Here is a 64,490-nt window from a genome sequence, read left to right on the forward strand (position 1 = left end):
GCACATACAGTAGACATGCAAACACACTCACTCACACACCACACACACACACACACACACACTCACACACACACACACACACACACACACACACACACCCACACACACACACACACACACACACACACACACATACACACACACACACACACACACACACACACACACACACACACACACACAACCTACAGTATAAGTTTCATGGATGAGATGGCAAGGAGGTTTAAGGATATCTGCATTGATGTCATTGTGTCCCTGTGAGCCCTGACAATAACAGTGCATGGGTGCAGATGTGGCTGTGTTGGCACCACCATGGTGTTGACACTTACCACTGTGGGCGCTAAACCATCGGGGTGCAATGTGCAGGGGCAAGGTGTCTGCCAACGACCCCCGGGATCCCAGATAGAGCATACCGTCCGTGTGATGCCCGCCGCCCGTTTCTTGGTAGCCGTTACCATGGGCAGCGTTAGTGCCTGACCCCCCTCCAGCCCTGTCCGAGTCTGTTCCTCTCGGGGTATAGAACCCGAAGGGCACCGTGGGACTGTGTTCTATGCCCATGCCAGCCACTGAACTCACTGAGCGGCTGCGTAACCCCATAGTCCCGCTCGGTCGGTAGTGCCCGAAGTGGGCCGAGGGTGGCACTGCACTGTCATCCGTCGAGACACCGGGAAAAGCACCCCGGGGCCGCCCTGCCGTACTCTGCTTGCCCCCCATCCAAAGCACCCGAGAAAAATGGGTGGGGGTTGTTGAAACGGGGGCTCCGCAGAGAGTCGAGAGCCGTCACTAAAATCGCCCCCGACACGCCTGTCTGCAGTGGTCTTCTCGCCCCTTGCCAGCCACAAAACGGCAGCTAAAAAAATCCCGGGGTTGTCAAGTCTGACTAAAGCAGCTGTGTCTAACAGACGCAACAGCCCATCTCCCCAACCGGAACATGAGCGACCCGAATGTCTCGATTCACCTCAACCGAGAAAAAAAACGAGATAATTGATAAAGAAGATGATGTAAAACGAATGGGGGTGTGGGGGGGGGTTGAACAATTCCTCCCGATAAAGACAAGCAAAACGCAACACGTTCTCCCCTCACAGCGAATGACAGGGCAGCCTGCCCCAAATCACAACAGCCGATGATGACAAGCACAAAGCGCAACAACGGATCCGACAGTCGCGCTCATCCGCAGTAGGCTACCTTTAATGTTATTATTGTGCCTTGAGGACTGCCTCAGCTGATCACAGCCATGACAACTGTTGCTGTCTGTCTGCCGGTCTGTCTTTCCAACGACGTGTGTCCGCGAGTCCGCTTGTTTCCACTGTTCCCGGAGAATCGGGTCAGTGTATGCCGCTCCCCTGCACTCTCATATCCGCGCGCTCGCTCTCGTTCCGTGCTTCTGGTAGACAATGGAGGCGCACAGTGCGCATACTCGGATTAACAATGTAGAGACAGTGTGAAGAGGGAATATAGGCTTACTGTTTATATATTCTTAATCACGAGGAATCGGTTTAAAGACTGTCCTTGTTGTCTCTCTTCCAGCAACGACGGCTTCTGTGTGGCTGCCTCGCCCCCGGCTGCCAAGTGCAGACGACAGTGTGAACAGAGGACAGAGATATGACCTATAACGCTATCATAATCATGTTAACAGGCGCTACAGAATGCAGATTTTTCACCATATGCTGAATTATTTAGATTATAGGATCAAGTAGGCATAGCCTAATTATTTCTTAGATTAGCCTACTTCAATCCCATAATTCCTAATTAAGTTATAGACCTAGATTTCCATCAATAATGGCCAGACTTGAATTGTTTGTTTTGACTGGGAAATCCTGTTGAATCATGTGTATTGTTATTATAAATAACAGTATATATAAATGACAAAATTCCAATCTCATTAAAACATCTATCCAAATTTGAAAGGCAAAGGAACCAAATATTAATCAAAGCAAATCCTCACTGATGATAAAACATTACCATACTGATAATGGGCTGTGCTTACTTATTTTCTATTTAATTAGTATGGTGTGTCAAACACCTTTTTCCCTGATATGCTTGGGTGTGTGTTCGTGCGATGATGCTGCTGGTCTCTGGGATTCAGACTGATGCCTGAGTGAGTTTGATTGACAGAACAGTCAGGGGTGATGGACACCTGTCACTCCTAATTAACCCCTTTAGAATACAGCCAGTAGAGTTCACAGCGAGACTCTCAGACCTTAGTCAAAACAACCCAGTTTGGCTTTCAAGGCCATTGAGACATGGCCACTTCATCACACAGACTACATACACACACACACACACACACACACACACACACACACACACACACACACACACACACACACACACACACACACACACACACACACACACACACACACACACACACGGAACAGCGTGTGTTTTTCTAAGAAATGTTTTCCAGTAACACAGTTTTCCTTTTTTTTCATTTGGTAAGAAATGCTGCAGTGTCAAAGCAACGGGACACACACAGTTCAAATTGTTCATGGATTAGATCTATTGCGCTAGTCCACAGAGTAAATATTTTGGTATTATCAGGCCCACTAATTAGTTGTATTGCAATGTAAATACCATTTCAGTGATTAAAAAGCGTATGATCATAGGCCTTTATTGTGCCTAGAGAAATCCTTAAATTCTTTCATAGAAAGGCAACATTGGGACCTCCACTGGTTGAATTAGTCATTGCAACTCCCTCCACGCGACTGAAACTTTTCTGTTGTTGTTGCATTGGAATACAGTGGATTCCATCAATCATAAAGAAATACAATGTGGCTGGTAGGCTATTCCATTTAATTTAACTAAAGACAAATATTATCCCAATATCATCCCAAGTGGCCTTATGAAAAACATCCTAACCTAAACATAGCTAATGGGGAATGATGAGTTAACAATTAAATCACATTCATTGCAAACTCATGTCTATAAACAAGCCGATAAGCTTTGTTCATAATTCAATGAGTCATTCATTTAAAAATCTAAATCAGTGTAGGAAGGAATCTGACTGTGGGGCAGTTTTTCACAAGAGACTGCTTTGACTGTCGGCTATCGATTGCTCTTGTCTGGCTCAATTTGACAGCTGCGCGGGGTCATTTTTGAAGTCTCGCGCCAACCCAGGGAAAAGGAGGTGGAAACACGCAGAGGCAAGAACAAAGATAGATCTTGGCTTGATACTTTGTCGCGCTAGTGATTTTTTTTTAATGGAGACGCAGTCGTATGTGCCCGTGCCTCCAGGGGTGGGGATGGAGGAGAACTTATTTTCCCTTGACGACATTTTGCTGTCGCACGAGAGGCTGCCTAGTCGGACAGAATGCTCTTTCCCCCGGCTTGGATTCCTGGAGAAGTCGAGTGACACGCGGGACATACCAGAGGTTAGTCGAAAACCAATGTAGCTACATGAGCAAGTAACCATCTGATAAATCAAGTCGGTAGACTAGCCAGCTAGTTACTGTTATAGCTAAATTAGCGAAAACACTGTTCTCATCACCTGTTGATTCAACAGTAGGCTATCATCCCTTTATCCCACCCTGAGAAAGAACTATCCGGCAACGAGCTGCTGCTCTCTCTTAATGCAGACTATAGCAATGCCTGGAGAATTATGTAGATTCAGCTATTCATCAGTAATTCATTAGCAATGATCAGTAAATGCTACAGTAGTTGGTTGGTCAAGGTATTATGACGACGTGAAGTGGGAATGTGTGACAGTCCTTTTATCCATTCAAGTGTCTCTTTTGTCTTCCAGGGTACCAAGATGGAGATGCCTCTGTGGCTGGCTAAGGGCTTGTACGAGAGGAAGAGGCGTGTGGTCTCAGTGGAGCTTCCTAAAGTCTACAAAGAGGGCTGGAGGACTGTGTTCAATGCTGACCCCACTGTGGTGGACCTGCACAAAATGGGTCCCTACTATTACGGCCTGGGCTCCCAGATGCTGCACTTCGACAGCCCTGAGAACACAGAGGTTGCTCAGGCTGTGCTTCAGGTGAGCGCACACACAGACACACACAGTGCTCAGTTCCAAATGTTCCCCTAGCCCCTATACGGTAGGCACTTGTGGTGATCTGAGAGGAACTGGATAGGTTTAACCAGCAATGGTGAAAGTTCCATCAGCCTATTAAAGGGCAAGGTTACTGTAATACCTTACCTTAGGTAACACTAATCTAATCCTTGCAGATCTTCAGAAGTGCCTACTAGGCCTAGGTACTATTTAGGATTGAGAGCAGAATGCCATCAAACACACAGTGAACTGCTTCTCTATAGACTGCCAGAAAAACAGCAACAAATACTGTGGCTAATGGTTGAAAGTCCATAAGCACACCCATTGAGTGCTATGTCCCATAGTTGTCCACCAGGGGGAGCCATCTGATCATATGTCTACCGGCATGTTGATTAATGTTGTGTGTTTTGTTGCTGGGCAGACTGATTAAATCACAAACCAAGGCCTCTTTAAAAAAAGATTAATGAATGAAAAAGGATTATCTGCTTCTCTAGATACTGTCATGTATTCTTGCTCAAAGTGCAGGGCTTACTCTCCCCTTATTTAGTGTCAACACAGCTGCCTTTCAATTGAGACAGACCCATAACGTAAACATGGATATTGAGATCTGTTTTTACCCACAGACGTTTATCGGACGTTTCCGAAGGATCATGGACTCTTCCCAGAATGCCTACAACGAGGACATGTCTGCGCTGGTGGAGCGTTTGGACTACCTAGAGAGGGCGCTGTTTCAGGCGGGGCAAAGTGGCCTCAACAGCTTCCAGCGTTGGGAGAGGGGCAGGGCATCACACCTCACAGCCTCAAGCCTGGTGCTCAACTACCGCAAGAGGAAGATGACTGACCTGCAGGCCTGAGGGACTGGAGCAACGTCACAGAGTGACAGTCCTGGATCAAATACTTGAGCTGGTTCAATGGAATAGTCCCAAAAGTGCAAGCTCCAAGCTAAATCACGTGCACCTCAATTACTTCCAAATATTTGATTAATGTGCATTTGACCCTGGACTGGTCCAACACAACACAACACAGGTCAAGAGAGATGGGACTGAACAGGGGCAAGAGAAATGGGTGAGCGTCTGTTCTCTGCAAGATAACAGTTTTCTAGATCATATTGTCTATGCTGTTTCTCAATGTGTACTCTGTATGGTGTAAGCATTGTCAGTTTGATTTTGTTTGAACTTTTTGCCAAGCCTTTGTAAATATTTCCTGTATTTGTATTCAGTATATTTATGGATACTATAATTGTATTGAATTGTATTAAAAGTATCTGACCTCCCTTTCAAATTGATCTCATCCATGTTTTCTTATATGAATTATGTAAGAATAAAAAAGGCGTGCCGTGGGATACTTTGAGGTATGTTGAAAGGCATGTAGAATACATTCATCAGAGGGCATGACATAACTTTTTGAAAAAACAACAACTTGATAGCTGTATCATTATAAACATGTAATGTAACTACCTGGATGTAGCTCCCTAAAGTCATTTGCCTCGTCCCTGTGGTGGTGCTGCTTGATATCCAGAGGTGACATTCAGACACGTCACATTTGTGTGTGTGAGTTATCAAGTGCTCCATCTGCGTCATTATGCACAAGGGCAAACTCTGCAAACCTCAGCACTACACACACACACACACACACACACACACACACACACACACTCTCTCTCTTTATTGAGACTCGGATGAAATTTTATGAAGAGCTTCAGCTTTGACACAGCACCTGTGATCTCAGTATAACTCTGTCCCCAGAGAGTAACTCTAGCTAGGTTAACAACAGAGTGTGTTTGTTTATGTGCTCCAGTCCTAGCTGCTTGCTCATGTGTTAAATGTAGGTCAGTTGATAGTTAGTCTGGCCTGTAATGAGTTGGTGATCGAAGCTATTGATGTTCCCTCTGGGGTGAGTGCCCTCTGTGGAGAGGGGAGGGGAGGGGAGGGGAGGGGAAGGGGGGCTGGAGCGAGGGCTGGCGTGATAGAATACAGTATTATCGAACTTCCCCAGCACTAGTCTACAGTACAGTACATCAACATTTAGACTTCCATGCTGGACCAGGGATCCACAACTTGTTCCTCCTTTTAAATGAGTATTAAAATCTGGTAGACAAGGTGTGTGGACAGTAACCAGCTCTCCCAAGGAAGACCCAAGCATCTACCATTAGACCAACGTGGCATCCTTAAGGTCAGAGCATGACACATGAGGTTACATGTTTCAGGCAGGGCTACCTATTCCAAATCACCTCCGCTACACCAGGCAAAATAGAGATCCTGCAGATATGCAGGCTCCTGAAGATCCCCTCCCTGTGCTGGACCATTCAGTCATCTCCCTCTAGTGGTCAGGTATAGCTCAGTTGTCACTCGTCCATTCATCTCGGGACCCAGAATCTCTTTTCTCCAGTCCACAGATCCCAGATCTGTGCAGACAGGTGCAGTTTCACCCCAGCCAGACCTGTACTGCAGCCATCTTCAGTTGTTGTTTGTTTTGAGATATTTTTTTCTCTTATGTTGCATGTTCAATTGTATTTCAATCTGCATATATACAGTATCTGACTAGTTCCCCAGTTGCTATGTTTAGGGTCATTGTCTTGCAGACAAGATGTTTCTGTACATTCATTCTGCTGCTTCCGTCAGCACTTATACTGTATAATCAATGAAGACAAGTTAGCCAGTTCCCGTGGCAGCCATACAGTACATGCCCAAGCCATAACTCCCCCTCCACCATGTTTCACAGATGAGGTGGTATGCTATGGATTTTGGGCAGTTCCTTCTTTCCTCCACACTTTCCTCTTGCCATGACTCTGGTACATGTTAATCTTCATCTCATCTGTCCACGTGGCCTTTTTTCAGAATTTTCTCTCTTTTAGGTACATTTTAGCAAACCTGTAACCTGGCCATCCTGTTTTTTAGACTAGTGGTTTGCACCTTGCAGTGTAGCCTCCGTAGTTCTGCTGGTGAAGTCTTCTGCGGATGGTAGTCTCTGACACATCCACGCCTACTTCCTGGAGAGTGTTCCTCATCCATCTGACAGTTGTTTGGGTTTTTTTCTTAATTATGGTGAACATTCTTCAGTTGGTCCGCATACCAAGCCGTTTGCGATTGCTGAGCTCACTTTTGTTTTCTTTCTTTTTATTGATGTACCAAACAGTTGATTTTGGCAAGCCTAATGTTTGGGCTATGTCTGTGATTGATTTAAAATTGTTCTGCCCCATAATGACTTCCTTGACTTTCATTGACACCTCTTTGGTCCTCATGTTGACAGACACCAATAGCAGACGGTAAATGCAGAGCCTAGAATCAAGACTAGACTTTGACAGCTCTCTTATGTCTCCATAAATGATGTGACAGATTGGACCTGACTAATCAGAAACACCTGTCAAGCCAATTGTCCAAATACTTTTGGTGCCCTGAAATGGGCAGACTATGTATAAAAACTGTCGTTGTTTCTAAATGGTGAAACCAATATTTATACAATTATCCTCATAAAAGCTGACAGTCTGTAATTCAACAAATTAATTGTTTAATTTCAAATCCAAACCTTTGGAGAATAGAGCCAAAAGAAGAAAAACGCCTTCGCTGTCCAAATACTTATGCAGGGCTCAAAGCACTTTACATAGCATGGGGGAGAACTCACCTCAGTCAATAGCAATGTGTAGCACCCACTTGAGTGATGCCAGGGCTGCCATGTTTGAAAAAAAAAAGAACAGAATAAAAGCTCACCACACATCAGCTGTGGATTCCTGCCATGTGGTCTTTTATGATTCTGTATGTATTATGATCTAGGCATGTCTACTGTAGTGCTGTGAGGATTGTCTGAGAGCTCTCTTCTCAGGAGTCAGCTGGGGAGAACTACAGTGCTGTACTCACCGCCAAAAGATTATAAACAACAAAGGGGTAGAGTTAGGGACATAGTCCAGCAACTGACACACACAACCCTACCACAGCCTCTGGATTCTGTTTAGTTTAATGGGCTTCTCCGACAGCAGAATTCAAAAGCAACCTTTATGCTGGCAGTGTTGAAGTGCTGTATACTCTAGGCTTATTCTTTAGATGTTATGCAGAGACAGAGTAAGGCTTTTATTATGACCAAAGCTGTCAATGCACCGTTACCATGAAATTACCCATCTAATTAATTTTTCTCTGAAGTGCACTGTGAAGCAATTACATCTCACCCAGCACATCTCTAATAACAAGGCCTTGTGATGTTGTTCCCCCTAGCCCACATAGAAGGCTTTGATCTACAGTGCATCTGAACAATGTATTTCTCTCCTACTGAATCAAGATGGTAGGGATTTTGTTGTTTTTATCCTAACACCACATCTCATTATTAGTTGTGTTTTCTCACATTTCTGCTTTTCAGATTGCTATTGTGTGTTGTCTGCCCCTTTTTTAACCATAACGACTTCACTGCGAATCTGACTGAACATATGATCAGAGGTGTGGAAAGTTCAAAAGGCAAGCTGTAAAAAATAAAATAAAAATACTGGCTTCTGTCATTGTGTGTTTTTAACCATCCAGAAACATAAAGTACCTTCTATAACCTCACATAGAGGAGCATGAATCTAGGTTACTGAAAGTAAACTTTTAATGTTGTTTATATATTTGAGATGACCACTGGGAACATCCCTCTAACCACTGGGAACATGAACATCAATAGAAGTCTGTCCGCCTTCTCCTCCTTCTCTCCCCTCCCCCCCCCCCTCTCTCTCTCTCTGTCCTAAAACCTCCAGTCTGTCTCCCCTCTCCTCCTCCTACTATACTCCTCCTCCCTCTCTCGCTCCTCAGACCTCATGTCTATTTGAGTTCTCTGCTTCTTCCTCTTCCTCTAACTCTCTCTCTCTCCTCTTCCTCCTCCCTTCTTCTTCAGACGTATCTGCCCCCCCCCCCCTGTCTCTTTCTCCCTCTGTCTCTCCTCAGACCTCAGCTGTCTCTTTTCTCCACCTCCTCCTCCTCCTCTCTGCCCCTCTCCCTCAGACCACCTGCCTGTCGGTGCTGTCTTCTCTGCACGTCTCAGAAAATGTTTATAAAGGGAAGCGAGGCCCCTGCCTGCAGGCCTGGAGAAGGAGAAGATGAGGAGTCTGCAGGAACACTGACTGCTGCTGCTGCTGCAGCCACATCTCAGTGATGAGGTGTGGGGATTAGCTGTATCTGAGTGGACGCCCCCGCAACGCTCTTCAAATGTCTATAATCTCCCCCCACTGTGCTCTGGTTGGCACCGGAGCAACAGCGCAACAATGCCACGTGCTGAGGGCGGGAGGATGGAGAGGAACATGTTCATCCTTCTATTATCTGACGCTGAAAACACGCTTTTGTAACAGATGAGTGTTAGTTGGTGATAAGGAATAAAAGTGGGACAAAGCAAGTCATCATTGGAAGTTGTTCTTAATTGACTTACAAAACTCAAATGAATAAATATGTTACCTATGAATCTATGGGAGGTCATCAACTCTCTTTTTCTGTCTTTCTTCCTCTTTCTGACTTGATACCTGTTCTCTGCACCCTCTCAATAAGATGATAATCCAATAATCCATCTCCATACCTCTGCGGGGGTGGGGGGGCTTTTAGCTCTGTCGAGAGAGAGAGAGAAAGAGAGGGGGGGGGGCTTTAACTCTGTCAAGACAGGCAGAGGTGTCCATAAATACATCAGAGAGCAGTGGCACCACCCGCGCTGAGAGGCTCATTTTCAACATAACTCACAGATGACTCATAATAAAACAACAGTCCTCTCAGCTGGCCCTTCATGAACGCAGCGCCATCACTCCACTGGTATTGCAGCTGAAAATGATGAGCTTTTAGACAGGGGGATATGGACAAACAAAGTGTAGAGTAAGAATGAATGAACCCCTCAAATCATGGCTGTCTGGTTGGTACACCCATCATGGACCGCTGAATGGGAGTTTTATGCTCTATGAATTCCAATTCTATGAGACAAACTGGGGAGTTGATTTATGTACTAGAAGTCTAGTTGTCAGGTTGGCGATTCTACCAAAAACAAAGTAAGGACATGTTGTTGTCACCAGCTGGGGAGAAATTGGAGACGATCAATGGTGAAATTGGAGCATTGGCGAATGGGCCAACAAATGGAATTGACAAGGCTCAATAAGTAAAACTCCCCACTACACTATTGCCAATCTCAGTGTTATTTCTCTCTTTCTCTCTCCCTCTCCCTCTCCCTCTCCTTCTCTCTTCCTCTCCCTATCTCTCCCTCTCTCTCTCTCTCTCTGGCAGAGTAAATTACAGTACAGTACTGTCTGAACAAAAAAAAGTCTCAGTCACACACAATACAATACAACTGTTCCTCTGCTACAACAGAAATTGTTCTCCTGCTCTGCTCTCATCCCCCCTAGACACACTCACACACACACTGACAAACACACTTTTGTTGGTTTTGTTGCGCCAGGCAAACTCAATCAAGTACAGCCAAATATTTGAAATGATTTAAAATACTATTTGAACTCAGGTCTGTTCCACATATCAAGAGCTCCTCTTTAACATATTTCCCCTGAGATAATACCCCCCAGGCCTGAAAACATATTCCATAATCTCCCTCACTCTGCCTGCCAACCAGCTGCCACGCCCTAACGGCTGCTCTCTGCCTCACTGCCTATGTCTACGCCCAAATAAGGCCCCTGACCTGCTTACTGCACCACCAGCATCCCTACAAGACAAATGGGGGTCAAGAGCTCCTTGTTAATGAACACTGTGTGCTCTAATCTGTCTGCTGTATGTGTGTGTGTGTGTGTGTGTGTGTGTGTGTGTGTGTGTGTGTGTATGTGTGTGTGTGTGTGTGTGTGTGTGTGTGTGTGTGTGTGTGTGTGTGTGTGTGTGTGTGTGTGTGTGTGTGTGTGTATGTGTGTATGCGCATTCGCACGTGCACACATGTGCATGTGTGTCTAGGGGGTTTGAGAGAAGTACTACTGTGAATTTTAAGAGCATGGTATCTCATTTTTTATCCATGCTTTTGTTATACTGGCTCATATCTGGCTTTGCAAGTTGAATGGGTTCTGAGAAGAAGAAAAAACAGAAGATCTGAAGAGCTGATGATGAGATCTGAAGAGCTTTGATCTAATAGTGTGCGACACACAGATAGAACAGTACTTTATTGTTCTATATCTATGATGTGACATATGTCACTGTATTAAAGAATAATACATTTTATATGACACTCCTTACAAAATATTGGCGGTGTGGGCTTCCAGTCTGCGCTTGCACCTCATTGTACAGTCAGCAGTAGTCCTTCAGAATAGTAGGCTCCCTGAAGACTCAAAGACAAATGGAACACTGAAGTCTGCTACACTTACTGTACAGTACAGCTTTAAAGCTCAACTGTACTGCAGGAGTCACAATATCCACCATCTGTCAAACCGTGTCCTGAATATCTCAGTGAGTATTATTCAGTAAACCTACTGATACTTGTGGACAATATCCCATACTAGTAATAGTAAGTACAGCATTATGACACAGCGTTATTATAGCACAGGTGTATACAGTACCAGGGGAGGCTGGTGGAAGTAGAAATCAGAGGACATCATTATAATACATGGAATTGAATGAGGAATGGTATCAAACAAATAACTACTTTGCCATTTAAGTCAATCAATGTTAGACTCAGAGGAAGAAGTCCATTTTAGTTTTTCAACATTCCTTCAATGTGTAAGTTTGCAATGATCCAGATAAAATGCATAGAAAAATATTTTGTATTTTAATGTGTTTGTTTTAGTCTCCCTAAAACAGAACTGGGCACACCCTGACTTTTTATCCACCTGCCTCCACTGGTGTATACCAACTTAATGTAAAGGGTTAACCGTAGGTGTCTTTCCCAATCAACACAGAACACAATAGCCCCACAACACAACACACAATGCAACACAACTGTACAATAGACATCCATAGCAACACAACTACGGGATGGGTGGTACAGTACACACTCTGCCCAGGGGGAGAACTCAATAACAAGGACATATCGATCTCATTGACCAGCGAGGCAGTGACCTCATCATGCAACGTTCTAATCGATGTTCCAGGTTAAGCTGATGGAGAGGGGGGGGGGGTGGGTGTCATCATTTCCTTCTCCTCCTGGTCCTCCTCCTCCTCCTCCCTCTCACAGGAGAACATGATACAGCAGGTATCAATGATGACTCGTGATGACCTCATGACTAGTCTGTGTTTGTCCTCTGTAAGGCATAAGCGTATTTAAATCCCTACAAGAACAGTTGTTGAAGGGATGGAGGGGTTAGGGTTGAGAGGTAGGATGGGCGGCGGTGTCAGTCTGTCTGTGTCTTTGTCGTCCCTACTGTTGTTTTTGCGGTTGCCATTATTATAATTGAAAAATAAAATTGATCACAGGTTGATCACAGAAAAGCCTTTTTAAACCCCTTTTTGATTATGGCATACAAAGCAGTGTGTCCACTTTACTGAGATCAACAGGGTAGACAAGGCTCTGTTTTGGCAATCGCTCCATCTTGTCTGATCCTGCTGTGTCTAGTCAGACAGGGGTAAAGTAGGTCAGTTTGTCAATGGAAGAGAACAGGGAAAGATACTGAAGACCGGATGTTCCATATTGATGGATGCTGCACACTACTGTTACTGATGATAACTGTTACAGATAGTCTGCATGATGTTCTCTTCCATTTTCATCAAAGGAGAAATATATTGAAAGGACACCAGCTGATAGCCTTAAGCCTGTTGTGTCGGTCTAAGTCTGTGTGGGTGTGAGGGTGTCTGCATGAGTCCGCCTGGAGTTGAGACGTGCCAGGAGTGGAGGCATCAGTGTCATTTTCAGTATTTCAGTGGATTTTATTGTCACCGTGGGTGTTCCAAAAATATGAGACGTTTTTGAAGCTCATTATTATGAACTAAGTGGTGCAGTGGCAGCTTCACCCTCTGTATTTCTAGAGGAAGACAAGAGAAACTAAACTCTGTTTCTGCTCTTTATCTTCTTTCTGCCTCCAAATAGTGTTCCACAATATTCCACCTCTCCTTTCTCACCACCTCTCCTTTCTCACCACCTCTCCTTCCTCACCACCTCTCCTACGTTCAGATTAACTCTCATCACTTACTTTCCTCCCTCTTTCATCCTCCTCTCCCTCCCTCTCTCCCTCTCTCTCCTCCCTCACTTCTGATCTTTTAGTGGCGGTGCTCTCATGCTGCATCATCTGGGATGACACGTGTTCTCTGTTTATTACCAGGGAGAGAGGGAGGGAGGGAGGGAGGGAGGGAGGGAAGGAGGGAGGGAGGAAGGGAGAGAGAGAGATCCAGATTGCACAGACCCCATAGAGTAGACAGCCTCTCTCTCTGTAGCACACAGACAAACACAGACACACATACTCACACACACACACACACACACACACAGACACACACACACACACACACACACACACACACACACACACACACACACATACACACACTCCGGAACAGACTGAGAGGGAGAGAGAGAGAGAGAGAGAGAGAGAGAGAGAGAGAGACGGAGAAACACACACTGCAAAACCCAGACGCATCAACAGCATCTTTAGAAGCTCATAACCACCACAACAGGTAAGTCATTATCTATCTGTAGTCTGGATGTTAACTGTGCACAATTTGGATATTTTTATAGAATTATTTAAATGATGTATATGACCAGGACTAATTCCTCCAAAGCTTAGCTCAACTCTTGTTGATTGCATTAGGAGGTTGCAAAACATAAATCATAGAAAAGGGCAATGAAATTAAATAACATTTATAAGGACACTTGCACCCTGGATGCTGTACTGTCACTTGCGTACAGTACAACACAGCACAGAGTCAATGAGCTTGTGGGGTACAGTCTCCTAGCTGTGTGCTGAGGCTCCGTGCCCCCTGGGCTGTACCACTGTACTCTGTGCCAGCCCCTGCATTGGCGTGAGCACGAGGTCGTCAGGTTGAATTTATTAACCCCAGAAAAGAAGTGCGTCATACAGATCAGTGCTACTAGCTATGCCTTAGACAAAGCTATAATAGAAACCTGTCCCTGTTACAGTATAGAACATATATATATATATATATATATATATATATATATATATATATATATATATATATATAGCTTATTAACGTCCCTGCAAAGTACAGGCCTGATTTTCATTACTTGAGGATAATGAGCTCCTTTGTGTGTGTGTGTGTCTTGTGTTTTGGAGTGAGTTGTAAAACCTAGGACTTAAGGTTTATGTTGTTGTGACCAATGAGCAGCATCGGCCCTAATAACTAACACACCACACATCATCCCCTGGGACATGGTAGAGTAATAGAGTTGCATGTGTTAGAGGCTGAGTTAGGTTAGACAGATGGAGATGCCAAAGTTTCCGTTTTGGTCAGAATAGACTCTGGGCTGCCGGTTTTGCTAAACAGGATCAATGAAATAAATCAGAGGGTCTTTGGATGTTTTGTGATCTCACAATTGACACCTGTGTGTATTGATTCTGCATGTACAGTACTATACTGTATAAGTACTGTGTTACGTACAATGGCCTGTCTTGTTGAATGGTGGTTGTACAGTATACTGTCATCTGGTAGTGATTAGGTGAGTTTCCTAAGGACCTAGAGGGAAAATGCTATATGTTGTAAATCCATTAGTATTGGTACACGATTTCTTTGGAGACTGTGTTGCGTCATTTTCACCTGTAGTCAAGACGTACTGTACAACTGAGGCCTGAAAGGGAGGGTGTGATGATGAATCCTGTCTTTCAGTAGTAAATGGTGACAGGTTCCTGTTCCTGTGCTCTGGTGAAGGTAAAAGCAGATTAGTATTGCATGATTTTTTAGCTGAAGACTCTGTAAGAGATATGTTCTATTCCATTATACAGTCCATGTTAAGGTTGACAAGACACTCTGCAATCCTACTCGTGCTATGCTGCCCCAATTCTCTCTGTCTTATGTAAGTCTAATGTATGATTCAGAAATCTAAAAGATTTTTCAAAGATCGAAAGCTTGTTTTTTTTCACATTGATCCATACTGCTTTTTATCACCCATACATAGAGTGTTAAGAGACAAGTTATACATTTTACTGTACTTTTTTTTAATCTTTTTTTCTCTGGCATAAGCAAGCACAGCCAAAGCCCTATCTCTCTCCTGAGGGAGCAGGTCTGTTTCTCTTCTGCTGAATATAAATAGATTTACAAAGAGCAATATACCCTTTGCGTTTCTTCCAACATCAACTGCGCTGAAGCAGGCAGGCAGGCATGGCTGCTTTTTTCCTAACACTACAAACACAAGTATGAGTCATGGAGATATGGCTTAATCTTTGTTGTTCACATTCCCCCCCTCCCCCCTCCCCCCTCCCCCCTTTTCAATCTCAAATTAAGTTTCATTATTTTGTACTAATACTGTAGATGGGGCCTGGATTGTTCTGGAACTTCCCTTCCAAGGCTAGCTGCACGGTGTCGCAGAGCCTGCTGCAGACTATGTACGTACTGTAGTACTTCCTGTAACGAAGCTCACAGCTTCTTGTTTTCTGGCATTGTTTTCCGTCCATTCGCTCCATTCTCTGTCCGTCCTTTGTGAAGTCATGGGCCGATTGAACTGCAGTGTATCACACGATAAAGGCCTAGCTTGTGGACCAGTCACAGTTAGTTCGGTGTGCTGGACGACAAGCCAACCACCTATGACTGCAGACCATTGGACCACTCATGAGTCCTTGGCCAATCGCTGCTGAGTGTTGGACCATTACTTGTGAGTCATAAAGCCACTTCTGGGAAAAGTTCAACATGAGACTCATGAGCCATGGACCAAACACAGTAGCATGCTGGACCAAGACTTATGTGATTGGGTGATTGGATTTGATGAGTCATATCTCACACTCACCTCATGATGCTCTGACAGGCCAGAGTGTAGCCTACAGCATCAGAGCACACACATCTCCTACAGTATATGTGTGTTACTGTTTACTGTATTATTGCCATGATCCATCAGCTTTGAATACCAACCGTGGCTGTTGTGTGAGTTGTTCTCAGTCTGGAACTGCATGTTCCACACATCAACGCATGCTAACCATGACCAACTGCTTTGGGGTTTGGGTTTATTCTCCAACTCTAGTCTAGTTTGAGTCTAGTCTCCAGGATAGGATTAGTCTATAGTATATACTATATATAGTCCCAAAAGTCTCTGGTATAGTGTATAGTCACCATCTCAGCTTAGTCTTTGGTAGCTTAAAGTCTCCAGCCCAGTATCAGTATAAACTTGATATATTTTGGTAAAGCCGTAGGAGTCGTGGTTGAGACATGTTGCAGTTTTTGTTCCTTTTCTATTTGTTTTAGAGACAACCATCCAAGACTAAATCGCTTATAATTTCATTGAGTCATGTAGCCAACCGTTTCTGACAGCAAAATCAGACAAGAAGATTTTTGGGCCAAGAGAAATACTGTTGAAAGGTATAGATGTCATTGACATGTTACTATGCAAGAGATGGATGATTGTTTCAGTTAAAGGTCCAGCCTGTAGTTTTGCGTGTTGCTGCCCCCTGTCCACACTGACAATTTGATACCGGCAAAAATGTGCATATCCTTGTAAACAAACCAAACGTGAAATAGTCATGTAAAGGCTAGTTTCCTACCCGACACCAAATTTTAGAAAGCATTTTGTTTGGTCTAAGACAGCACTCTTCACTGAACGTTCTTCATCAAGTGATCTCTTTCCTTGATGGCTACAGATTTATCATGGCCATTTAGCATTATTTTAAAGCTTAAAACTACATACTGTACTGGACCCTTAAGTGATTGATGAGGTTGAGGTATTGGTTATTGAGTGTGACTGCACTATGAGACGCTGACTGCACTACGGGCTCGGCTGTTGGCAAAAATAGCTAATCTAAAATGGTGGATGAACAGTAGAGCTGACAGCATAGCCCCACTAGAAAAAAATACAAAAAAAACGATATTCTGCATAGAGCAGCTTACAGTACCCATTAACCTAACAACACCGAGGCGATGCAAGGGCGGGCTGTTATTATTATTATTATTATTTTTTTTTTTTTACATTTAAAGGTGAATCATATTATTTTGTGCTCTTGTGCTGCGCTCTTTGGCCACACTGAAAATATACAAATGTACAGTGTGTTTTGAAAGCAGTAATTGTGTGCATATCCTTGGAAACAAACACAAGGTAAAAAAGGATAAAGGTCAGTGCTCAACCATGACACCATATTTTAAAAAGCAATTGAATGTTCTTCATCGATATAATCTCATTCCTTGATCCCTATGGATTTATTATGGCCATTTAGTTTGATCTTTTTATTTGGTTCTTTCTATATCAAATCTACCGTTCAAGCCAAAACAATTGACAGTGGATGCAGAGATTGAGAATGCATACCATTATGAGAATGTACTTGTGAATGATGAATGAGGATTCATAATGAATGTACATCATTGGTCAGAAAGGGGTTAAGAACTCCCCACTGTCCTCTGTTCCGTTGGGGTCCCATAGAGAGCCACATACCCTCCGTCCGTCTGTCCGTCTGGCTCTATCCCAAAGAGCTCAGTAGCTAGTGACATGAAAGGAGAAAGGAGGGAGGAGACAGGGTGAGGCAAGGCCAGGCAGGGTAGGTGCTGGAACTAGAACCAAAGCCCCTTGGATTCCTCAGGGGGCACTGCCATATCAGGGTGTCTGTGAGACCAGAGGCGAGAGCTGGACAGAGATAGGGAGAGAGAGGGTCTGCAGGACCAGGGCCAGGGGTCTGTAAGCCTGCTGGATGTGTGAGGTGAGCTGCCTAGGATCTTGCCAGGGGCACTAGCCGCCAGCTGATAGCTCGTTCTAAATATTTAATCCATGAATCCTTCATTTAGTATCTTGATCTTGCAGTGCTCTGTCTCTCCTGCGCATGGTTTTGCTTTTCATAGGCCTCCAGACATATATCACGTTATCAATAATTTATTGTTACACTTCGAATAGTGAAAGAAAGCTAAATTGCTACCAGTGTTCTCTGAGAAAGACAGAGGGAAAGAGGGAGAGAGAGAGAGAGAGAAAGAGTGTCTGTTTGTTTTTGTGTGCGTGCAGGTGTGTATGTGTGTGTGGACAGGCATAAGTGTGTGTGCCAGTGCAGTGAGATGGTGGCGCGTTGAAGAGATTGACGTGTTGAAGTGAGTGATGCGTCATCACGTCTGTCTGTGTAACCATCATTCTCGAGGCATGTCCACTTAACTCATGAACAACGCTAACAGAAACAGATGGACCCAGAGGAGGAAGAACTACACAGACTAGTACAATGTCATCAATGAGACTTTTAGGGCGTTTACTGTGAGAGCAGGTTATTCAGTGACGACACAGTGATAACAGGATCACACAGTGAGCAGTGACTCAGATACTGTTTTCAGAGGCTAAAAAAATAACATTCCCACAACGTTGTGATCATGTTATGTGTTAGCTGGGTTAACACTAAGGTTCTATTTAAGTGCATGACATCAACCGTGTTAGCGAAAGAACCCAAGAGAGTGAAGCCTTGGACACATGACTAGTGTTGTTTGTTTTGGCAGCCTCACTCTCTCTCTTTCTCTCTCCTGTACGAATAAGCACTCCATCATTATTAGTGGGGCTTAATTGATTTCATTTCCAGGCTTATTAGATTCCACAAGAGCGTGAAGGTGGGGTCTGATCTTGGAGAGCAGAGAGCGAAAGGCCATTTGTCCTTTGGAGGAGTTAGCCTTGTAAGCCTCTTTAATGTTGTCATCCATATGGCTAATTAAAACAGTAGACCTCAGTTAATTACTTTACAGACAGGGTGAGGTTGAAAAACATGACTCTGGTCTCATGGTGGGGGGGGGGGGCGGGGGGACTGTTAAAACCCATGTCAGTAAGAGTGTCAAAAACACACATGCACTCACGCATGCATGCACACCCACACAGACACACACATGCACACACACACACACACACACACACACACACACACACACACACACACACACACACACACACACACACACACACACACACACACACACACACACACACACAGCATACAGATTAGCGAATCTGGCCTAGTTTCCCGGTATTGATTCTACATTTGTGCATCAGGTCAGATGCTTCCCCTCACATGCACATCCCATTGATTTCCTGTCAAGCAGAATGCCTTTCCCTGAGTCCTGTCGTCCCCATCTTTTTTTTTTACCTCACTAGACTCTGACTCTGTCTACAGCTCTCTCTCTCTCTCTCTCTCTCTCTCTCTCTCTCTCTCTCTCTCTCTCTCTCTCTCTCTCTCTCTCTGTCTCTCTGTCTCTCTCTCATCCCCAGACTTAGCCTGTTATCACATTTATGAGTCACACACCGAAACTCTCATCTTGCCCGTGGTAGAATGACCCGACCTCGAACTAGGGGACAGGAAGAAATGTCTTCTCTATTGTAAACATTTCCAACTCACAACCCCATGATGTATTTGAGTGGAAGGGGAGTAGAAAATACAGAATAGAAATTCAGTAGAATAGAAACATCATTGTCTATGTCTTAAACACAGAGTTGTATGTTGGATGACAGGGGGGAGTGGAAGATGGACATGGGTGTAATTATTGGTAGTTGAATAAAGGCACTGCTAGATGAGTGAAGATAGTGATGATGGAGAGATTTTGAAACATAAGTCAAGACAAGATGAATTGGAGAGACGATGCAGAGGGAGGAGCGGGAGGGATGTTGAAGGAGGGGTAAAGAGAAGGTAAAATGTGAAGGGAAAAGAGCAAAAGAGATGATAAAATTATGGGGGAAGAGGAAAAGAGAAGAGAGGATGATGAAGGGCCAAAAAAGGAAAATGGAAGGTAAGCAAGATACTATTCGAACCCAGCCCAGCCGGCGGCACTGCTGGGGGGTTGTCATGGCAACAAAGTCTGGGCAGAACTGTACCCAATAAAAGAACAGAGGAGAGGGAGAGAGGAGTGGGAGGGAGGGAGGGAAGGAGGGAGGGAGGGAAAGAAGGATGAGGAGGACAGATTTCTTTCACCCTCCGTGACAAAAAGTGACGGCTATTGTGATCCTCATGTAGAAAAACAGTCTTTGTGTTTTTTTTCTTGTAGCTGAGAGCAGATTTAGTGTCCACTCAATACCCTGTCATACAGTACAATGACTCTTTGGCTCTATGACACACACACACACACACACACACACACACACACACACACAAACAAATATTCTTACAATGAATAACAGCTCTTGCGACGGAACTGAATATCCTACAGATATGGATGATAAGTTTGGCAGAAAACAAAAGTATTTAGTCATCCAAGGCATAATCAGTAGTTTTCCAACAGTGTCAGCACAAGACAAATATAGACTGTGTAAAGTTAATTGATTTCATGGCGAGCCATCTTACGTAAGGCTGTCAGAGTAAATAGAGAGAGAGGAGATGATGAATAGGCAGAGCTGTGAGGCTGGCAGCTCTGTTCTTGCTTCCTAATTAAACACTGGCCGACATGGTCATGGCCCCATTCTGCTGCTTATCAAAAGGTCACAGCGGTTGTTTGTGAGACAGTCACACAGTCAACAGCCAGCTCACAATGGAGGAGGCAGATGAGACACTTTTGGAAGGTTTTTATTTTTTATGGTCCTAATTATCTAACATTTACTTTGAAACAACATAATTATTACTCTTCTAGGTTACCTGTGATTTGTTGTATGTGAGAGTACCAGTTGTTGTCACAAGAAGAAATGACCAAAAAGCACCAATTGTTCCCATGTTGTGAAATGGTTAATAATATTGAATATACTCTAGTGGTAATATGACTTACCGAGACTGTAGTGTCTGTAATGACTTTGTGGCGTCTGGGTTTTGTCTCTTTAAGATGTTAGTGATAAACTAAAGGTCTGGAAACTGCCACTGACAGAAAGAGGGAGGGAGGGAGGGAGGGATAGAGAGAGAGAGAGAGAGAGAGAGAGAGAGGGAGAGAGAGAGAGAGAGAGAGAGATGGTGTTTCTGTTACTGCATACCAGTCACAAAAACATTATCTTGAACCTCACAGTGTTGACTTGCCAGTTGTCAGAGCTGTGAAACCACTGGACCTGTCCAACACTGATCCTGACTAAGTGTTTGATTGGGAGACTGGGAATGTTTAGCAATGTGAGTAGAACAGAATCAACCGGCACACCCATACTGTAGACGAACCCAAAGAGCACAACAAGGCAAGGACATCTCAACGCTAACTTTTAGTCTTGCATGCTGTGCATGTGCTGACAGCCTTTCATTCCTACCTCTTTATCTTCAAGTGTATCTTCAACTTCATTTGTATTCCTTGGTAAAACACCTAGTAATGTGACTTCTGTGGTATGCATGTAGATTATCATGTAAATAGGTCATGTTTTTGGTGCATGTGCAGTACCGTATGGAAATGCTCTCTATTACTACGAGTGTGTGTGTGTGTGTGTGTGTGTGTGTGTTTGTGTGTGTGTGTGTGTGTGTGTGTGTGTGTGTGTGTGTGTGTGTGTGTGTGCGCTTAAAGGGGAATTTGATATGGTGTAAGTTATGTCTTTGTTGGAAGGGTGTGTGTGTGTGTGTGTGTGAGTGTGTGTGTGTGTTTGTGTGTTTGTGTGTGTGTGTGTGTGTGTGTGTGTGTGTGTGTGTGTGTGTGTGTGCCGCCCTGCCCGTGTGGGTTGACTGTTCCATAATTGATATCCTCAGTGATCCTATGTGTTAGCAGAGTGGCGCCGGGTCGGCTCTGCTCTCTACCAGCTTAGCGCTGCCCTTGTATCGCCATATCAATCAGAACTGATAGAGCTCCTCTGTCCACTGACCTCAACCACAATGTACTGTACATGTTTAATTATACCCTAATGGAGGAGCTCACTGTCTGCCCTCAGACATCAGCCCTCTGCCCTGCTTTAGAAAACAGTGCTTTCATCTAGTCTATAAGCTGGTATCACTGGAAACCCAGACATAACAGAACAAAACAGACAGCTTATTAATTGTACAGTCCATCTCCCAATACCATTACCATCAGATCCTTCATTAAGCTGTCATCCTGGAATGACTATGCAGACACTCACGCTCCCAGATCAGCTTCAGTTTCAATTCAACTGATCACTCAATCAACTGATTGAAGTTGGGATGCAGTGGTGTATGAGTGTGTGTGTGTGTGTGTGTGTGTGTGTGTGTGTGTGTGTGTGTGTGTGTGTGTGTTTGTGTGTGTTTGTGTGTGCATGCATGGGTGCATATGTGTGTGTGTGTGTGTGTGTGTGTGATGGTGAATCTTTTCAAAAGGGAACATGTTATGGATACAATAAAGAGTCAGATGAAAGTGTGCGTTGCCATGGTGATTGCAGGTTGCTCTCCAGGATGGCGGGGATGAAGGAGCAGCAGTTTACTGAAGAGAAACCACTGCTGCCAGAGCAGAGAGGACAGGACACCGAGATGGTGAGCAGCATCTACTTTACCTATGTGTTTGTGTGTGTGTGTCTGTGTGTGTGTGTGATATGATCAGTGTGGGTCCTGGTTAGGAAACAGAATATGTGTTTTTGTAGGAGGGATGAATCAGCCTCTATAAATATGACACTGCATTAATGACCTGATACGCCAAAAAAACTAATTTGCATGAAAAAAGAGAAGGTGTATGCAGGAATGTCTTAAAGGCATTGATTGCAGCAGTCTGTCTCAACTGTCTCTTAGCAATAATTGTGAGTAGCTCTTGAGTGCACTGTGATTTTGGGGGTGAGGAGCAGAAGGGAGGAGGCATCATTACAGATGATCATGTTGATTGAAGTGTTCACTGAAGAGGCTAGCTCACTATCATACCCAGTACAGTATCCGTTTCACAAAGACCGCCTGTGTTGACAGTGGTGGATAGTTCTCAGAAGTCATTGATTAATGATCGATGAAAAGTAATTAGTTCTACTGCCAGTGCAGTTCTATTTCGTGGGGGATTAGATGAGGTTGACAAGAGGTTATTCAGACAGCTGTTATCATTGCCTGGTCTCTTCCACTTCTCATCTGTTGTAGTAGACCCTCTCCTTCCTCCCTAGGTCAGGGCCTGGACTACATTGACAGTAGGCTGTGCTCGGTGTTCATCCACACACCTCCTGCATGTTCCACAAGGCACGGACCACCACACATAGAAAAAAGGTTTCTACATGGATCCAAAAAGGGTTCTCCTACAGGGACAAACCCGAAAAGAACACTTTCTTTTTATGAGAGTAAAGTTTAGAGGAAATACAACTGGAGAGGAAAGGCCCCAGAAGGGGTATCCAGACTGTTGCCTCCCCTGATCTGTAGATGATTACTGAACAGTTGACTTCATTTGTGTTTGTGACGCAGCAGGATAGAGGAGACGAGGCGGAGTGTGTGAACGCCCTCCCCTGCGCAGGCCCCGTGCCTCTCACCGTCCCCCCTCCCCCAGGCCGCCCCCTTCACCGCTGGCATGTGATTGCACGGCACTGGCTACGCCAGACTCGCCAGCGGTCCAGCCGGTGGATCCCGGTAATTACCACTCAGCCAAAACACGGCCAGTCCTCAATTCAAGAGTAGGCACCAATCTCAAACACCTACTACAATACAATCTGAGGGTCCTACAGCTGCCCCCATTTACATCTGGAGTAGACGACCTCCTCAGCTAGTGGGATAGGTCTACACATACACATACACACACACACACACACACACACACACACACACACACACACACACACACACACACATTATCATGTCTATTGCCTGATTTTATCAGATTAAAGATTAAAGAGGCAAGTTAAACTTTCCTGTAGACCAACATGTACATTCACCTCCACTAAGGCTCCAAAGCGCCCTCTATCAACATGTTGAGCTACTGCAGCCAGGCTCTCTAGAAGAGAAGAGAGACACCTGCTGGTCCGGCCACTCCACTGCCACTCCCTCTGCCCCTACTAACCTGTCTTCAGATAACTAAGGACCTGAGAAATTCTTGACCACCTGACCTGTCACATTATCAACATCAATTCAAAGCTTACCTCAAGGCATTATTGCATGTGCCTCCACATTCCAGACAGTTAGCAATAGATTTTCACACCTTTAACTTTAAATCTACTTATATGATTGGAATCCTCCTATGAACGTGTTAAAAGAGACATTTATTTTTTAAGTATTGTGAGTATTAGGGGTCAGCAACTTGTGTATCAACACATGGTTTGAGAGGACGCTATGTCGCCCTCTAGGTGATGGGGGATGGAACTACAGGAGAAAAAACAAGTCAAGAATTCCTCAGGTTCCTACAGATACTGTAACCACTGCATGAACTAATCTCTCTTTCCAGGTGTATATCTCTGACACACTCTGTTACACTGTTACGCTGACTACCCTCCATGGACTGCTGCTGCGTTCTGATTGTACTTTCTTCTCTCTCTTTCCTCTTCTTTCACCTCATTAGGGGAGACTGGTGCAAGTAGAAATCGGAGGACGGCTCATTGGAATGCTATCAAACACACATGTTTGGTACCATTCCTCATTCCATTCCATGCATTACAATGAGCACGTCCTCCGATTTCTACCTCCACCATCCTCCATTGCACCTCATCCATGTTATGCTATTATGATTTCATCCCCTTGTCTCTCTCGAAACCACTCTGTGAAACACACTGTATGAACACAAATGCGCCTGTGCATGGTGATGTTGACAATAGGCTCACTAGCGAGAGATATTGTGTAACACTCTCGAACCATTTTTGACTGAGGTGTAACCCTCTAGAGCATGTCTTTCTTATCACCCTCAAGTTCTTGTCTGACTCGTCAAGGGAAGTCTCTGCTTTCCCCGAGCTGCATCTTCCCTCACCTCTAACTGTAGGCCTATGTTTGGACCCCACACAGCCTCCACACACTGCCCTCTGTGGAATGGATCTCCCCCAGTCACACAGCTTACAGCAGTGTATGTTGTTCCTTACGCATCCCTCCTGGTCCAGCTACTGTGACAGCTCCTGGGGGGGACCAGAATGACTGTGTCAGAGTCTGAGCTGACGTTGTACCTGTGTGTTTCTCTCTCTCTCTCTCTCTCTCTCTCTCTCTCTCTCTCTCTCTCTCTGTCTCTCTGCAGGAGAACTGTGACACTCTGATGCCTGTTGGAGACTGGAAGGTACTGGAACTGCTCTCTACTTTATTGTTACCCATTCTGTACTGTATTCTTCACTTTCTCTGTCTCTCTCTCTCTCTCTCTCTGTCTGTCTCTCTCTCTCTCTCTCTCTCTCTCTCTCTCTCTCTCTCTCTCTCTCTCTCCTTCTCTGATTGAAATGACATTGTGATGACTCACCTATGTAACAACAATGGCCCCTCACTGGAAGGAGGGAAGAGAAGATGAAGAGCAGAGAGGGTGGAGGAGGTGGAGATTTCTTTGGTCATGGCATGTCCTCAGATCATACAACTAGAAAGAGAATGAGAGAGAGAGAGAGAGAGAGAGAGAGAGAGAGAGAGAGAGAGAGAGAGAGAGAGAGAGAGAGAGAGAGAGAGAGAGAGAGAGAGAGATGGGTGAGAGGGTGGGACAGAGAGCCACTTGAGCTTTAAGTCTTTAACTCTTTAGACTCACTCGCGCCAACATCATCACCAAGACAATGGCTCTCACTCTCAACTATTGCCACATTAGTTTCTCATAAAAGTTCTCATAAAGCAGCAGAAGTTATGTGTTATTTCCGGTGAAGTTTTGGGTCTATTTTAACCTGAATCCACATGATTATGAGATAAGAGCCAACGCTTCATTTCACACCCCAGTCTTACACCTCAGGTCTCAGTTCTCCTCTACCACATGTTTCCTGCACCGCTTTCTAATGGACACACACACACACACACACACACACACACACACACACACACACACAGGTGGTGTTAAGGAGAGTTAAAAGGGGAGAGAGCTGTTAATTGCTTTACATAAATCTAATTAGCATGTACCTAACACATTTGGATCACACAGTGTTTAAGTAAGAGAGAGAGAGAGAGAGAGAGAGAGAGAGAGAGAGAAGGGGGGGGATTGTCTGTGAGGGCATATACTGTACTGTATGCGTGTATGAGTGATGACAGGGCACACAGTATGACAATGGGCAAGGATGAAGGGCACAGAAACAAGGGATGGGAGAAACTGAAAGAGAGAGAGAATGATGGTGTATTTAATGTAGACGAGTAATGGCGAGTCAGCCGGGTTGGGTTAATCTCTCTTCCATCGAGAAAAAGGGGAACGAGACAGAGAGAGAGAGAGAAAGACAGAGTTACAGAGAGAGAAAACAGAGTTTTGAGAGAGGAGGAGCATGACAGACTTGAATCAGCGTGCTAGGCTCTCTGTCATCAGGAAAGGGGGGATAGAGAGAGAAAGAAAGGGAAGCAAGAAAGAAAAAGAGGGATGGTGTGGAGAAGCTGGACAATAGATGGTGGTGTGAATAAAAGTGGAGAGGAGAGGTCAGCAGGTCAATAGGGTTCCATCATGACACTCTCCTGACGCATGTACGCTTCTGAACTTTGCCCTTTACCGTACCTCCATAAATATCATATAGTATAAGTATGGTTGTCACCCTATTAGATTAGATTCAACTTTATTGTCATTGTGCAGAGTACAAGTACAGAGACAGCGAAATGCAGTTAGCGTCTAACTAGAAGTGCAAAAAAGCAGAAAAGTGCAGTGTGAACAGTATATCATACTGTACCGACCCAAAGAGTAATGTGCAAGTCTCAGACATTGTATTTTCCTGTTAAAAGCAAACAGATCTAGGTAAAATAAGGTATCTACAGTATCTAGTATCAGCAGCAATAGGTTAAAATAAGGTCAGCACAGCAGAGAAGGACCTGCATGCTTCACACTGTTGCATAGCAACAGAGAAAGCCTTCATTGTTGAGGTGAACTAATGCTGTAATTAGTGAAACAAATCACGCTGTGTAAAAGCATTTCTTTCTGCATCTCCGTCCATGAAATAAACAGCAACAGCACCGGGTCACAGCCTGTTGAGCAGCGATAAGAGGGAAGGGAGAGGAGAGAGGTATACAAAGGCGTGTGTGTGTGTGTGTGTGTGTGTGAGAGAGAGAGAGAGAGACAGGGAGAGAGAGAGAGAGAGAGAGAGAGAGAGAGAGAGAGAGAGAGAGAGAGAGAGAGAGAGAGACGGAGAGACAGGGAAACAGAGAACAAAGAGTGATTGAATAAGATAGAGAAGGAGTGAGAAAAAAAGAGGGAGTGAGAGAAATAATGAAGTGAGAGAGAAAGAGAGAGAGAGAGAGAGAGAGAGAGAGAGAGAGAGAGAGAGAGAGAGAGAGAGAGAAGAGAGCAAGGAATATCTATCTCAGAAATAGAGTAGTGGTGCTGATGAGAGAGCAAAACTGGGGCACAACACAGAGGATGCTGTGACTGACAAGGCAGCCAACAAATCACACAAGGGAGGCAGCAGTGCCAGCCAATAGGCTCTGGCTCGACCCGCCCCCTAGGTGGGGTTTATAAGGTGTCAGGGGAAGGGAGGGGGCAGCAGCACTGCAGAGAGTGCTCAGCCCCAGAGCAGGACGAGACAAGACAAAGAGACTGCTTCTGCGGCAATAACAATAGCAGCCTGAGCAGTATCCCCCAGCAGCCTCTGCAGCCAGGACCTAGTCCCACTCCAGGAGAGGACCGGCTCAGTCTGTCTCGCCTCCACCCGCCTCTTCCTCTTCTTCCTCCTCCACTGAGCACACTTACTGAGGCAACATGCCTGAGTGCTGGGATGGGGTGAGTGGCAGAAAGGAGTGTGTGTGTGTGTGTGTGTGTGTGTGTGTGTGTGTGTGTGTGTGTGTGTGTGTGTGTGTGTGTGTGTGTGTGTGTGTGTGTGTGTGTGTGTGTGTGTGTGTGTGTATGTGTGTGTGTGTGTTTTTGTGTGTCTGCTCAGTGTGTGTGCTGATGCATTCATGACTGCATGTTTTCAAGCCGTCGATTGATATTTTGATGAAGTCAATATCTGCGAAACCACTGTTAATAAAGTCATTTTGTCTTGTTGATTCCTATGCACATGTTTGTCATACTGTAAGTATACATGCACATACTGCACACAACCTGTTTGTCCCTCACCTTATTCACACATTATGACACATGTTTAACCTTGATCATCAAGTCTAAACGTTACCCTGCCATTGTTTAATACTAAAGATTTTATCAAATTGATAAAATAATGAATGAAATTAAATTAAATGTGTACTGTATATGCATTGCATTTGGCAGTACTGATGCATTGATAGAATATCTTTTAAGGCTTGAGTTGTCTTGCATACTGAAATTACTTCCTGTCATTCTATCATGTTTCTTAAATGATGGGTCATGTTGGGTCTGAGATAGACAGTTGGCACACTGACACACTGACACACACACACACACACGCCTCGGCACACATGACTGCATAGATAATTAACCCTGTGAGTGTGTGTTAGGCAGATGCCTGTGTGTGTGTGTGTGTGTGTGTGTGTGTGTGTGTGTGTGTGTGTGTGTGTGTGTGTGTGTGTGTGTGTGTGTGTGTGTGTGTGTGTGTGTGGCAGTCTGGCGAATCATTCCACAGTAGGAGAGTGACCTTGACAGACAGAAGGACGGGTGTGTGAGCGTGGGTGAGGGAAGGAGTGTTTGCAGCAGAAATGATACGGGCGCTGCTTTTCAATGCGGTTTATTGTTCTCAGCCTGCTCTTGTAATAAGCTCAATGTGACCCAGACTGGTAATGTAATGCTGCTGTATGTTGGTTACAGTAAATGCAGATAAAATACTTCAGTAAAGAGAAATAAATGAAAGCATAAGAATCTGATTTCCATGAATTCCAGAAAATATTTGTTACTGTACCGACTGTACCACCTCTGGCATTCAAACAAGCATTTCATATCTCACAAATATGAAGTGTTATTTGCACTCATTCCAAATGTATTGGTTAACCTCGCTCGGTATCTGGTGCCAGAACGATGCACAGTTATGGAGGTTTTTCAGTGACGGGCTAAAAGTGACCAGAGAGGTTTTATTGCACTAGTGACTGTCTAGCCAAGACATAGTCCTGGAGCACTTGTTCAGTTTGTGAAAAATATCAGCTGCTTCCATTTTGAGAGTGGCTGGCTGGCTGAGGCAGAGAATGTGGGTCAAAGCAGATTAGAATAGCAATGACACCATTAGGAATCAATATCACACATGGACAATTTAGGAACATCAATTTGCTGCAGCCTGCACGGAATATGCTTTTCCCACCAGAGCAGAACACTGCACTGTATTGTATGCCAGATATGAATTTAGACAACAACTATTCTTACATGACTCTTCCATTCAGTTTCCTAAACTGAGAGTAGTGTAAACAGTTATTTTCTAAAGTCTTCCTCTTTGAATCCATAGTGAAACAAACATTTGCTTGCATAGATTCAGCGATAGTGAAAGTGTCATCTCTCTACGGTAGTCAGCGATTAAACCCAATACTCCCATCAACAGTGGATGTCATGTACTGTACATGACAGGTCTATGTGCCTTTTAGTGTATGTGTATGTTCCCATTAGTAATATGAGTGTGTTTGGGTTTTCAGGAACATGACATTGATACCCCCTATGGGATGCTTCATGTGGTGATCCGCGGGGCACCCAAAGGAAACAAGCCAGCTATCCTCACCTACCATGATGTAGGGCTTAACCGTGAGTACACAAACTCTGTTCTACCTCTACTGTACTCTATTCTACTCTGTGTGTGTGTGTGTGTGTGTGTCTGTGTGTGTGTGTGTGTGTGTATGTGTGTGTATGTGTGTGTTAAACACCACCCCTCACACAGCGCAGACCTACCTGTAGCAGGTTACAGGAGACGTTCATCTTTCCACACCTCTCCAATGTGTGTTATCCACTGGTGTGATTTGGCATAGAGCTGTCAGACGCCGCAGAGAGGTGTTGCTTCTGTTATGGGAGGTGATAATTAGACACCATTAAGCCTTTATTTAAGCAGGTCCTACTGAGATTTGAGTCTATTTTTCAGAGGAGCCCTGCTTACAAGCATGGGACAATCAAATGTACATTTAAAATTACAAACATAGTACAGTTCATTAATTATAAATCAATTACAGTACAATGACAATTTCCACAATATAATCAATTAAAATACGTACTGTACATTCCTCAGTTGACAGATACTTGATCAAAGTCTTAAATTGACAGAGTGACACAAGATAATCTAGTTTTGAAAGTCGTTCCAAGTGCTCTGGGCTAAAAAACTAAAGGCCGATTTACCTACAGTAGTTAACACATGGAACTTTGAGGGTTAGCCGAGCTTGGGACCTGGTTTGGTACTCTGGAGAGCGTGTCTGCCATAAAAGCAATTATGTGAGGTAAAATGGGAGTTTTAAAATAACTGCTTTATATAGAAATAAAAAACTATGATAAGCCCTTCTTGAAGTCAAAGACTCCCAACCGACAGACTGATATAAAAGACAATGGTGGGTGTGGAAACTATCCCTGGAGATGAACCGCAGTGCTAAAACTGGTAACTCCCCACAAGCATTTGACTCTATAATGAGACTGATTGTATCAATACAAGGTTGTTTACAGTCACACCATTTGGTCTGTGTCTCGAATGAGGAATCAGATTATGGTAAGAGAGAATGGGTTACCTCATGTAACTCCTTCATGTGTATCAGTCCAAGGCCATTTTGGATTTTAAAGTAATTTGGTGTTTTCAGGAGAGGTAAATCCCTATTTACAACAATAGGATCAAGCTTATCATGGCAATACTGTATGTAGTGATGGGAGGTATTACCTTTGAGTCTGGACTGGTGACACATCAGAGGGAGTCGTGAGATGGTTCAATGTTCACAGAGAGCAGCCTGGCACCCCACAGGTTCAGATCCGGACATCTTTTTTAAAAAGCTGAGGCCGCTCCCAGAACATATCAAAACAGTCAATAAAGTTCACCTTGATAGTCTGGCAGTGGCCAAGCCATTGATGGAGTGACCGGAGCCAGCTGAACCGACCACAGCCCTGCTCCACTGTCCTGAGTCCTGTAAGGTGGAGATGACGGCTTTAACGTCCTCCTTCAGTACCTACGACTGACACAGTTTAATGTCATTTGAGTCCACATGGACCACAACATTCGAGGCCTCAGGGTGTTGTGCCAGAATTTCAGAGACTTACTGGTTTATGTCAAGCACTCAAGATCCTGGCAAACAAAAGGTATTTGTCTCATTTGCTTTGACATCTCTTACTGTTATTAAGAATACATTTTAACCCTCTGGCTATGCCTTGGCTCTCCTATAAACATTTATCTGGGTCATGAGTCAGTCCCAAATATGGCCTCCAAAACATGGTCTTGTTTCATTTAAGCATACCCCTACCCCGTCGTAAATTCATTGCCTATCACCCAAAACAACAGATGGTCTGCACCAAGGACAAAGTCAACTAAAACTGTGTGTTCTGCTCTGAAAAAGTTAGTTATGCCTCTTGGCTGCGATTCTGTTTAATAAAAGCCTCAATATGGGTTGGGGAGGGGGATGGGTTGGGGAGGGGGATGGGTTAGGGGCTGGGGAGAGGGTTGCCTAGGAGACAGGACTGAAACTGCATCCTCCTGGTTCTCTGTGCTCAGCATCGTGAAGCCATTTTCTTGGGGGGACCTCATGCACTGGGGAAGGTTGTTGGCCTCTCCCAACCCTCCCCCACCGATGGTAGTTGACCTTAGAGTATTTTGGTGTTGAACAGGCAGGACAGGTCAGTGAAATAGGGTCAATGCCACTGCACTCTTCACCCATCATGGCTCTGAGCCACATACACTATCTGAGACCATGGTAACATTCTCTGGCAGAAGACCAGCTAACAGTGATGTCTCTCTCAGCCTTACCCCGTGTGCCTGTGTTACAAAGACCTGCACAGTCTGCTCGTGTCCTACACTATGGTATGATTAGTGTTTCCAGTGTAGCTGCAAATACCAGGAAGTCTTGGAATGACTCTGAGACACAGGCGTGTACAATACCAAGTCAGTATTATTGTTGGTAGTTGTTGACTGCTCAATGATCTGTGCATGCTTTCTGTCAAGAGCACTACAGTGTGTCCATAGAAATTCACAACATAACCTGCATTCACCCAGTTAATAAAGTCAGAGTGGTCGATGATTTAATAAAGGAATGGTTAATGACATAACGGTTGAGGGAGGCTGCAAAACAGAGAGAATGAAAGATGGAGAAAATGAGAGAGAGACATAGAGAAAGAGGGGGGGGGTTAGAGGGAGGGGGGTTAGAGGGGGGGGGGGGGTTAGAGGGAGGGGGGTTAGAGGGAGGTGAAGCCAGAAAAAAGAGAGAGATATAAAATGTAGGTCAGAAAAACATCCCCATCATGCAGTAGACTTGTGGCAGCGGGGCGGGGTAGTGTTGGGGGAGGGGTGCCACTGCGGTGTTGTAAACAGCTGCTCCACCTCCCCCTTTTCCCTGCCTCCCTGCCTTCCCCCTGTCTACACCTTACCCGTCCTTCCCCTGTCACCCCTGCGCCGTATCTGCAGCAGCTAGGGGTATTAGTATGCAAAGCCAGTAACCACAGCATTGCGCTCCAGTCTCACTGAGTCAAAACAGAGAGAGAGAGACCGAGAGAGAGAGAGAGAGAGAGAGAGAGAGAGAGAGAGAGAAGGCAGATAGAGACAGAGGACAGAGTAGAGGAGGCACTGGCCTATATTCTCCTATATCATTCGCTGGGGAGAAGATGAAGGAGTAAATGGGTCAGTTTGCCACGGGAAGAAAGTGCAGGTTGATGATTGGTGAAACCAATCAGGGCGAGGTAGACAATCACACAGGCAGAAAACACACAAGGGCAGGTGGTGAAGTGTCTGAAACGAGAGACAAGGTGAGCAACACAAAAATAAACAGGAACAATAAATGAATAACATGAAACAAATGCAAACATAAACTAAGGAACAGGACGAGACGTTACAATGGGTAGGCGAAACTCAAAATCGAAATCGTTGTCTGTTTTTGTGTGTCAGAATGAAATCACTGTGGGAACATACCAGAGTTGCAGACATTCCGTTTTTCTTTGATGTATAGGTGAATCAGCTCTATGGCCTTGTGAGCTGTCAGATAAATCACACAGCACAACACATCATCTCTGTTTACAAGAATACATGAAGCATTTAGCGTTTAAAGAAAAGATAAGCAAAAGAAAGGTTACAGGGTCACATAGAGCATTCAAGTTGATCTTGTGTAATGAGCCTGTTCGTTAGTGTTTGATGAGATGGAACAATGTTGTGTTGTTCATCAGTGTATTAGCAGCACTACCATAATAACACCATAATAATAATCTCACTTTCTTTCAACTACCCAGCAAATCGACAGTATCTATCTATTGTTCAAACCATCTTTAAACTGTTTCCACTACCAAAATAAGACTTTGCAAGCCAGATAAGTTTCTTCTGGAACTTCTTTTTCTAGTTGTTATTGTATGTGTGACTCACAGAGAACAGTACCGAAGTAGACCAGCCCAGCAGCAAAGGTATGAGGAGGGCAAACACACCTTTGTGACTTTACCTATTTTAGATTTCATTATTCATAGACGTGATATGATATGACTGCAGATTTAAGGAGGGAGTGTGTCATTGCTGGCCCATAAAACTGACAATGTCAACATCCATAAAGTGCTTTAGCTGTCTAGAGAAGCCCAATATAAATCCTATCAAATATTTTCAATATCAATTATAACATCAGATGACTCTCAGATAATAATTTCTGACATATTTCAGTAAATCAAACTAGGTTGGTTTCTCTTCACCCTATGTGTTTATGGACAAACAGTGTCTAGCTCAGATTCTGCCCATATGGCCTCATATACAGTATCAGTGAAATCTCCTGTCCCTTGTTGGCTAACAGCGGGCCAGATGGTCACCTTGAAGGTGCTCCGTATCTAATGCATATTTAATGTGTTTACCTCCCTATCCCCACTACAGACAAGCTGTGCTAACCTCTCCTTCTTTCCTCCTCTTCCCTCTGTCCTCTACAGACAAGCTCTGCTGTATTCACCTCTCCTTCCCTGTCTCCTCTCTTCTCTAAAGACAGGCTGTGCTAACCTCTCCTCCTCTTCCCTCTCTCCTTTACAGACAAGATGTGCTTCAATTCCTTCTTCCACAATGAGGATATGCAGGAGATCACCAAGCACTTTGTAGTCTGCCATGTGGACGCTCCTGGACAGCAGATTGGAGCCCCTCAGATGCCACAGGGGTAATTCACTGTACAGTACAGTACACACACACACACACACACACACACACACACACACACACACACACACACACACACACACACACACACACACACACACACACACAAACACACGCACACACACACAATCATGGAATGCAAGCAACATATTTATTCATACTATCTGGTTGACTAAAAGTCCCCATCTTTCTCTCCAGGTACCAATACCCCACTATGGACCAGCTGGCTGGTATGCTGCCCAGTGTAGTCCAGCACTTTGGGTGAGTGGACCCCCCCCCCCCCCCCCCCCCCTCCGATTTCTCTCTGTCTCTCTCTCATATATAGATAGATAGATAGATATTTTATCCAAACTGATGTTCAATGAATCAACTGATAGACCTGATCATGTTATTTCTTTCAGATTCAAGAGCATTGTGGGTATTGGAGTTGGAGCAGGCGCCTACATCCTGGCCAAGTTTGCTGTAAGTCCCAACCTATAGTTAGGGTATTGATCCAAGCTCCGGGCAGTGATCCCTGCTGTATAACAGGACTATAAACATTGACTGTATCTCTAATGGGTATAATGATGAATAAGTGAACAGCACAGGCCACAGCCCAGCTGTATCTCATCCCCCACCCTCCTCTTCTCTCGTCAGCTGATCTTCCCAGACCTAGTGGAGGGAATGGTGCTGCTCAACATCGACCCCAATGGGAAGGGCTGGATCGACTGGGCTGCTGGGAAGGTACTGCATATATGTGACATTGGATACAGTGGCCAACACATCAATCAACACATCAATCAACACATCATTCAACACATCAATCAAGTTACTAATTATGTTCACAATAATCTCATCATACTGTGGTTTTAAGCCATCTTACTGTGTTATTTTTTTCCCCCAAATTTAAAAATGGCTGCTCTTATTTTAAGGCAAAAGCTGTAGGGTAATACAATAGTTTTTCTCTCTCTTCTCATCAATCTCTCTCTCTCTCTCTCTCCTCTCCAGCTGTCTGGTCTGACCAGTGCTCTGCCAGACACAGTGCTGCCCCACCTCTTCAGCCAGGTGAGCTCTCATTCCACACCTGTCTGCTTTTTAAACAGTTCACCAAGATGCAGGTGTCTCAATCTATTATATTTGATTCAATTTGATTTGATTTAGTCTTACTCTTCTTGTTATCTTGTCCATATAGGAGGAGCTGATGAACAACACAGAACTGGTGCAGAGCTATCGTCAACAGATCAACAACACCATCAACCAGTTCAACCTGCAGCTCTTCTGGAACATGTACAACAGGTACACACACGCACATGCGCACACACACACACACACGCACACGCACGCACGCACGCACACACCACACACACACACACACACAGTGTGTCTCACATCACTGTTGTCCCTCTCAGCCGTAGGGACTTGGAGATGAACCGCAGTGGGAGCATCATCAATGCCAAGACCCTGAAGTGAGTCTCTCCTACTTAACCAAAAAGTGACTGACTGAACATGCATGAACATGTATACATGAATGTCTGTGTTCTGTGTTCTAGGTGCCCAGTCATGCTGGTTGTCGGTGACAACGCCCCAGCTGAGGAGGGAGTGGTGAGTCCTTTTCTCTCGTTCCCTCTCTCTATCCACTCTATCCCCATCATCCCCATCTTCCCACCCTCCCTTTCTCCCTCCCTCCCTCCCTCTGTGGCTCTTTGCGTGTGTGTGTGTGTGTGTGTGTGTGTGTGTGTGTGTGTGTGTGTGTGTGTGTGTGTGTGTCTGATGGTTTATCTGCTACATGTTCAGGAGGTCAAGGCTAACACACATTCCCTCACTGTCAATGGAGGACATATAGCCTGTACGGAGGGAGGGAGGGAGGGAGGGAGGAGGGAGGGAGGGAGGGGAGGAGGAGGAAGGGAGGGAGGGAGGAGGGAGGGAGGGAGGGGAGGAGGAGGAAGGGAGGGAGGGAGGAGGAGAGCGGAGCAGAATGAGATGTTATATAACCTTGGCTTACAATAAATAAATGCAGAGAGAGAGAGACCAACATTGGCAGAAAAGGAGAGAGAGAGAGAGAGAGAGAGAGAGAGAGAGAAGGAGAGCAAAATCCTCTCAGTGGTTGACAGATGGAGGTCAGATTAATATGTCATGTTATTTGATGTGAGAGCAGTGAAGCGTCCTGCCCATCTCTACTGCACATCTGAGACAGAGAGACAGAGACAGAGAAGTCGAGGGCAGAGGGTCAGGGTCCGGATTTGACCTACTGTAGAACATCCAACCCTCCTACCCTTGTTAGTGTTCTGTGAGATTGATGGATTATTTGTTTGATCTTTTTCAGTCACATCAACAAAAAATATACATTTGCCCGCTTGATGTAAACAGTATAAGACACAAATAACGTAAGACATACCGTATGAAAAACATTGATACAATGTACAAAAACAAGAGACCACATACAGTAGAATACCACATACAGTAGAACAGTAAACAGTAGAAAAACAAGGTATGGGTGTGTTTCTGTGTGCACATCTGTAAACAGCCCCTGCCTGCTGATTGGAGACTGCAACTCTGCTGTGTGCTGGAATGACTAATCTCTGCAGCACACTGCAGTATCTGCCACACACACACACACACACACACACACACACACACACACACACACACACACACACACACACACACACACACACACACACATACATACATACATACATACTGTACACACACGCGAACATGCACACACAAATACACACACAAACTTGCATACACACACATCAATTAACTTTAACTATCAATCAACTGTCATCATGTTTTTTCTGGTGTTCTCTCAAGGTCGAATGCAATTCCAAACTGGACCCAACCAACACCACCTTCCTAAAGGTATGAGTGCAAAATAATAGGTGTTGAAAATGAGAACTGTCCCTATTGACCTTTTGTTAGTACTGTACCCCATTTTGATTGTACATGCTATGCATGTTTTAAAACATTTAAAATAAGGACAATGTTTTTGTGTCCCTATCTGTTCTTGACCTAATGGTTCTGATGTTCTAATGGCTGTGTTTGTTCTTCTCCCTGTTGTACTCCAGATGGCTGACTCTGGTGGACTCCCTCAGATCACACAGGTTAGAGAGCTTCCCTCAGATGACCCTCTACACCTGCTAACACAATGTATTACACAATAAACATCCTCTATGCACCTTATACAACCTCTTGAAATACCCTCCTAAAGTACGGACCTACATCCGTCAAATTCCCTCCCTGCACCACATTTAGTCTCAGAAACTGGAGATACAACCATGTTTCTTACTCATCTTTCTACTCTTGTTGTTGTACAGCCTGGAAAACTGAGTGAAGCGTTCAAGTACTTCCTCCAGGGCATGGGCTACAGTAAGTTCAATATTCACAACTAAAGCAGAATGAGATGATTTAGGAGATGATTACTGCACTGTTAAGTGTGTGTGTGTGTGTGTGTGTGTGTGTGTGTGTGTGTGTGTGTGTGTGTGTGTATGTTTGAGAATTTGCTTTGACACAAAAGGTCAGAAACTGGACACCAGTTTATCTTACACACTGTTATACATCTTGTACACTGTTCTCTAGTCTTCCCCTCCCTTGTGTGTCTAATCCTTCTCCTGTCTTGTCCTGTGTGATCGTGTTGTGATTGTGGTAGTGTAGTAGTGTGTCAACGGCAGGGACCTGTGTTAATCTTTCCGTCTGTGTCTTCCTACTTCCTTCTCTCAGTTGCTTATATGAAGGATCGGAGGTTGAGTGGAGGGCCAGGTACTTCCTGTTTCCTGTTCACCTCTGACCTGCTCTTCCTCCTGCATTATAAGATATTCAGTACAGCTCTGATGATCAGCCTGTTCGATTGTTTCTTTGTTTTGGCATCCATTGCCTTTAATCTTGAAAATATTCCATTTATTTAATTTCAGTTTTCAAAATATTTTTTTCCGACCAAGGAAAAATATTGCTATGGTTACTTTTTCCCATCTCTGCCATTGCATCTCGTATCTCGCTCTTTGCATGGCCTACGGTTATTCATGACCAGACTTGAACTCTTAGGGGCAGTTTCCTGGACACAGATTAAACCAAACAGGAGAACAGGCTTAAAGGAACATTTCACTGATGGTCACTATGACTCAACAGCAAGTTATAAGAAACAACTTTGTTGTCTAAATAGCCAGGAAATATAAAATAAGTGAGAAAATAGCCTTTTATCGGATGAGGAAGTAATATGTCAGAATGCTGAAATCCTACAGTATAATGTCCATCGTGCTTTGCAGCTCCTAGCCAGCCCTGGAGGCACATCTAAGCTAAGATGCACGTTAATAAGCAAAAGTGATAGATACGTGTTGTAGCGCAGTGCTTATGGATGTAAACAAACCAGGCAGAAGCTAATTCGGGAATGGTAAGCTCACTCCTCCCTAAAGCTCCTTGTAGTCTTCAAAACCATGTGATTACCATGTGATTATGCCCAACACGTAAAATACTCAAACGAGCGATACCTAGCTTTTTATCTTCAGCATTTGGAAGCAGTTTTTTCACATGCCCACACGTTCGCAAGGTGGACAACAATTTTGAGGTCAGAAATCTGTGAAGTGTCCCTTTAAACTATCCTGGGAAACAGGATCTCATAGGCACAGTGGATCGCTCTAACAAAACCCTACTGGTGGTGTTTAGGTGAATGTTTGCATGTGCACTGGAACCACTCAACTGAAGACTACTGTGCATTAGATGATGTGTCCTTCAGTGGAAAAGAAACAAAAACAATGAGTTTAAGCTGCTTAATATGTGTTACCTGTAGAAAGGTCATGTAATATAAATGTGAAAACCACAATTATAAACAGATTTAGGACAGATTTAGAAGACCGGTACAATGTATAATCTGATCCCTGCGGTGCACAAACTCCACTACATGCATGGTGCTGTTGCAGCAGGGCGAATGTGTCTTCATGCAGACACATGTACAGTATACTGTCTTTGTATCATTTTGATGGCTGCACAGATGTACTCTCCAGCATCCACAGTTAGCCTAGTCTAGCCTAGAATGTGTTTGCTGAAGCTGCCTTGCCTCACCAGCTGTGTGTCAGGCTCCAGGTGTTCTCTACTTTACACACATTGGCATGACCTCCCATTTCTCCCAGTTCCCAGTCCAGATTCAAGTTCAACTTTGCTGTTGTTTAATTCTGAATCTCTCTTTTTCTTTCTTGCTCTTTCTCTCTCTCTCTCTCTCTCTCTCTCTCTCTCTTTCTTTTTCCATTCTCTCTCTCTGTGTTTCTCTCTCTCTCAGTGCCCTCTGCCAGTATGACCCGCCTGGTGCGCTCCAGGACAGCGTCTCTGACCAGTGCCAGCTCCATCGAGGCTGCCCGTGCCCGCCTCTGTACACACTCGGACAGCACCGAGGGGGTAGGCCCGCTCAGCCAGACCATGGAGGTGTCCTGCTGAATCCTCACACAGACAGACAGACAGACGGACGGACGGACAGAGGGATGTGGGCTGGAGGGACAGACTGGGAGAGAAAGAGAGAGAAAAAAAGGGAGGGGGGGGGTGATAGTGGATGATGCACTCTCTCTCTCTCTCTCTCTCTCTATCTCTCTCTCTCTCTCTCTCTCTCTAGTCTAATCCATAGTCCCTCAGCATTTGACAACTTTGGACCCCCCCCCCCCCCCCCTCACTGTAATATGACACAAGTGTTTCACTCCATCCTTCCCTAAAATCTTAGGAAGCAGTTTTGGTTTTCTTGAAGTGTCATTTGTGTTTGCTCAGTGTCTCCTCCTCCTTTGCCTGCTCCCCCTGCCCTACACCCACCGCCCCCTCTACACCCCCATCCCCCATGTCAAGTATTTGGAGGTTAGGTGAGTTGTAGAAAGGCAGTGATGATGGTCATCATATATACAGGGGACATTTTGTAGCAGTTTGTTCATCTGCATTCTCTCTGGAGTGAAAGAAATGACAGGATAACTGGAATGACAGAATAAGTGGGTTTGTACAACATTTGACAGACAGTAGCACACAGCCTATTGGAGCACTGCCTCAGCTCTGTGTAGAGTGTCATAGGGTTCTACAGTCCAATGATCTAATGACTGTGGATAGGCCTCTGACTCCCTGAAGTATGAGAATCCCACATCACATCCCACTCCATCAAGATTCTAGCATGGATTTTCAAAATGAAAACCTGAGTGAAAATAGTATGATTGTTGGCTTTCAACACACATTACTTCACTCATCTCCATAGAGAAGAATAGGAATGCCCTTATGTATTGTTAAAGTTACTAGTGACCACATCACTCTCCACCCCCCTCATGTGGAAGTGGTTCTGCCCAGGATCGGTTCTTAGTGGTCTCTTCAATGACAATCACATTCAAACCAAACCAGACCAAGGAGCCGAGGCAGAACCGGTCAGACCTGGGTTAGATGTTCTCCTGGGTCAGTGCCAGAGGGTGGGACTGCAGCTGGCTCTTCCTTCTTCTACAGCACTCAGCCCCACACAAAGAATATACCAAAGCTACACACACACAAACCTACGAGGGCTGGGCTCTGTAAGGGAACCGAGCCATAGTAGTAGAGGCACGCACAAACACACACATTTTGACACTGTGCAAAAATACTTAGACAAATTATCACAAAACACACACACAGACACACACGCACACACACACATACATGCACAAGTGTCATTTACTCAAAATAGTCTGGGTTTTTTTAAATTTACTTTCTCATTATCATACCCATGCAAAGTAGAGAAGCTGCATCCCATAGAACTACATACTCTTTTGCTGTAATAGTGTAGGTTGCTCATTGAGAGGCGAGATGTGCTGCTATAGCTGCAGTGTTGGACAACCCCACTGCATCAGGCTAAAGTCTTATGAGAGCTTGGGGTCCCTGGCTATTTTGCACAATTTACTTCTTCTTCTCCAGCATTCATTTACACACATTCTCAGAAACAATGCTCCCTGCCGTCTTTTCGAATGTCAGCCTCTCTAACAGGTAAAGTGGAGAAGGCCAAACTAACTACTACTGCAGGGGTGCTTCCTGAGAGACTCTGTAAGAGGCGGGGCTTTTTTGGAGCCATTTTGCTCCAAGTTCGGAATGTAGGGCAACTCCCACCCCCATAAACTCCTCCCCCTAAAATCACAAGGTGCCCCGCCACTCACAGAGACGTCCAGTCGCCCCTAAAGGGCTACAAGCTGAGGTAACTTTTCTGTTCCTACTGTTGCCTAGTAACCGCATGCAGCACTATCTATGTGCAGGGGGGACCTCATGGGGATGAAGAGAAGCAAAATGGATGAATATATATATATATATATATATATATATATATATATATATATATATATATATATATATATAGAGAGAGAGAGAGAGAGAGAGAGAGCGAGAGAGAGAATATGATAGACTAGACAAAGATAATGAACATGAAACAGAGCAATGTCCATCTGTGAAGATGGAAAGAGTGTGTGTTTAGAGAGAGAGAAATGAGTGTCTACAAAATTCCCTTGAGGTGGCCTGATAGAGGATGATAGAGAGAATGTACATAGAGGGTAAAGGGGGTGAGACTTTAAATGTAAGAAAGTAGGAGCAGGGCATCATTGGGACTAGTCAGGACAAACTCTCCGTCACTACTCCAACCTGTTTGCATGCACCTGAGTGTGGTCTGGTCATGCTTTTTCTCTCCATACAGTAAGACTTGTGTCTCATCCCTATCTGCTGTGAGCAAGCCACAGAACAGGGCTCCTCAACCTTGCTCTCATCCTTCCCTCTCAGCCTCATACTGCCTAGGAGGATACTGCCCTGAATGTACTACTGTATGTCCCTTTGAAGTGCTGTACAGTCTTGTCAATGTGCCCCCATCCCAACCCTTCCTTCCATTCCTCTTCTAGGGGCTTGCTACCCTGCTACCCTGACCCCTGACCCCTGACCCCCCACAACCCCAAAGAGAACCCAGATCCCTCCATGCACTTGTAGATACTACTCCCACCCTGTTTGAAGAGCAGGTTCACTGAAAGAGCACTCCAACACTATTGTATCTTGACAAATACAGCATTTTTGGTTCCTCTCTTTCTTTGAGTTCCTCTTTTTATATAACGATAGGATTACCTTATTGTCTGTGGTATATTGGTTCATGTGTATTATTCTTATTACAGTATTATTATTACTACTACTATTATTATTATTATTATTATTATTATTGATTTGTATTGAGCAATAAGTTGTGTTTTTTGGACTGTTTGATTTTGTGGGAGTCTCCCTCCAAGCTTGATTCCGTTCAGAGATAATAGGTTTGACTCTTACCTGCTTCGCCATCATTCAGATCTGTGTATTGTAAAGTTTAAATATATTATATATATACTGTATACACCAAGCTGTCTCTGTCCATGTAATGAACATGTAACTAAGAAATAAAGACTTTATGTCAGCATTGGGTCAAATGTCTCAGTTGAACCATGGTCTGGACATCAACACTGGTCTAATCACTTTAGAAGGCAACTGATTCTATGGAGAGTGATTCAGAAATACTCACAAAGAAGGGTTCAGTTGAAAGCCACCCACAGTGGTCGAATAGATCAGGGGCCGTATTCATAAAGCATCAGAGTAGGAGTGCTGTTCCAGAATCGTATTCATTATAATGTAGAAGGTAACATTTTGGGTTTACTTGGAGCTATATATTGTTATCACTATAGGTAATAACAATCAGCTTACCTCAAAAGTCTTAAGTATTTGATGTGAATAGTTGTGCCCCGTAGCCTGCCTGGCTGATTGTGATGTAGAACAATTGAGTTCTGATAGAATGTAAACTTTCTCCTCGTACCGCTTCTCCCAATACAGTTAATAGACGCAGCCACAACGAAAACTACCCCTGAAATTGACCACTTAATTGCAGACTACAAGAAACGGGTTTAACATAAGTGTATATTTTTTTCGAACATGCATACTCGGGCACGTGAGTGACATAGCAAGACCAAATTTGTTGGAAAAAGCCATTGGTCCATTTTTCATGTGTCCTGCCAGTGTGCGTGAGTAGAACGAGACCTAGTGATGTTATTTAAGTGTGCAACATAAACAATCTACACTAAAACAACATCCTTGATAAAGATATGTACATTACAGCAGCCTTCATACAGGAACAACAGAGACCACTCTCATGTGAGCAATGAGCACTTTAATTTTATTTAGATAAGACTAATACATTTCAGTCAAACTACTACTGATTACAGGTGCAATGTAAGCTTGAGAAGAAACATGTTTTATGTGATCATCTGTTTTATGTATATTTGTTTTAATGTATAGATACTCTATACATTAAGTATTTGATTTTGTGGTGTAATATCCCCTGTAGATAATCCATTCTTAGGTTACACATTCCACTATAGCTAAGCTCACCCAAAGATAGCCTTGTATGAGACAATCTTTGTATCACTGTAGGCGTACAGCATGTGGTCAACAGGGCTGTAGTTCAGAGACTGGAAGTTAGGGGACAGCTTCTTCATACGGATGGCGACGTTATAGCGCTCCAAGCCCGTCTCAGTGTCGAACGCATAGAAGATCTCCTCCGTGTCCTTATCCACATAGCGCGTGGCATAGAGCACGCCGTGCGCCATGAATGTGTTGCTTATGGCCGTCTTGTGGGCTGACGTGTCCCAGGTTCGACCCAGGGTTGGGGGGCTGCTGGGGAGCACCTCGGACAGCACTAAGTTACCGTAGTTATCGGGGGAGCTGTAGACCACCCAGACACCAGATTCATCGGTAGCCAGATCCAGGTCAGTGTATGTGTAACACGTAGTTTTCACCGAACAGAAGTTGTAGACGCTGTTGAAGCCTGCGCCTTTGGGAAGGGCCACAGAGGTGATGGTCTTGTCAGTGAGGTTGAAGCGGCAGACATCTGGTTTGTTGTAGCATTCGTAGTAGAGCGCCTCGCCGTACATGACCACATTGGGTCCCTGGATGGTGTTCGTGGTAGGGTTGGAGGAGTGGATCGACACGGTCCCTGGAACGCTCACCCCCACAATCAGAGCGCTCTGGCTGCTGTAGCGGTGCACAAAGTTGGAGAACACGTTTGAGGAGGTCAACAGCACCAGCCAGTACCAGCTCTCCTTCCCCACGGCAGGTTTGGGGTCGCGACCCCATGAGCCATAATGGTAGGAGGCGCCGTATTGAGTGGTGGAGAAAATTATGGGACCAGTCACATTCAAGAGGCGTCCTACAGGGTATGAACAAGAAGACAGCAGGGTTGGTGACAATTTGATGTCAATTCAGGAAGTGACTTGAATTTACAATAAAAAAAATGAAAAACTGTTCATGTAAAAATGTGATAATTTTCAGTTATTTAGATGTGTGTGTTAGGTGATATGGCCCGTACCATGTGGTGGCTGGGGGGGCGGGGATGGAGCAGTTTGGTCTTCCCTGCACTGATCCAGGTCTCTCTTCAGACGTTTGTTCACCTGTTGTCTTCTCACCACCTGCATATTGTCAAACTTCTCCAGATCCCTCATTTCGTCCTTGAGATCCTTAACCTGTAACATACAACGTGGTATAGGAATGAGGAGTATCACATTAGCCTGAAAGTTTCTTTTCAAAGAAAGAAAATTCCCATATATGTTCTATTGATGTCCAGTATGTGCATGAAGTCCCTTTATGTCTTGTATGCTGGTTTGTGTGGGTTCCTTCATGTGTTTTCGTGGGGTTAAAAGCTATAATCAAAACATAGAACATGAAGAGAACAGTTCTAACAGTTCTCAGTGTTCTCTATGGTTCCATACCTGTGTATCGATGTCGGTGTGGAGGCGCTGGTGGCTGCTGGTGGTGCTGTTGAGCTTGTGGAGGAGCAGCAGCACCTCCGTCAGCTCGTTCTCTATGAGCTGCAGGGACACGGTCCCATATAAGTCCCCGTCGTTCTCCTCCTCCAGTGTGACCAAATCCGTCTCCAGCTGAGGCAGACGCATGGTCAGACCCAGCAGAAGGCTGTTCACCTCAGCTGTCTGCAGGAGAGAGCACATTGTGTTGTTTCTATGTTGGGAATTGTTTTTTATGGGGTAGATCAACTTTGAAATGAGCAGATTCATCTTAAATGACTATCAGATAGCAGTACTTCATGTCTAGTCCCTTTTTTTAAATCTATATCTCTCCCCTGATTGGAGGACATGAAAGGAAAATATGAATTATACTTCTACTTAGAGCTATTTTTCATTCCATGGTAAGATACAGTACCTAAAATACATATGGACACAGACACATATATACACGCACATAAACACATATACGTAGTTTCACATCACAGCCTGTACTGCAGTTATAGTATATCGGTTCATCAATTATTTATTCTAATGTTAATTCCAATCTTCAGATGCCCACAGATTAAGACATGTTTCCCAGTATATTACTTTTTGTAGCATTCGCAAGCTCTGTATTGAAACGGATCATAAAAATCAACAGTATGTTTGCCTTGCTTTGTCTGATTGGCCAAAATTAGCAAAGATTTTTTGAGAGATAAAATGATAGTTTTGACCATGTACTGAAGCTATACAGTGTTTGTTTACAATTACATTGTTTACAATTGTTTGCTGGAGTAAAACAAGCTTATATGTTGGGTTCGGATGGGGTAAACTCATGAGGCATTATAAGTAATATTCTTTAAGGATCAATGGCTAAATATCATTCATTTAAAAGTTAAAAAAAATGGATGTACCAATCCCAGATTGCCTCTTTAACTGTCAACATAAACGTTAAATTAAATACTTGAATTGTTTACAATTAAATGCTCAAAGCGAAGCAAAACGTAGCTTCTTTGCTTATCACAATTTCTTTAGCAAGTAGACTACAGGATTGACTGGGCGTGGCTCGCAAATTTGATTGACAGTTTGTATTTTTATTCTTTTTTTGAGCCGTTCCCAATGTTAAATGCATCAGTTCTGTCGTCCAAATGGAAACACTGGTACAGTAGGTACTTAAAAATGTTGTTGAAAAAACGATGTAGCGCATTAAATGTGCTTACAGAAGAACACCTTTTCCTGGGAGAAATTAAAAGTTTCTAAGAAGCCACAATGCCACAAAACACACCCCAGCCCATGGAGGCAGTCAGGTGTCCAGGTGAACACAGAACAAATAACCTAGAACTCTAACTTCTAAAAGGCCACTTCTTGTTTGGACTCTTTTTTCTTCTTCTTTTTTTTGGGACCCTCCACTCTAACATTCCCCTGCGGTTGAGACCCAAATGAGTCTTGGACAAATATTATTGTCGCTTAAAAATAGTGTTAAAAACTATGTGCTTACAGAAGACAACACAATACTGTTAAACCTTTCAAAACAGTAGAATATCCCTCAAAATACCCCTCAAGAGAGGCCATAATAAGTCATGTCAAACTGTGTGAAATTGCAGGAAATGCGTTTCTAAGGGTCAACATTTTTTCCTAGGAAGACCCCCAGGCCCCATGTCAGTTGGTTCCCCCACCCCCAATATTCAACTCACAGTTCCACCCTTGGTTCAATTTCCCTTGTAACTAGAGCCTGTGGTGGTGGGAGGCCATGGCTCCACCCCTTTAGCGTTTTTGCTGAGATCCACGAGCAGCAAAGTCACACATCCTGGCGACAAACATGTATCTTACCATTGCATTGGAGCAATATTAAATCAATATTAAATAATTCTACATTTTTGGCCATTTATTACACGTGTTCTTTACTTGATAGCTTTTAACAGTTTTCTCTCTGTTGTGTCGAAACTTGAGAGCTGCGTTTTGGCTATCATGCCTTTCTCAGTAGACAATAAACAAATACAAGTTTCTATTTCAGGATGGCAACCTCAATACCACATGGCCAATAAAATGCTAAAAATTATACAGTATGATTTATCAGTACGGGAGACACAGAAACCCCCTCATTCCTTCATGGGCCTTTTACATGTACAGTGTGAAATATCAGTTATCTGTCTCTCTCTGTACATAATTAGGAGGCTACTTGTGTCAGAGACAGTAAGAATCAATTCATATTTATAATATTGCAAACAGTCTCTACCTGCCGTGGAGTGATGTTTTCAGTGCATTGTGAGGCAACGGTCTCAACAGTCTTCAACTTGTCATAAGGGAAGGGGAGCTCAGAGTTATTCAGCTCACATACACAGTCATTAGGAGATGAACGGGCCTGCCAAGAACACATGGGAAGAGACACTAATAAACATGCACACACAGACACATACTATGTTTTAACATCCTCACACTTGCTAAATAACATTATTGACTTTTTACACTCATTATACAGGTATCCAAAGTTCTTATGCTCAACACTATGTACAATACATTACCTGCAGGAACATAAACATAACCTACATCAAGGGCTGGTTTCCTACTGTATACACAGATGAAGTCTAATCCTAGACTAAAATACATCTTCAATGGGGATTTTCTATTGGAAAAGTTATTTAGTCTAGGACTAAACTTAATCTGTCTGTGTCTGGGAAACTAGACCAAAGTGATACAAGATATCTATCAGTATCTTATCAATAAAATCTGAAGTTCTTCTATGCACCTACAGTTGCATTATGCACCTACTATTTTATTGTCTTATCTACAGCAATTATAACAGAAGTGGTTTGATGAACCAAGCTTGCATGAGTATCATCGACTGAGACCTGAGCTCCCCAAGCTAATGCCTTTGGCTCCACAGATGAATACAGTATTGTTCTTGAATGAGAAAGGCAATGTAAAGGCAAGAGGATGTTTAAGAGTAGAACTCACAGTAGGTGTCAGTAGCAACAGGAGCAGGATCATGGTCAGTGTCAGAGTACCAACAGCATACTGAGACTGGGAGGGGAAATCATTCCTTTTAAAGACACACGCAGTCCACATGAAGTCCACATGCACACAGTCACAGGTTTTACTGTCATTTACGAAGGCGGTGTCACTTATGTAATTCAAATGCAGAGACTAAGTTAATTCCATCATGAGGATGTGAAAGTTTCATCAGATGCAGGGAAGTAAGAGTAAGTGTGATGTGAACAGAAATGGTGAAACATGTTCATTTTCTGTTCCTGATATCTCATCAAACATGCATGTCAATAATGTTTCACAAAGCAAAAATATTCCTTACGTACACTTTTTTCTTCCTCATTTTTCTTCCCTTACTGGCATGCTCTGTCGTATCAGCACAACTTCAAGGACCACCCATCTTACGACATAAGGGGGATCAAAGTTTTCAGAGGGACTTGTCTCATGTTGACTCTGTCCTCTGATCCAACATGAAGCTGTCGGTTGTGTTCTTGGTCTCTGGTCTTTTCTACATCCTTCCTCAGGTAATACCCACTCCACTGTCCTGCTTATAAGACTGACAGCGTTTGAACCTAGGCCATCTGTGTGACACCAGACTGTGCAGAGTCTACTGTATTTAAAACATATATTATATTATATATATATCGTTTTTGTTTGTCTTAACATATATAATTCATATTTTTGTTGGCACTGTATTAGTGCTACACTAATTTGTAGCCTACCATTCCACAAAAGAAGTTCCCTCACGTGAATTTTTTTTTGTATTGTATTATACTGTATTGTATTGTATTGTATTATACTGTACTGTACTGTATTGTATTGTATTGTACTGTATGCTTCTCACATAAACATTTTTTACTTGTTGAGGGACCAATGTCCTCTTCTATCTGTTCTTCTTGTGAGAGAACAGATAGAAGAAGAAGCAGCTATTAACCACAAGTCAATCTTTATTATTTTTATTAATGAATAATGTCTTGTTGATTCAGTCGTTGTATTTTATTGATTTATGTGGCTTTGGCTTTGTTTGGCAAAGAGCAGCAGCAAAGTGTTTTTATTATTTTATTGTGTTGTGTATGAATACTAGGTATGCTGTGCTTGCTTTGTCTTTCCATATTACGGTGTATGTAAGTACATGTGTGTATCACAGGGCGATGGCCAACGTATTGATGGCCTTAAGAAGGCGGACTCCTCCTGTCTGTGCCAAGTCAACAGTAGTGTTTGGGCATTCCCAGCCCCCAAGTATGAGGAGGTGCTACAACTGGTGCAGGAATGTGAAGTCTCCTTGCAACAACTTAATGATACGGTAAGGCATGTTAAAAGGGGGCAATCTTTGCCTTTTAAAATAATGATATACAGTATACATTGATTCTTGAAGAAAATAACGTATAAATGCGTAATGAGCTTAGTTCAAGTGCCTAACAGCACCCAAAAGATAAGCTTGTTTTACTCCATTGTTTGTAAACAATGTTATTGTAAACAATGTAATTGTAAATAAACACTGTAAAGCTTCAAAACAGGAAAGACTAAGGGGACATGCTAGATCTGCAAACCGATGTTGAATATCCAAATTAGTTCAAATTGATTTTGGTTAGGGTTAGGGTTAAAGTTAAATGGTCAGGGCAAGGATCAAAGCCACAATCCGTGGAGGAATTTCCTTATGAAAATGTGTGGGCTTGCTTCAGCGGGCTAAAAGTATTTCTATGTCAGTAGAATAAGTAACATTTTGACTTTAGAAGTAGGCTACAGTACTTGTATACATTTTATATTTGACTGTAGTTGAATGTCTTACCTGATTGCTAGGTAACAGAAGGGTACGAGGAACTTCCCAAGTTCCAGGAGGTCATTAGAAACCTGACGGCTCGCCTGGAGCCATTCCAGGAACTGCACCACAAAGGTTTGTACACTTCCCTGCACCTGCGGAAGCTTAGGGGCGAGCTGGACCAGCTGGAGAAAGACATCGGCTCCATCCATCAAGAGAAACAAAGCAAAGAGACTCAAAAACTCACCGACGAGGTACTTGGAATGGTAGTGTGATGATACTGTGGCTGTTGCTGCAGCGCTTCTCAACTCTGGTCCTGGGGTATTCCCCCAGAGTTGCACATGTTTGGTCAAGCTTGATTCAACTAAGAGGGCTTGGTAATTAGCTAAATCAGGTGTGTTCGTGCTGGGCCAGAGCAAAAGTATGCAACCCTGGGGGAGTTGAGAAATACTCACTGGTATGGTGCACTCTCTCTCTGTCTGTCTTCCTCTATCTGTATAATCTGAGGTGGTACTGTAGTAGTGTATCAGTGAAGCCTCTCCTACAGTGACTGTCATTTTGTGGTGTCAGGTGGTTGATGTCCTTGAGCAGGTAGAGAAGATGCAAATGTCAAACGTTGTCAACATGAAAACGGTGAGGAACAAACTTCGCTATCTGAAGAATGGCCTTGAGTCCTGTAGGTCAATCCCAGAGGATTTCAAAAGTGAGTAGGCGTGTGTGTTTGTGTATGCACGTGTGTGTGTGTGTGTGTGTGTGTGTGTGTGTGTGCAATTGGCGTGTGTGTGTGTGTGTGTGTGTATGACCTGAACCCTGCTCTGACTGTAACCTCTGGCCCTCTGGTCTCTGTCTCCCCAGGCATGTGCTCCAAACGCCTCCTGACCAGCATCAGCAGCCCTGTAGTCACAAAGCTAAGCCCATTTGGGAAGAGCTATACGTCAGGCTCCTGGGGCCGCCAAGCCAAGGAGAAGGCTAGCCAGGAGGAGGTGGACCGGGGGGAGCAGAAGGAGGTGGTGGAGGACAGTTACTGGGTCCTGTACCTGACGAGTGGCTACTATAGCAACGTCCTGCGTCTCTACAGCTCCTATGAGGACTTCATGGGAGCTCAGAAACACACAGACGTAAACGTGGCACCAAGCGCCACCCACGCCAATGCCATGCAGGGGCCTGGCACAGTGCTGTACGGTAACGGCCTGTTCTTCAACTGCTATAATTCTCCCGATCTGTGCCGTTATGACCTAAAGACCAAGACCACGCGACGTCTGAAGCTGCCTGGTGCCGGCTTCAACAGCCAATTCTCCTACTGCTACTATGACTGCCGCAGTCACACCGACATCGACTTTGCCGTTGATGAGAGAGGCCTCTGGGTGATCTACTCCACACTCGGTAACCATGGGAACCTGGTGCTGAGTCGCCTGGATCCAGATGCGTTCAATGTGACGCACACCTGGATGACACAGCAGTTCAAGAAGTCTGTGACCAATGCCTTCATGGTATGCGGGGTTCTCTACGCCACCCGCTACGGCGACGAGTTCCACGAGGAGGTGTTCTACGCCTTTGACACCCAAACAGGGCAGGAAGACAACACCCTTGCCATCTCTATGGAGAAGGTCGCCAAGGGCGTGGCCAGCCTGAGCTACAACCCCATCGACAAACACCTCTACATGTACAATGATGGTTACATGCTGTCTTACCAAACAGCCTTCTAGTATGTATACAATACCCATACCCTTTGCATGACATTATACTTAAAGGGACACTTCACCATTGGGGGTTAAAAAAAAGAAAAAGTTTTCAGCCAAGTGTATTTGTGGCTGTAGTAATGTAAAAATATAATTACCCCCAATTACATCATAGGGGGTAATTTCTCTTAGGACCTTTTTCCTTATCTTTTTGACTACAGAATGAAGAAAATTGCTGTGTTGGTATGGTGCTGGAGATACTGTCATGAATGTCAAGGTAAAAAAAATGTAAAGTGTCCTTTTAAGAGTGTGTAATTACACTGTAGTGTACTGGGGGAAACATGTGCTCTTTATAGCTGTTGACTGCTATCTTTATGATGTCGACTTCTTTGCTGAAAAATAAAACAATTCATCTGAAACTCTGTTAATTGTTCTAATGATGTTAGTAATAGTAATGTTCCAAAGCTGTATTTACACTGCTGATCCGCCATAAAAGTATATTTCATAATTGTTTCATAATTTCTCAGAATAAACTATGACTACATCATATATGAGTATCTTTATTTAGTCAAGGTACACATATAACACAAGCAAACAGAGGACACACGCACACGCACAGCACACGCACATGCACACGCACACACACACACAGACATTCTTTGTGTAGTCTTACAATATCCATAATAGTGCTCTTGTTCCCTACAAAAAAGAAAAGAAGGAGAAACTTCACCAGTTAGTTATTATTAGAAAATAGAAAATCATATTTCCAAGGCTCTTCCTCTATTGATGTTTTACCAGCATATTGTTCAGCTAGACATCAATCTCCAGCCTCTGTCTCCTACATCTCTGCCTCCATAGGGGGCTCCCCCAGGTGTAAAGGACTGCGAGGGGAGATGCTGGGCTCACTAGGGTTCAGGTCCGGATCATCATCTATAGAAAGAGAACCCTTCTCATCAACAAAGTCATCGGCTAATGCTTTTATGCTCAAATTCAAAACCAAGCTATAGACAGTATACAATAATATGGCCAAGGATGCCACAGGCCCAGGACGACACATGTAAAGAGTAGTAAACCACATCTCATCAATGCAGTTAATGAATCAATCGCTCTATCATTTGTGCAGCATAGACATTGTTGGGAAAAGCTGAGACAAAGTAAACCACTAGCTTCACAAAGTCTGTTGTTGCAGTCTGTTGAAAATCATTTTACACTTAACCATCCATACCAAACACTATTCAATCAAATATCAAAATAAAGGCATCTCAGGTGTATGGCAGCAGACTGTATGTACTGTACAGTAATAAGCTCAGCATAGATAGCAACTCAGTGTAAAGGCCAAATGAGACTGAGGAGATGTATCAGTAACCTGATGTGACCAGCAGATGGTGCTGGAGGAAGTGGAAAAGAGAAGGTTGTGTTGGCAGGATGTTATATTACCACTGACCTGAGTCTATCACCTGCCTCTCCAGGAGCTGTTGAGCCTTCCTCAGTTTATACTCCAGGAGCTGCTGCTCTGTACACACACACACACACACACACACACACACACACACACACACACACAACACAATTTATGGATGAAAACACACACAAGCGTGCTCACGCAAACACGCACGCACGCACGCACGCACGCACGCACGCACGCACGCACGCACGCACACACGCACACACGCACACACACACGCACACACACACACACACACACACACACACACACACACACACCACTCTAGCCAAGAGATAGTGTATTTATCAAACGGACCTACTCTGTGTCGTCGCTCTCTCTCCTTGTCCAATTCATCATTCAGGTTATCCACTTCTCTCCTCTGCAGCTCCAGCTGGGTGTGTTCACACACAAATACAACAGGATGGCTCAAATACAACATATTTATGGTATGGCCTAGGAGTTAGGGGTTAGAGGAGTCGGTCTGACCTGTTCTCTGAGGGTCTTGACCTCTCCGACCAGCCTGGTCACACACACGGCCTGCTGCTGATAGGCTGCCAGAGCCTTGGTCTTCCTGAAGGACAGATAGCCAATAACAACACCATATGCCCCTAGGCTGAATGAATTTGTCTGCCACACATACATGTGTTGTTGTACTGAAATACGAGATTCAGACTCACGCCAGCTCCACCTCCAGCTCCAGCTCTGGTAGAATCAAGGCAAACCCTGGGTTACGACTGTCTGACTCTGCACCATGGAAGGGGAGGGGAGGGGAGAGGAGGGGTAGGGGGTGGTATGGTGGACAGGAGGGACAGGAAGAAGGTTAGTTGATTACAGTGTTCCTCAACTCAAGGGTCCTGGGGGATACTGTACCACCAGGGTTGCACATGTTGTTGTTCTAACAGACCTGATTGCACTTAAAGCTACAGTATAATCATCAAGGCCTTGATACAGTAATTCAGGTGATATGTGGTCAAAGTGACCTGGCTGACCTGTGGTGAAGGGAGGCAGGTAACTCATGAGTGTAGTGTTGGTCCACTCATCTCTCACCTCTCTGTAGAATGAGAGCATTACAGAGACCTGACACACAATCTGAGAGAGGATCAGTTGTACACACATCAATCACAATCAACAACAGAATCTGAATATAGAAAATAATTGGATGAATCAAAATCCTATCATCCTCATCAACTGTCTAGTCATGGTGAGAGTGTGAGTGAGTGTGTGTGTGTGTGTGTGTGTGTGTGTGTGTGTGTGTGTGTGTGTGTGTGTGCAATTGGCATGTGTGTGCAACTGGCATGTGTGTGTGTGTATGTGTGTGTGTGTGTGTGTGTGTGTGTGTGTGTGTGTGTGTAATTGGCGTGTGTGTGTGTGTGTGTGTGTGTGTGTGTGTGTGTGTGTGTGTGTCAGTACTTGAACTTGTCGTTCAGCAGGGCGTCGTCCGTGAGGCCGCAGCGTGAGAAGAAGTCCACAGCGTCTAGGTCGGCGTGAGCGAGGAACGCATCGTAGGAGGCACACACCGACTGGCTCTTCAGCAGCTGGCAGCCACACAGGAACACAGAGAACAGAGATAAACCTCGGAATAGTCCAAAGTGGCTTCCTAACTTTGTTGAGGAAGCCCTCATAGATGCAACTGAAGAAGTGTAAGACATGTTATGGCCAGCAGGGGGGCCTCTAACCACACAAGGGGAGGAGATGACAGATGCTGAGTACCAGGTTTTCCTACTTTGGAAAGCCTGGGGAAATCTTTTGCAGAAAATAGCTACAAAGGGGTGTAAACCTGTTTGAAATGATTGACGCCTTGCAACACGTCAAACCAATCAAATACTTTGCGTGACGCACATAACAACAAGCAACCAGATTTCTTGAAATGTAACATCCAATGAAATTGTGAGCACATTCTCCCATTGCGCCGTCCAGTTCAATCCAAGCCAGATCAGCTAATCTAAAACTCTCCAGACCTCCAAAGGAGGCGTGAGAACAATGTCATTTGGAGGTACAGCTACGTGAGACTCGATGCTGAGTGACTGTGGCAGCAAAATCCAAGAAGGGCGCTGCCCTGTTTTGGCCCACAGTCAGACACACCCAGACGCCTCATATAATAACAGAGAGGGCCAACGTCAAAGAAACATATATATTCTCTCTTTGTGGTTTATCTAAACTATCACTATCTCAAATATTCAGTCAGTTATTTTCCTTTTTTTCCATCTTGGTAGCTAAAACCTTTCTCAGAATCACAAACTGTAGTAATTTCAGGTTCTCAGTAAATGAAGACAGATGGAGGGAGACTCTCCCAAAAATATAGCCTGTGTCTCTTTGCTACATCCACACTGACCTGCCCCACCTCACCTCTATGATGTAGGGACCCCCACCTTACCTTTATAAAGTAGGGACCCCCATCCTACCTCTATGATGTAGGGACCCCCACCTTACCTTTATAAAGTAGGGACCCCCATCCTACCTCTATGATGTAGGGACCCCCACCTTACCTTTATAAAGTAGGGACCCCCATCCTACCTCTATGATTTAGGGACCCCCACCTTACCTTTATAAAGTAGGGACCCCCATCCTACCTCTATGCTGTAGGGACCCCCACCTTACCTTTATAAAGTAGGGACCCCCATCCTACCTTTATAAAGTAGGGACCCCCATCCTACCTCTATGATTTAGGGACCCCCACCTTACCTTTATAAAGTAGGGACCCCCATCCTACCTCTATGATGTAGCGACCCCCACCTTACCTTTATAAAGTAGGGACCCCCATCCTACCTCTATGATGTAGCGACCCCCACCTTACCTTTATAAAGTAGGGACCCCCATCCTACCTCTATGATGTAGCGACCCCCACCTTACCTTTATAAAGTAGGGACCCCCATCCTACCTCTATGATGTAGCGACCTACTCCACAGTTCCGGTAACGCTTCCTGGTAGCCATCAGAGACAGCTGTAGAACCTTCTCTCCTGTTCTCCTGCCAGGTACAATGCAGTAAGAGAGAGACAGGACAGTCATGATGCAACCCTCATTTCCAGTACAGTACTGCTGTTTATTACCATGTTACACAGCAGTCTTGTACAGTATGCTCGACAGTAATTCAATGGCACATTTTGGTCAACAGATCATCATCCCTGCTTTCTATTTCCCGTATCATCCCTATTGGGGTTCATATGCCTCCCAATGGTCATCACTGTCGGTAAAGAAGCACAAGATGGTCACTAACATATCCATTAGTATGTATGTACAGTAATGCTCTTATCCTTCAAGACAACAGTTTATGCATAAGTGATGATGCAAAACAGTTATGATCATTTGCTAGCATCTATATACGCTAGAGCTGACAATTCCCCTTATGGCTATCATCATACAACACTGCTTGTTACTGTACATCCATAAGCAACCATGGGTAGGGTAATACTAGGTTAATAAGCTTATACTGTACTTCCACACTGGATTACTATGACTGGGCGTTGGAGTGGTGAGGGACTTAAGCTGAGCTGAGCTGAACTGCTCCAGGCAGGGTCGGGGTTGGGTACATTTGAATGGGGTTATTTCACTCTATAAGTAAATAATACGGCCAGCACTCTCCAATAGAAAAATAAATGATGGTTTGATGCGTAATCAGCATAGTCACCGTGGACGTGTTTCAGTGTCAAGCCTTCTTCAGCACGGAGCATTCCAGAGTTATTTCACTCTACACGAGGAGGGAATTAATATTCAACTAGCATCTACCTAACTCACCACAGACAACTCAGCTGAACAGGGCTGACAGAGGGGAGAGGTGAGCCTGTCTGCCATGTGGAAGCCATTGGCAGGGAAACAGGGGAGAGGAGGGGGGGAGAGGACGCATAATCATTCTGCTCTCTCATTGGGAGGAGAAGAGGGAGAGGGTGGGAGAAGGGAGAGGAAGGAAGAGAGGAGAGGAAAGGGGGGTGAGGCGAGGAAAGCGGCGAGGAGGAGGAAGAGAGATGGGGGAGAGGAGAGGGGATAGCAGGGGGAAGAGGAGTGAGGAGAGGAGGGAGAGAGGAGAGGAGGGGAGGGGACAGGGTGGCGACAGGCAGTGGTGAGAAGCAGCAGCGTGCTACTTCTCTCTCATTGGGAGGTAATTACACAGTATTGCCTCCCTCCCAGCCACGCGCAGGCCACACAGCCATCCTCTCTGGAAATAGACCCAGCTAGCCAGACAGCCAGGCAGGCGAGAGAGAGCGAGGGTGTGGGTGGGAGGGACGCAGGCCACAAAGGGTGGGACCTTCCATAAAGGGGACTTATAATGACAAGGCTGCTTTCAGTTTGAAGATATAAATGAAAAACCTGGAAAGGATCCACTGGAGGATGGAAATGTGAACATAGCAAGACGCCGAACACTGTAGGCCTGTTCCCTCAACTAAATGGGTCACTGTGTTATGGGGCATTTCCCGTAAGGTCTTTGGGCTTAAACATTGACTTTTCGCATGCTCTGCCTGAGTTGTTAAATGTGGACTCCAAATAGATCATTGAAAACACGGTGGCTTTACCCTGGTAGCGCTAGTACTACACATGTCTACTAAACAGGTGTTCGGGAATTGCTGTTGACTGTGAATGGATTTAAAAAAAACAAAACAGGAACGACATTTAGGAGGAGGAGGCGAATCTGGATAGAGAGAGATACTAAGTGATGTTTCTGGTTATGGTTACGGGTATGGTGTTTGAGAAGGAGAGTCATCTCATAATGGATCCTTCACGAGATCCTTCACCCACAATGTCTTTAGCTCAAAGGTAGCAGCGCCTACGATGAGTGACTCTACTCCGATGGCGGTGGGGGGGATCTGGTGGTCCTCCCCGGGCGAGTCACGTAGCCCCCGCCGCTCTCGCACCTTCACCAGGAAGTCCTCCAGCCCCGAGCAGAAGGTGTCCCACATAGACCTGCAGGGAGCAGAGCTGTGTTAGAGTAACTGACAGGATTCTAACCTAGGTGTCCCACATAGACCTGCAGGGAGCAGAGCTGTGTTAGAGTAACTGACAGGATTCTAACCTAGGTGTTCCTGGTAGACCTGCAGGGAGCAGAGCTGTGTTAGAGTAACTGACAGGATTCTAACCTAGGTGTTCCTGGTAGACCTGCAGGGAGCAGAGCTGTGTTAGAGTAACTGACAGGATTCTAACCTAGGTGTTCCTGGTAGACCTGCAGGGAGCAGCGCTGCTAGACTTCCACAGAGAGATGGACTGACTCGGCCAAAAACAATTCATAGAACGGACCCATCCCCTCAGAACATGACCATAGTGAGTGTGCCCACTCAAGGAGATAAGTCCAGTCTATGAATTATATTTCTATGCCCAGTCACACCAACCCTCCAGAAGAGAAACAGGCACAACAATACATAGCTTATAGACAGCAATACACTCTCTAAGTCACTCATGACAGAAATGACAACTGACACAAGTAAAGGCACATTAGTACATAAAGTATTGGCCTCGCAACTCTCTCCATACTGTAATAGTACACACTACGACACTGTACATAGGCCCACTCTTGGAAGCTAACACAAATGACAACAAACACAATGAAAGACACACACACACACACACACACACACACACACACACACACACACACACACACACAGTTACGAAGTGAATACACTACAAGGTTTTCCTTAAGACATCCTTTTGTTTGCCTTCCCTGTTCGTCTGCTCACTGACTGACTGACTTATAATCGGTCTACCAACTGGTGACCGTAGTGTGTTGCATTGAATGTCAGGGCTTTCTCTAGATGATTTTTTTTTTAAATTCAGTATATGCTGTGAGAGCTCTGAGTGGTGCAGTATAGTGTTTCTCCTTGGGACGTATCGTCTCCTCTGCAGCGTTTCACTGCTCTGTAATAAGAGCAATCTTACACTGATCTGATTGCTACGTGTCTGTATCTAGCCTTATGTTAAGCTGTGGAGACTAAAAACTATACTGCAGGAACTGGGCAGGCGTTCCCCTTCCAGGAAATATATAAATCCCCTGTGCATCAGTGCTGATGAGAGGGGTCTGCTTGAGGGGTGAGTGAGAGGAGGAGGGGGGGGGGGGTGGAGGGGGGTGGGTAAAGAAGGGTGAGGAAGGCGGCTAAGCTGTAGTGGAAGGAGTGAAAGCACTCGGCTGGCAGCAGAGGCAGGCGTTGGGAGGCGTTGGGAGTGGATATCCTCAAAGCCCCTTAATCTCATTATCTTTAATAGAGTTGCTCTTGTTAGCTGGGTCTCGTCTTGGGTTCACTTTGCCCTCGCTTGTCATTCATGCCCATTAGCATCGCATCAGGATGCAGTGACACAACCTTACAGCTACGTTCCAACACACACACACACACATACACACACACGCACACGTGCACGCGCGCACACACACGCACATCACACACACACAGGCGTGTGCCTGCACACACACAAACAGGAGCACGCACACACACACACACACACACACACACACACACACAATCGCACATGCGTAAAGCATATTGACACTGCAAGCTGATGAGTAACTGTCCTGAGAACACACTTCTCACCAGTCCAACCATACCCTAATACTTTACTGTAAAATGCATGACATTGGAATAGATTTTAATTATATCTATCATACTTCGTAGACATACTATATGCTTAGGTACTGTACTATTGTTCTGGTAACCTCTCTGTGTGTGTGAGCCTCTTTCAGCTCAGCCCAGCCCATCCAGGCAGCACAGTATCCAATCCCTCTGGGATTCCACCTTTATATCCATCTTTCTGTGGGATTGATTGAACTAATAGATAGTCACCTCTAAATGGGATTGCGAGAAAGAGCATTATTCATTCATAGGCTTGGTGGTCTAATGCTTAGACATGGGGATGTATTTTCCAAACATTCTGAAGCAATACATTTGGACCACTCATTCATTCATAAATTCATTCATTCAATTGACTACATGCCTGTGTCCTCTAAGCATCTGAGAAACCGGTCAGCAACCTCCCTAGAGACCAAGGGTTTAGAAACACAGTGTAAGGCTACTGAAGCATGCTGTACAGTACTGTTGTCCTACCTAGGTGCTGTGCCCTCCTCCTCCTCCCCATCCTCATTCTCATCAGAGCTGTCCTCAGAACTCTCCTCTGATTCGCTGAACACCTGGAAGAATCTCCCCTCTGGTTCTCTAGCTCCATTCACCAGCACGGGGAGAGGGGGGCTCACGGGATTCCCACGAGGACAGGGCGGCGTTCTGCACCTGTACTCCTCTAGAACATCTGGAGAGATGGGGTGTGTGTGTGTGTGGGGGGGGGGGGGTTGTGTAACTTTGTAGCATGTACCAATGTTCTTGCTTTGTTTTGCTCAAACTAAAACTATACATCTGGAGGAAGAGAGCGATAGAGAGAGAAAGATTGAGAGAGAGAGAGAGAGAGAGAGAGAGAGAGAGAGAGAGAGAGAGAGGAGAACCAAAAATTCTACTAAATAAATCCAGAGTATGATGGTATAGTATAGTGGACTGGTGTACCTGACTGTTGCCTTAGCAGGAGGATGGTGTGTGCTCCGTGGCTGTGGACCGTGTCATGGACATCTCGTGGCCCGACGTCAGGGAGAGACACGTCAAACAGTGCAACCACTGCACGCAGGACATCCTGATTATCTACCTATGAACACACACACACACACACACACACACACACACACACACACACACACACACACACACACACACACACACACACACACACACACACACAGGGTGTGGAGCCATGAGCCTGCGAGCCGCTGTGACCTGCCCAAGTCCCACCTCTCCTCCCAGACACTAGAGGTCTTTTAGCGGGATTTTAAAGCACCCAGTAATCAATTAAGCATGAGCGTTCTAGGACAGAGAAAGGCCAGGGGCTGGAGGGGTATTACTTCAATATGACCTATATACATAACATCTGCATCTGTTTGAAAAAAAAACACATCTCTAGAGATACAGCACAGTAGGGTCACGATGGAGAGGAAAAGAGAGGGGAGAGAGAGGAGAGAGGGGAGAGAGAGGAGAGAGGGGAGAGAGAGGAGAGAGGGGGAGAGAGAGGAGAGAGGACGACTAAAGAGAAAAGACAGAGAAGAGAGTCTGTATATAATAAGGAAAATGAATGTAACGTCCCGTCCTGTGCATTAGTGTTGTTTGTCTTTGTTTTTGTTATTCATTTATTTCCTGTTTTACTCACGTTTCTGTCACTTCGTTATCGGCCCTTGTGTGTTTTCCCGCTTCTGTAATTGTCTTCCCCACCCCGATCGATTTCGCCTGTCCCTTACCATCATTCCCTGTGTATATAGTCTGTGTGTTCCTCTGTCTCGATGCCAGTTCGTTTATTGTGCGTCCGTGTCAATGCGTCCCAGAAATTTCCCTAGTGTCTAGTTTTCATGGTTTTCATGGTTTTGAGTGTTTTTTGACTTCGCCTTTTTGCTTTCTCCCTGTTGGACTATTTGGCTTGATCTTGGATTGACTACCTGTGTACCGTACTCTGTTTTGCCTACCCCTTTCTGGATATATACGCTACCTATTGACTGCCCGCCTGTGTACCGAACCCTTTTGCTAGTCAAAAACTATTCTTTTGGATCAAGCCTGTGTCCTGAGTCATGTAATTGAGTCCTCTGCCCAAGTACTCGTTATTTCAACAAAGGTATGAAAGAAAAGCGTGGTTGCCGTTACGTATGGAGTAGCCTCGCCTTACCCCTCTCCACAGAGATAAAGTGCAGAAGAGTCATGGAGAGGAAGAGAGGGGAGAGGGACACTTATAGAAATATAATTCTGGTGGTTGATCTATCATTTGAATAATTAATAAAATCTCTCAAATAAAAATATGATTAAAGAAAAAAAAAAAAAAGAGATTGAATTCTAATTATATGGAGATACTAGAAGGAAATGGCGTAGAAGAGAGACTGTTTATAATAATGAACACTAAATAATGGATTCAAACAAAAAAAGGAAAGTGTGGTTGCCGTTAGGCTACAGTACATCAAGTAAAGCATCTCCACAGGGAGGAAATTAGATGAGATGAGATTGAGAAGCTGGAGAAGAAGAGAACAGGGAATAGGTGCCAGGTGGAGCTGAAAGCCTGGTACATGAGGCTGTGTGTGTGTATGTGTATGTGTGTGTGTGTGTGTGTGTGTGTGTGTGTGTGTGTGTGTGTGTGTGTGTGTGTGTGTGTGTGTGTGTGTGTGTGTGTGTGTGGTGGGGAGGGGGGGTTAAAAGAGAGACAAGAGAGAGGTCTAATCACGTTCCGATAACACTCTAGTCTCAGCGGTCTGCGGCGGATATTAAGAGACAACGCACGGTTATTAAAAAATTGAGATTTTGTAAACTTAGCCTAGCTCCTCCTAGAGAACAAATGATGACCCTCACTTCTTATGCATAGTTGCACACACACTCACATCCTGCCATGTAAAAATAACGATATTAAAATCACTGTATTCAGCTGTACTGTTCTGTGTCTATTTCTTAGGAATTCTTCATCATTTTTGTACATCTCTCGAATTCATACTACGGTATATGTTCAAGCCCAAGTCTACACAGCCTATCATCTCTGACATCCATGCATTAATCCTCTCCCTTGTTATCATAACATTTTGACATTTACATTTATGGCATTTAGTAGACGCCTTTATCCAAAGCAACTTACAACAAATACATTTGTCTAAGTAAGTGAATCATCTATCATCTATCCATCAGTCATCATAAGAAAAAGTAATCTATGGTAGGACCAGGGGCTATTGGCAGTCACAACGCTAGAAGAAGAAATAATTACTTGAAAGAGAAGAGAAACTGGTACAGGGTAGTGGGGATGAAGAGGTCTTTAGGAGGGACAGTTAAGATGTAGCCTGAAGAGATGGGTCTTCAATCTACGGCGGAATATATCATACATTTGGTCTAGGCTACGTTATTACACATCACATGTGTATCTAGTCATTGCCAAAAATCTCCCACACTATTCTATTGTCTCCAGTTCAAGTTTTCCACCAGGATGTCTGTGCTAGTTGGCCTCTACACCCTACTGTACTGTAGCTGCTATTATAATCTTCTGTTAAGTCATCGACAACAGAGAAGATTCTCAACAAAGGTTCTTAACAGTGAACGATTCATATTGTGTCCATTTGTATGGAGAGGGCAAAACTAAACCGCTTCCCACACACTTACACATGGGAATGCCCTTGGATTGGATACACCAAACAGCTACAGTACTTTAGGATGCTGCATTTAATGTTGCATCTTTGCTGTCCAGGAAGCAACATTAGGGCATGTTTTTTTAATATTGCATCTTAGCTGCTCAGCCAAATGTACATACGTACACTCCCTTCCCTCGTTGACAGTGCCTGGCATTCCTGTCATGTTTATTGGGTCCCAGAGGCAAGGATGCATTTGGACTGCACTCCATAATTCATCTGATTGCCTTTGAGAGCAATTCATCAACAAAGGTCTGAGGGTGTAGAAATGTTAAGATGTCAAGCTGTTTTCAGCAGAAAAATGTGTGCTGTGGGAGAGGGGGGATATTTGGGCTAGACCAGTGTTTCTCATCTCAAGCTGTTTTTGTCCCAGGGACGAACAAGCTATGGTCTTTTTGCTCCAGAGACCTTTCCTCCTTTGAGCATAGCGTAGCCTATATCAAAACTATTGCTTGAGAACTAACTCAGTGTGTCAGCTAACCCTCTGAGAGACCGGTCAGCATGATGTTCCCAGAGTCCAGTGCCAGGAAACACTGGAATAGACAGACAGAACCCTTGACACAAACAAGATCTCCAATGTAGCCTAAGCAAGGCACGACATCTATGTATACCTCCGTTAGGACGGTGCACAAGGGTTTGGAAGTACCTGTGGGACAAGCTCAGGAGCATCACTGGTTCCCAGCAGCTCATGGAAGTGAACTCTGACGGGCTGAGCATTGAAGTCACTCCGGCTGCCATCTACTTTAGGCTTGAACTTGACTGTGTGTAGACGGACTACACAACCATCCATACTTGCAGGCTGTTCATTTACTCCTGCAGGCATGAAAGACATACATCAGTTAATTGGCCCCCGTCTATCCACATCAAGAAGTTTTACTCACACACTGATGTTGGGGTAAGTTACCTAACAAGAAACACCTATGACACCATAACGATGGAGCTTTAGCTCAAGCCTCAGCTAGATAGTAGCAATCAACTTTACCAGTGTGTAAGTGCAACAGTGGTGGCTAGTAGCTAGCTAGTTGATAACTTAGGCTAGTTGAAACAGACTTTATTGTTAATGAGAGTGGGTAAACATTGGGTAAAAATAGCAAGTCTGGGCTCGTGTTGTTTATATCCAATATCAGCTGGCTATCACTTCTTACCTGCTGGTTACAAAATAGCCACTCCCGCACTCTCCACTCCAGTGTTGGGGAAAAGGCGTATGGTAACTATGGAAACGATGCACTGGCCACTCTGCCTTCTGGGAATTGAAGTCATTGGAATTCCACTCTGGCAAAAAGCGAGACAATCTAAACTCAAAGAAAATAACACACAACTGCTCCGATGGAATAACAATATAATCTGTTCGGCTATTTCCTTTTCCGAAAGTTCCGCCACCTTGCATCTCGCCTACCCATGTGTGCGTTTTTCTCTTTTGACTGTAAACTAACTAAGCAGTAGAGAGCGAAGTGAGATAGGCAAGTGTTGTGTAGTTTATGTATCATGCATAATCATAAATAATATACAGTAACCTAATTTAACAGTAACCTCATTTAATGGAATAAGTGACACACGACCAAAGTAACCAAAGTATGGTGTTCGTCAATGACCAAGGATCTGTCTCCCCTGCCCAGTGCCTTTCGATTGGCGGTGGTCGTTATGAAAAGGGAGTGGCATCGTAGCCTGTGAGGGTGACGTCA

The 64,490-nt window shown here is 44.5% G+C and overlaps 5 protein-coding genes across 9 annotated transcripts in view; 3 read left to right on the top strand and 2 right to left on the bottom strand.

The window, feature by feature from the left end:
- Positions 1 to 1,587, bottom strand: part of znrf1 (zinc and ring finger 1) — a 20,157-nt gene extending 18,570 nt beyond the window's left edge. Inside the window, exon 1 of the mRNA XM_083667375.1 lies at positions 330 to 1,587. Within this exon, the coding sequence (XP_083523501.1) occupies positions 330 to 714 (385 nt within the window). The 5' untranslated portion in view covers positions 715 to 1,587. The remainder of the gene's footprint in view (positions 1 to 329) is intronic.
- A 1,539-nt stretch (positions 1,588 to 3,126) lies between these two features.
- On the top strand, positions 3,127 to 5,266 carry gins3 (GINS complex subunit 3). The gene is made up of 3 exons (XM_083666942.1): positions 3,127 to 3,374; positions 3,746 to 3,979; positions 4,618 to 5,266. Exons 1-3 carry the CDS (start codon positions 3,204 to 3,206, stop codon positions 4,846 to 4,848), a joined length of 636 nt encoding a protein of 211 aa, XP_083523068.1. The 5' UTR covers positions 3,127 to 3,203; the 3' UTR covers positions 4,849 to 5,266.
- Positions 5,267 to 15,333: 10,067 nt separating this feature from the next.
- Positions 15,334 to 39,460, top strand: ndrg4 (NDRG family member 4; the record flags this gene model as incomplete). 5 transcript variants are annotated; one of them, XM_083665966.1, is made up of 18 exons in its annotated part: positions 15,334 to 15,407; positions 22,235 to 22,325; positions 23,223 to 23,384; positions 24,967 to 25,005; positions 29,409 to 29,514; positions 33,935 to 34,055; positions 34,253 to 34,315; positions 34,456 to 34,516; positions 34,691 to 34,777; positions 35,042 to 35,098; positions 35,226 to 35,329; positions 35,443 to 35,499; positions 35,584 to 35,635; positions 36,851 to 36,898; positions 37,105 to 37,140; positions 37,354 to 37,405; positions 37,757 to 37,795; positions 39,306 to 39,460. In XM_083665966.1, 18 exons carry the CDS (start codon positions 15,334 to 15,336, stop codon positions 39,458 to 39,460), a joined length of 1,404 nt encoding a protein of 467 aa, XP_083522092.1. The 5 variants fall into 5 exon arrangements, with proteins under 5 accessions (XP_083522092.1, XP_083522093.1, XP_083522094.1 ...); XM_083665967.1 differs by having other exon boundaries at positions 23,226 to 23,384; XM_083665968.1 differs by lacking the exon at positions 23,223 to 23,384.
- A 3,704-nt stretch (positions 39,461 to 43,164) lies between these two features.
- On the bottom strand, positions 43,165 to 47,853 carry LOC310802365 (olfactomedin-4-like). The gene is made up of 5 exons (XM_083666671.1): positions 47,740 to 47,853; positions 47,021 to 47,146; positions 44,773 to 44,991; positions 44,373 to 44,526; positions 43,165 to 44,213 (listed from the first exon to the last, which is right to left on the bottom strand). Exons 1-5 carry the CDS (start codon positions 47,848 to 47,850, stop codon positions 43,393 to 43,395), a joined length of 1,431 nt encoding a protein of 476 aa, XP_083522797.1. The 5' UTR covers positions 47,851 to 47,853; the 3' UTR covers positions 43,165 to 43,392.
- A 371-nt stretch (positions 47,854 to 48,224) lies between these two features.
- LOC310801760 (olfactomedin) lies at positions 48,225 to 51,735 on the top strand. Its single transcript, XM_083665873.1, has 5 exons — positions 48,225 to 48,293; positions 48,917 to 49,072; positions 49,570 to 49,782; positions 50,099 to 50,231; positions 50,384 to 51,735. The coding sequence occupies exons 1-5, from the start codon at positions 48,240 to 48,242 to the stop codon at positions 51,232 to 51,234; spliced, it is 1,407 nt and encodes a 468-aa protein (XP_083521999.1). The 5' UTR covers positions 48,225 to 48,239; the 3' UTR covers positions 51,235 to 51,735.
- Positions 51,736 to 64,490: the final 12,755 nt, after the last annotated feature.

The sequence above is a fragment of the Argentina silus genome (genome assembly GCF_951799395.1).
Source record: "Argentina silus genome assembly, chromosome: 3".
Taxonomy (NCBI): Eukaryota; Metazoa; Chordata; class Actinopteri; order Argentiniformes; family Argentinidae; genus Argentina; species Argentina silus.

Excerpts from the sequence above, each read along its gene's own strand:
- gins3 (XM_083666942.1), top strand. The coding sequence starts at position 3,204 with ATGGAGACGCAGTCGTATGTGCCCGTGCCTCCAGGGGTGGGGATGGAG. Across the intron at positions 3,375-3,745 it reads ACACGCGGGACATACCAGAG|GGTACCAAGATGGAGATGCC; the intron begins GTTAGTCGAAAA and ends TTTGTCTTCCAG. Across the intron at positions 3,980-4,617 it reads TTGCTCAGGCTGTGCTTCAG|ACGTTTATCGGACGTTTCCG; the intron begins GTGAGCGCACAC and ends TTTTACCCACAG.
- LOC310802365 (XM_083666671.1), bottom strand. The coding sequence starts at position 47,850 with ATGTGGACTGCGTGTGTCTTTAAAAGGAATGATTTCCCCTCCCAGTCT. Across the intron at positions 47,147-47,739 it reads TGTTGCTACTGACACCTACT|GCCCGTTCATCTCCTAATGA; the intron begins GTGAGTTCTACT and ends TGTTCTTGGCAG. Across the intron at positions 44,992-47,020 it reads AAAACATCACTCCACGGCAG|ACAGCTGAGGTGAACAGCCT; the intron begins GTAGAGACTGTT and ends TCTCTCCTGCAG.
- LOC310801760 (XM_083665873.1), top strand. The coding sequence starts at position 48,240 with ATGAAGCTGTCGGTTGTGTTCTTGGTCTCTGGTCTTTTCTACATCCTT. Across the intron at positions 49,783-50,098 it reads CTCAAAAACTCACCGACGAG|GTGGTTGATGTCCTTGAGCA; the intron begins GTACTTGGAATG and ends TTGTGGTGTCAG. Across the intron at positions 50,232-50,383 it reads AATCCCAGAGGATTTCAAAA|GCATGTGCTCCAAACGCCTC; the intron begins GTGAGTAGGCGT and ends CTGTCTCCCCAG.